This window comes from Leguminivora glycinivorella, chromosome 8 (assembly GCF_023078275.1).
Source record: "Leguminivora glycinivorella isolate SPB_JAAS2020 chromosome 8, LegGlyc_1.1, whole genome shotgun sequence".
NCBI classification, from domain to species: Eukaryota; Metazoa; Arthropoda; class Insecta; order Lepidoptera; family Tortricidae; genus Leguminivora; species Leguminivora glycinivorella.
Window position 1 is genome coordinate 24,364,492 of NC_062978.1, and position 72,089 is coordinate 24,436,580.

Consider the following 72,089-nt stretch of genomic DNA (forward strand, 5'->3'; position numbering starts at 1 on the left):
GCGCACCCTTTCCTACCGTGGATTCGTAGGTCGACTGCAGGATATAGCTTCAATTGTGGAGTGTGCAATGGGCTATAAGAGAATAAGAGCGGCATTTTAACTTGAGTAGTGTCATCTGTTCTGCTTACTGCTTCTGGGACAGCAGATGTGACTTTATACACGGTGGTCGTGAGCATTGCGAGAGATTTTAACAGCATATTCCTGATCCCATTTTAAGACTAAAATGTTATATAAACTTTTCTGGATTTCCCCTAAAAATGTTTTCCTTATTGTTACTCAGTAAAAAAGGCTGTTTTAATGACGTTGATACCATTATGGAGAATAGTCTCACTATCCTCATTGATAGATGTCAAAACGTGTGAAGAAAAACTTTTCGTAAATGAGGTTTTTAGAAAAAAAAATGTCAAAACTCTTTTTAAGTGCCATTCAAAAGTAGTAAAAAAAATTAGAAAAAAAAATATTTTTGCCAAAATTTCCCCATTTTTATATAGGTATATTTTTTGTTTGCCGCAGAAATGCGTGGTTAAAATACGTGTATATGCTATATTATAAAATCCTTTTCCAGTATTCACGCAATTCTCTAACGATTAGCGAAAGCACGTAGGTAATTTAAATATTTTTATCAGTACGTGAATCAGCAGTCTTGGCGAAAATTCGTTCTATTTAACTTGTAAGCTCATGTTTATAATTTGAGATAAGCGGGAATGTGATATTATTACAATATAGGTGTGTAGTTGAATTCGTAAGTGGTATAATAATGGCTATTTATGTGACTGGTGCATAATGAGATGCATTAAAACACGAGTGTGTACTCGCTGTTCGGCTTGTTTCATAATAAGATAACACGAGTGTTTATTAATTTTAAATTGTCTACAGTTGTATAAATAACTTTATCTACATCCATATAATAAGGTAAAATAATAGAATATTAAATAAAAATGTCAATTTCTCATCTTTTAATTATAATCCTAAGAAATTCTATGGCTGATTTAATTTATTGCCCGTATAAGATTCACACACTGTATGTAGTCTTAATCCGAACGGCGTCTTAAGAGCTACTCGGCCCTCGATTGAAGAAAAAGGTATTTTTTCTTATACTATTTGTTTGTAAAACCTAAAAATAAAAGTCTACATTTCATAATACAAAGCTTTGCAAGCAAGTAATACGAAATTGATTGCTTATCCTTCGCCATTTTCTAGATCAATTCAGCGAGATTAATACATTTTAGGGCTGATATTAAAATATCTTGTCTACATTATAATACAAGAGCTAGTGCCGGAAAAGCCCTCTCAAAATAGACTAGACAGTACGTTACGATACAAGTGCGGAAATTAGTGTGCAAATTTATCGCCACTCATCTAGGATTTCTTCTTCGTACGTGTATCGTACGACGTTTTTCATATGGCCCTTTGAAGTTTCGACCTAACAAGAAATGTAGTACTTTGCGAACTAGTGCATGGAAAAACACCAAATATAGTATATATTGTAACTGTTTTTTTTTTCAGTACAGATGGTGTTTTTTTACGCACTAGTGCGAGAAGTGGTTCATTATATGCATGGTCGAAAATTCGGAGGCTCATCTGTACTAAAAAACGTCGTACGATACACGTGCGAAAAGGAAATTTGTAACTCGTGTCGATTTAATGTACTATTTTATAGAAGGTTAACATTCTTATGGCTGGCATTGTATTATCGCTCGCAGCAGTTTCTGTTTGATACAAATGAGCTTAGTATGTAATCCGCTTTGTAATTTTTGTATAATTTTTGATCTTGTTTATAAATTCTTCTACCTTTAAACGAGCAAACCGCTCTAATGATTTCGCTGAATTTTGTTATATGGTTTTCGGGGGTGAAAATTCGATCTAGCTTAGCCTTAGGCCCCGGAAAATGCGATTTTTTTTAGTTTAAATGCGTTTTTCTTTCACGTTATTAAACGCAAAATATAGTCACTAATTTCGTCGTCCGCGCATCGACGGCTCGTAGCTCAGTCGTAAGAGGGTCGGTCTAATATTCACAGGCACACCTCGGACACTGGCGTTCAAATATATGGAAGAGGCGCGTTCCTAGCACACAGTCTAAGCTCGTGTAGGTGAACGCGTACTATGCTTGTATGAGTAAAATATGACAGGTCGACTGTTCGCGTTTTTGACAGGCGATAACTATTAGGTAACCGAGAGGGGGTGGGCGGCACTTTCAGCGGGGAGCGGAAGTGGCCATACTGTACGATAGTACTCTAAATTATACTGTATCGCATCGCAGGTGTCAGGGTTTCGAATCCCGGCCAGAAATAAAGTTTTTTTTTGTATTTATTTTTGTTATATCAAGACGTGATATAATAAAATAATGAATCCCTAGAATAATATTTATAGGTATTTAAAATGTTTTACCTTCCGGAGCTAGCTCTCTGTATATGATATTAAAAGGCGTTCCCGTCTGGTCAAATATGTTCAGCGTGGGGGTAAGCTGAGACACGAGGCAAAATCGGTCCAATAATGAAGAAGAAACAGACACGTGGAAGTCAGCAAAATTTAATAAATAAATAATAACCTCGTGATAAAATTAAATTATCTGAAATATTAACAATTTTTTGAATACCTATTCTGATAAGCACATTTATCTTTTTTAGGCAATACATTTAACATTTGCAAGGGTATTGTATTTCCTAAAATCAACACTATTATTGGTATATATAAACTTATTATTTTCGTAAATTTTTCACTACTGTCCTCTCTGACGGCTGACGACAAACTGAATGAGGCGCCAACGTGTGAACGCAGTTGGCCATTGGGCATTGGTGCCAAGATCCTATGATGTGTGGACAAAAAACCGACACCAGTCGGTTGGCCGACCAGCGCTAGCCCCAACTGCCAACATACGGCCAAGTAGCCCTCTACACGCTTGGCCAAGGGGTTCCACCAAGGGTTGGTCCAACTGTTGGCCCCATGTGTACAGCGGCCGTTAGACCACGTTCGCATCGGCACGGTCAGGCCCTACTGTAAGTTGAACGCATCCTTACTGAAACATATAGACTTATAAAGCCTCATTCACACGATATATTTATAGACGTGTAAGGCAGGTGCGCACAATGGCAACCGAACAAAGCCTGCAATTATCTCCTACGCTTCTGTGAGCCGGGCCGTCAGAGTGAAAATAAGTAGCTTACATCAAGGCACATTAGGGTACACAACACACCCGCTGGGACAGGCCGGTCTTACTAGCTTTTTAGATCCTAGCACAGAACTTAATTTAGATAGAAGAAACAAAATCATATATTTGTATAGGGGCCGAGCGTGTCAAATTTTGTACTGAAGTTGATTCTTGCCTGTAATTTTAAATATGTCTCAGGCTCTTGATTGTTCATAATTTTTGTGTTGTTGCAATTGAATATCACGTAACGAGGCATTTTTTATGTTTTGGTTGACTTCAACTTACAAAAATTGACGCCCGAAAGCTGCAAGCTGCGAGTAAAGACGGACAACTCAGTGGATTTCACTGAGTTCATTTGACACGCTAAGTATAGATACGTTTGCTTGATCTATGGTATATATGACATCTGTGGATCCTAGGTAATATAGCCGGTCCCGGGTTCGAATCCCGGTAAGGGCATTTATTTGTGTGATGAGCTCAGATATTTGTTCCTGATTCATGGATGTTTTCTATTTATATAAGTATTTATAGAGGTATATTATATATATCGTTGTCTGAGTACCCACAACACAAGCCTTCTTGAGCTTACCGTGGGACTCAGTCAATCTGTGTAATAACCTAACCACAAAATTAAAATTTTGAAAAAACCCCCGACCGCGACCTAGTGGACCGATTTTCATGAAACATGGCTAAGAACACTCCCGACTAACACAGCTTTCAAATGAAAAAAACTAAATCGAAATCGGTTCATCCGTTCGGGAGCTACGATGCCACAGACAGACACACACACAGACAGACAAACAGACAGACAGACAGACAGACACGTCAAACTTATAACACCCCGTCGTTTTTGCGTCGGGGGTTAAAAATGACTTATAACATTTATTTATTTATAGGTGAAAAAAGTTCCTATACGATTAGCTCCTACTGTCTTACCACTTTCCAGTTTGTAATGGTAACAAAGGATGAAAATTAAACTTCAAACTTACTTCAAACTTCAAAATTTTTTATTGCCACAATAACTTACTAAACTAATACATATAAGTACTTAACTAAACTTATGAACTAACTAATAATAAGCTTATAATATTGTGAAGCAATAAGGATACAAGATACAAAGATACAAAGTATTTATTTGCCAGAATACAGTGGGTGCATAGATGGTAACATACAATCAGTGGTACAGTGTACTCTACTCACAACTGAGCATGCAAAAATTACAAAAATAATCCATTATTTCGTGCAATTAAATTTGAACTACATAAACATACAATATATAGACACTACTTACATTAAAACAATAATTAATTACATTATTTTGGCTGGATAAATTATTCTTGACTAGCATACAATTTTGTAAATTATTCCTCATTATCATTTTCGTCAGTATTAAAGAACTCATTTATGGAGTAAAAACATTTATTTAATAGCCAATCTGTCAATAATTTCTTAAAATGTTTAGGTGAACAGGTTTTGAAGCCACTTGGTAACTTATTATAGACTTGTATCCCCATACAGTACGCGTTCTGCCTATATATTTGAGTCGTAGCAAGGGGTAAGGTCTCAGTCTCAGCATGTGCTGGGCAGAGAGCTCAGCGCTGGTTTTCAGACAGAGCCTTTAAATGTGTGTCGGTCCCAAACAAACAAGTTTACAACATTTTTGATGGTGCTTATCTATACATATAAGTGCTATATACATATGCTAGGTATCACAAATATAACGATAGGTAGTAAAGATAAGGTAAAGTAAAAAACAAAAATAAACTAACAATAAGTAAAGTGCCAGTAACCTAACATAAGACGGAAGATGAATAAAGAAAGCAAAGTGCCGGGTATATATGCGTGAGTGTGACTATATGTGTGTGTGTGTGTGTGTGTGTGTGTGTGTATGTGTGTGTGTATTTGCATGTAGGTATAATATGTGTGTTAGAAAAACTGATAGTGCTGTTCGGGCAGCTTAAAATTTGCTCTGTAGGTCTAAAAGGTGTTTTTGGACTAATCGCTTATACTTGGCAAAGGCCATGGGTTCCCGCAAGGGTGGCGGAAGATCGTTCCATACCTTGGAAATTAACTACATGGAAATTCTGGGACACGTTATTCTCCTCTATTAAGATAAAAAACCGGCCAAGAGCGTGTCGGGCCACGCTCAGTGTAGGGTTCCGTAAATTTCCCGTATTTTATTTAAAAAACTGTTCACCGTATCAAGTTCAAAATCATTTTCCTAGAAAGTCTTTATAAAATTCTACTTTTATGATTTTCATATTTTTTAACTTATGGGTCAAAAGTTAGAGGGGGTCAGATTTTTTTTTAAATTTGGAGCAATTATTTCCAAAAATATTAACAATTCAAAAAATTATTTATGTAAACCCCTATTCATTTTAAATACCTATCCAACAATATATCACACGTTAGGTTTGAAATGAAAAAAAAAAATCACTCCCCACTTTACGTGTAGGGGGGGGGTAAGCTGCTAACGGTCACTGAGATTATCCGCGGACGGACGGACGGATGGACAGACATGGCGAAACTATAAGGGTTCCTAGTAAACTACGGAACCCAAAATTAAAATTTTGAAAAAAAACCCCCGACCGCGACATAGTGGTCCGATTTTCATGAAACGTGACTAAGAACACTCTCGACTAACTCCGCTTTCAAACAAAAAAACTAAATCTAAATCGGTTCACCCGTTCGGGACCTACGATGCCACAGACAGACACACACGGACAGATAGACAAACAGACAGACAGATAGACAGACACACACACAGATAGACATTTCAAACTTATAACACCCCGTCGTTTTTGCGTCGGGGGTTAAAAAAGTTCACGTGATTCGAAAATGCATTAAAAATATCAAAAAAAAAAAAAAGAAACGCTCTTCCTTACCTTAACTATGTCTTTATTGTATATTGAATTCGGACCTTTTCAACCATAATGACATATTAATATAAATATCTCACAAAAGCCCATTGTCCATTTACTAGCGGATATGAAATACTATTCGATCGAATTTCGGAAATGGGTTTCGAAAAACAATTAAGGTAATGCTGAGTATAATCTAATGTGTTTACCTTTTCACCACACTAATTGGTAAAAGCTCTCTTGATATTTCAAAAACAAATAGACGACCGGTCTGGCACAGTCGGTAGTGACCATGTCTGCTAAGCCGCGGTCCTGGGTTCGAATCCCGGTAAGGGCATTTATTTGTGTGATGAGCACAGCTATTTGTTCCTGTCATGGATGTTTTCTATGTGTATAAGAATGTATTAATATATTTAAGTATGTATATCGTCGCTTAGCACCCATAGTACAAGTTTTGCTTAAATAGTTTGGGGCTAAGTCGATCTGTGTAAGGTGTCCCCATTCCCCAATAATAATAATTATTATTTATAAATAAGAAAGTTGCATTTAATCCACAGGAGTGGAATTGAAGTTAAAAATTTGTATTTTCACTGAAGTTGAAATCTGTAGTAGCAATACACTTTATTACCGTACAATTAAAATTTTATAAAAAAAAACCCAACCGCGACATAGTAGACCGATTTTCATGAAACATGGCTAAGAACACTCCCGACTAACTCAGCTTTCAGACAAAAAAAACTAAATCTAAATCGGTTCCTCCGTTCGGGAGCTACGATGCCACAGACAGACACACACACAGACAGACAGAAAGACAGACAAACAGACAAACAGACGGACAGACACGTCAAACTTATAACACCCCGTCGTTTTTGCGTCGGGGGTTAAAAATAAGTACACACATAAATAACAGGAAAACAATAAAAATCATTCATACAGAGGTTCCGTTTTTCCTTTGTTCCGTTTTTTAGGGTTCCGTAGTCAACTAGGAACCCTTATAGTTTCGCCATGTCTGTCTGTCCGTCCGTCCATCCGTCCGCGGATAATCTCAGTAACCGTAAGCACTAGAAAGCTGAAATTTGGTACCAATATGTATATCAATCACGCCAACAAAGTGCAAAAATAAAAAATGGAAAAAAATGTTTTATTAGGGTACCCCCCCTACATGTAAAGTGGGGGCTGATATTTTTTTTCATTCCAACCCCAACGTGTGATATATTGTTGGATGGGTATTTTAAAATGAATAAGGGTTTACTAAGATCTTTTTTTGATAATATTAATACTTTCGGAAATAATCGCTCCTAAAGGAAAAAAAAGTGCGTCCCCCCCCTCTAACTTTTGAACCATATGGATAAAAAATATGAAAAAAATCACAAAGTAAGAACTTTATAAAGACTTTCTAGGAAAATTGTTTTGAACTTGATAGGTTTAGTAGTTTTTGAGAAAAATACGGAAAACTACGGAACCCTACACTGAGCGTGGCCCGACACGCTCTTGGCCGGTTTTTTTTCCTTTGTTCCGTTTTTTTCTTTTCAGGTACAGAACCCTAATAAGAAACTAAGACTAAACTTAAAAGCTAGCTAATATCTTAAATAGGCCCTTGAGGCATTGTACCAAGGATAATCGCGAAATTTCCTCGCTGTATCGCAATTCCTCAAATTATCTCCTCAAATCAACCAAAGTTTATCGAAATGTTACAAAAATATATACACCCTGTTTTTATTGAATTCCGTTAACTTTAAGGGAAGGTTATTTACATCAAATACAATTAATTTCTCTAAGGCCCACTTGCACGAACCACTTAACTCAGGGTTAGTGGGCTGTCATCTGTCAAATTCCATACAAAATGGTGGGTAAACCCTCGGGTTAACCCTCCATTTTCGTTGGTGCAAGTGGCCCTAAGAAACTAGTGTCTTAACTCTTACGGTTATCGAGTTATTAAAAAAATAATGAAAAGTACTGAACACGTGTGTGACAGCCTTTACCAATGTTATTTGTTTTGACATGTGTCGTCCATCGACACTAACTTGAATGTTAATCTTAAGGGTCTCTCACACTAATAAATTCATTTATTATTTATGAAAATGATGATTTTTTTTTTGCGAATTTAACTAAATGTGATTACAGGGTGGTTCCTGATAATGAACCTAGCTACGTGAAACACGGTGTATATAAATATTTTATCAAATTACAAGGAAAATTTCGACAAGGAGAAAATCTTCCCGAATGTAGCAATATTTAAAGATTTTCTTCCTTAAGATGAAAGTCAAACTTGTCAAAGTGAGCAGACTCGGAATAAAGAAGGTATAAATTATTTCTTTCCTTTGTGAAGTTGGAGGTTTTCCTCGTATTTTGGTGAAATTATGTTCTGGTATTTACTTTTTTAACTCGCGCGCCGAGGGTTCCATACAATTTTTTAATTGGGACAGACAAAAAAATCTACAATCAATGCCACTAGTTTTTTTTTTACTTAAGAATGAGCTAGCTAATGACTAGCCGAAGGCAAAGACGTGGCCTACGATGGAGTGAGCTCGCCCATAATATGCCTGTTCACTCTTGATTTGAAGGTTGGCGGGTTATATGAGCTCGGAAATATAGCCGCCGGCAAGGAATTCCACTCCTTGGCAGTGCGCATAAGAAAAGAAGAAGCAAAGCGCCTCGTGCGAATTCGCGGAATATCTACCAAGAAAGGATGGAAACCGGCCGTGCGTCTAAGTACGTTTTCACATTAGCCGATCCGATATCGGATGTCGGAACGATATCCCATATATTACATGCGCCACCTTGGATTTTTTCCATTTAAATCCTTCCGGCATCCGATATCGGATCGGATAATGTAAAAACGGCCTCAGAGTCCGATGGTAGAATGGGCTAGGGTTATTTAAAAGTGGAAAATCTCTGTCGTGTGAGACTTGATTTCACGGTCTCTAGAACGATAATCCAGCGGTCTGTTAATTGAGCCACTAAGACTTCACCCAAGCCAGCGAAATTCAAATATCCCATTTCTCATTTTTCTGCTGACAAACTTGTTTTTGTACACCAATCTCACCTCCAGCCCTTCTGGTGTATCGGGCCTCCATACGCGGCAGTGATCGCTTACCAACAGGCGGCCTGCTTACTCGTTTGCCTCCTATCACAAAAACAAAATCTTGCGATAAACTTCAATAATCAGTAATTCATAATTAAAAACTTTATTGTACAAGAAAAGAATACAACACACATAAAATAAAACGTTTGACTACAAAGGCGAACTTACACCTTAAGGGATCTCTTCCAGTTAACCTTCAATACTTAAGGCAGTTGCGGCAAAGATGGATAGCATTGTAATTTTCTCCTTCCCCATAATGGACCCACATTGATATAAACCACCTGTCCCTTATTGATAGTCGTCGTTTGGGAAATGTCAGCTATCTGTTGAAGCCTGTTGATATTTCATTTCCCTGTGTAGGTGTGAGCAAGATAGCACTATGCGCGTGTATACCTCAGATCAAATGACCAACCCGCCGGCGGACATGTCGCAGTGAGCACACAGTTGTCGTTGTGGGCCTAAATAGGGAAAACTCGCCTCATTCAGTGACACGCCTATTTTTATTTTAATGAAATAAATATCAATAAATAAATAAAAATTGGTGACACCTTACACAGATCAACTTAGCCCCAAACTAAGCAAAGCTTGTAATATGGATGCTAAGCGACGATATACATACTTGAATAGATAAATACATAGAAAACATCTATGACTCAGGAACATGCTCATCACACAAAATAGATGCCCTTTCCGGGATTCGAACCCAGGACCGCGGCTCAGCAGGCATGGTCACTACCGACTGAGCCAGACCGGTCGTCAAATTCGGAGAAACAACCAAAAATCGTCTTTCGGACCAAAATACCCTGTATTCAGTGCGAAAAATAGTATTTGTATTGTACAGTTGTTCAAGATTACAATGTAACCTAAATAGAGTAGACTACCCACTTAACTTGTCCAAAAGTGGTCCAACTTACCCAAGTCTACCCTAATCTTTGAGTAAATAGTTGTTACCATACACAGACCAACCCCTATAGACATCCATTACAAGACGACTCGCGGTCGCCAGCCTTCCTAGTATTTGCACTGATATAAGCGCGGGCGCTCGCCGTGCCCGATCAGTATCGACCAAGTAACAGACCCAAAAGCAGCGCGTGTTTTTCGCACTAAAAAATTGGAAAAGGGTATTTTGATGCCTTAAAGATGTCCACCTGTAGTGTGAAATGGTGTGGAAAGGTAACAAGAAGCTCAAATTTAAAAACAGACGGCATTACATTCCACAAATAAGTCATATTAAATAATTTATTCAGAGCCGGCATAGGTCAACTTACATTGGCCACTTACGCGTCAGTAGAGGGACAGTCATACTTCTGTCCCTTTTCATCTGGCGCGACTGCCCGCCGTCCTTGAAACGGCCAATCACAGCGCGCTTAACACATTCCCCGCCCGCTCCTCGCACCCCAAACACTGGTGACTCGTATCGCGAACAAAATATACAAGATTGCTACTCTATAGGAGGTTCTCTGTGTTACCATACATCTTCACTAAGCGGACACTTTAACACTTTAAACACTTTTAAAGCGACTCACAACTTTTCTCATTTGCCGTGACACTTTTAAAGTGTGAAATAAATAAAGAATGAAAGTTTAGAAAGGAAGTTATCACATAGGGGCCGGTTCAAAAGCTAGATATCTCAACTTGATTTAAACAGAGAAAAAGGACGCAAGATCTGCCATCTGACCTTCTAACGCCAAAAGTAAATAGGCCTTATTGAGATTAGTCGGTGAAGGAAAACATCGCGAGGAAACCGGACTAATTCTAATAAGGTCTAGTTTACCCTTCGGGTTGGAAGGTCAGATGGCAGTCGCTTCCGTAAAAACTAGTGCCTATGCCAAATCTTGGGATTAGTTGTCAAAGCGGACCCCAGGCTCCCATGAGCCGTGGCAAATGCCGGGATAACGCAAGGAGGATGATTGAGATTAGTCAGGTTTCTTTACGATGTTTTCCTTCGCCGAAAAGCGACTGACAAATATCAAATAACATTTCGCACATAAGTTCTGAAAAATACATTGGACGAGCCAAGGTTCGAACCAACCAACCTCTGGATTGATAGGTGCACGCTCTTACAGCCACTAGCTCTTATGATATATTCAAGCATTATGCTTCTCTAAATTCAGTTTTCTGGACCATAAATTGCGCTGGGAGCAAGTGGCCTTTCACATTAGTGACCATTGTCACCTGGCAGTGACAATTCACCATTCATTGCCTCTTCAACAAAGAAATATTGACGTTGACGCTTAGTAACAGCTACTAATCAACCCGCAAATAGGCACAGAAAAATTATGTGTCCGGGTCTTGATACTTGACAAATAAAATAATTGTCAGTGTCAATGTCAGTATGGTGAAACAGCCCATATGTTTTGCTGTTGAAACATCAAGTCAAGTTAACATTTCAAATTTCGAAAAGACCACAAGTTGAGTAATAAATAACAGAGAGTAAAGCCCCATCATTATTCCAAAAGGGCATAAGCGCCTTGGTTTTCTAACGCAGTCACAACTTTTTGTAATGGAGAACATTTGAGATGGATTTAGGTACATCTTTTTGCATGATGTGTTCCTGGTACCTTGACTTTTCAAGCACGGTTTTCCTTCTGAGAGATTTATTTGAGAGTCGTGGGTTTTTCAAGGACAGGTAGACGTTGTATGTAGACTTCAGGTGAAAATGTAGGCGTGAAGGTGAAGTAACTATATAGGTAGATCTACTTATTGTTTTTTTATTGAAATACACACAACGAAGACTGTGAGGCATTTTGCGTTGTACTTATTATGGTGTTGGACATTTGCAGTTTGTTTTTTGTCAATTTTGTGTAAATTAATTAATTAATTGTTTTTTAAAATAGTAATTGTAATTTTTTTTAATATTATAACAGTGTGTGAACCTGCCTTAAAAATCTACATTATTTATGGTCATGGTCATTAATATTTCTCGTATGTGGGTAGCTTTTGCACATTGTAATTTTTCCTCAGTCACCCGTTGACCAAGAATGATGTAAAGTGTTCGAAACGTCGGGATAAAATGTAAATTCATTATACGCGATATAATCCGTTTCCATAGTTTTATTTCTATATGTGGCAAGTCGGTAAAAATCATCCTGCCGAGAGCTTCGATCGAATACGCTGCCCGAATTGCCCATACCGATTTAGCTTAATACTTTTTTCGCGCCATAATCAATAAGGCCGTTTTTGGAATTTTTGGAAAAGGGCTCTAGCCTCTGGCGTCTTTAAAAATAAGAATATCAAAAAAATCAAAATGAGGCGACGCAAATAAAAATAAGAATAAACTGTGTTTGAAAAATCATTGCTCTATCTTCAAAAACTAGGGAGGAAATAGTCGAGAACTGACCTCTCCTGTATCGTCCTTACTTCAAACTCGGCCATGTGCTGCTTAACTTCATTCTTTAAGCCATCTAATTCAGAGGGTTATACAGGTGACATGTACTGTGCCCCTCATTTACATATTGATTGGATAACAGGGTACCTAGCCAACGACAGAATCGCTTACCCTTCGTCAGCGTATCTTTTTTTATTATACACGGGATAAGGTGTAGGAAAGTCGCCTCCGATGGTATATTAGCCATGGTCACCGCAGACCGGTAGACTACGTCGGAAACAGATCTCAACCTCACTGTCCAAGGTCTTGCGTCACGCGGCCGCGGTAGGCTTAAGAAGCGCTGGCTGGCTATCGTAACATGCAAGAGAACAATCTCACACCTAAGCATGCTGAAGACCGGGCAAAGTGGAGGAGACTGAGCTGGAAAGACGGCCCTGGCATTTATGCGTCAACACACAAATTCAATTGCAACTGATTTTATTCCGTCGCGTAATTTAACTTCAACAGCGCTCGAAACACACTTGGACGCGTCTCTCTTTTCCGGGAAGCGAGGCGCGACTGAGGTTACAGGGTGGCCCAAGGTGAGTCCTAAGGTCACCTTGTACCTTACTGGATTCCGTCTAGTACGGTTAGATTTTGAAATATTTAAGTGGTCCAATCAAGGCGCTGGTCCAATTATCGCAACCTTCCCCTACTCTTGCTTTAAAGAGACCGAGGTCTTATTTTTCGTGCACATTACATTTCATCACAGAAGCATCACAAAAGATAATAGATAGCTTTCCAGGAGCCAGACTTAGGGTTGCAAAAAAAAACCGTTTTTTTTCTGGCTTGAAAAAACAACATGAAAAAAACAGTTTTTTTTCTGAGGTATGTTTTTTTTCTAAAGTACGAAATCTCTAAATTTGCAAAGCAGTTAATACTTTTATGTGGTTTTTTAGAATGAATGTTAACTATTAAACGAATTTAATCAAATAACTTTAATTTCTGGTCTTATAAAAGTAACATTTACGATATCTGTAGTTGGTAGTTATCACTATTTACTGTTGGCAACGCCACCGCCTCTCCACGCTGCACGCCGCGTCGGGGATTCCCCAATAAACGTTTGTATACTGAATGTTAATCGAATTAAAATGTACGTTATTGTTATTGAAACACGTTATAACTAACGAAAAACCGTTATTGTCGAATTATATGGTTATCTGAAAAAAAAAACATACATTATATAGAAAAAAAAACCAATGGTGTTCGGTTTTTTTTCATGTTTTTTTTTCTATTTGCAACCCTAGCCAGACTGCGTTTCGATCGCCACATAGCGTCGATTGTCAATTTGGCTAGGCCGCCTGTCCTTGTGTTTGCAAGTCTTTGGTCCTCTGTACAAGCACCTGGGCCGATATTGCTAAGCTTAGCTTAAGATTAGGTAGGTTAGGTATTAACATACATGGTGTAATTTTTACAACCGGCAATACTTAAGGAGGTGAATGTGGTGGTAAGTTGCTCAAAAATATCTTCCATAGCTTCTTTTGTCGCCGAATGAAGGACTACAAGACACATTAAAAAAAAAACTTGTGTACGTCCATATTATACTTGGCTATACCTTAGTTTTTCGAACAGTAAAACAACGATTTTTTTCAGTGTTCAAATACAGAAACTAGACACAGAACAGCAAACAGGACACTTGCCAAAGCAACAGAAATGCCTCGCCAAAAACTGCCTCGTACAAAACAAACGAGGCTGAAAGTTTGCCCTTCGCAGCCTAGTAGAGTAAGGGTACAAAAGTAGTATAACATAAAAAAGGCTACATGTTTACATCTCCTGAATAATGTATAGAGTTCAATATAAAATGTAAACATAATCAATAAATAACAATGAAAGATTTGGTAGATCTACTTAAGTCCGTTAAATATGTACTTCTGAAATACAATTAAATTCTTTTTTTACTTTTAATTATCCAAATTTTATAATCACTGATTGAGAACTGTTTATGCTTATGTGAAGCAGAATTTTGACGTGTCTGTCTGTTTGTTTATCTGTCTGAATGAATGAATGAATGAATGAATGAAAGTTTATTCACAAGAACATATGGTGCGTTACAGTAGACGTTATAAAGTGTTTACATTGGAGATCCTTAATATGCTCTGCCACAGGGCATGTGAAAATTTCCATGTTCACTACATGTCAAAGCTATGTATGTGAATATTAATTGCGTACATGCAATGTCTTCCTTACAAACTAAGTAAGAATATTAGACTAAAAACACCGAATGCTTAGTGCTATATAATAAACGTTGAAAGGCATGCATGTTATCGTTACATCTGTGTGTGTGTCTGTCTGTGGCATCGTAGGTCCCGAACGGATGAACCGATTTAGATTTAGTTTTTTTTTTCTGAAAGATGAGTTAGTCGGGAGTTTTCTTAGCCATGTTTCATAAAAATCGGTCTACTACGTCGTGGTCGAGGGTTTTTTCAAAATTTTAATTTTGTGGTTAGGTGATAATAATAATAACCGAAAGTGAATGAAGAACGATGCAAATTAACAGAAAAAACTTTTAGTCTAAATAAAAAAAAAAACTGGATTACTCTTCTATATTACTCCTATACTCTGGCACTCTCGAGTTGTCGAATAAACAGCAACTTGTTCCACCACTAGATTCTCGGAGTTGCCGAGAGTTTGGAGATACGGCCGGAGTGGACGACAGACGAGCTCAAAGTCATGTTCTAAATTAAAACCAGACGTGTACGAGTACTTTTTATTTATAATTGGGCTTACTCTTGGCCACAGACTAGCCAAAGCCAAAGACGTGGCCTACGATGGAGTGAGCTCGCCCAGATGCCTGTTCAAGTGTTCACTCTTGATTTGAAGGTTGCCGGGTTATATGAGCTCGGAAATATAGCCGCCGGTAAGAGATTTCACTCCTTAGCAGTGCGCATACGAAAATAAGAATCAAAGCGCTTCGTTCGAGAGATAGGTAATAATATAAAAGTAAGGTATAAAATTAGACTTATATTGACCGGGATATAGACCGTGATTATTAAATAACCGTGAATCATTCAAAACTCTTAAGGTATAAAATATCTATCATCCCTATATTTTTATTATATAAATCGGTATTTTTTCTTCCAAGTGTGATAAAAAATAATTCTGTCTAACACGGAGCCTAATAAGGATATTGCAGAGTCTTTCCCATCACGGAACAATGGTATTCCGGACCTTTGGGAGGCGTGCGCGGGGCCGAAGCCAACACGTAGAGGCCCTTTCGACACTTTAATGAAATGTAAGGGGTACACCGAGCGGATGTTGCCCTTGCCCGTATCATGGGACACACGCAGCGGCAACACCCGCCAGGGTGTAAGGACTATTTGAGAGTTAATGGAATCTAAAATGAACTGGTCTATTTTGATGAAAGTGATGGACTAAATACTGGGCTATGGATAAAAAACCGGACGCCTGCCTAATAAAACGGTATCCAATTTTATTTCCGGCAGACGGTGACTCGTCCCCACAAGATGGGCCCCCACAAAAAGCGACATCCAAGATGGCTCAAGTTATTGCAGAGTTATTATTATGAGTTTTTAAATATCTCAGACACGAAGTCGCGATCTAACTATAAACGTAATTACTCTCTTTTGCAACATTTAACTAATCCCTAGAATCTCTAGCTATTATTAATCTGAACCTTCGCCTTTAGTTTTTGACATTATAGAATACGTTACTAAATAAACACCACTAAGAATGGTACCAGCACCAGTACAGTTGCGTCATTGACTCCATTTTGCATCCATCCATTTGGCAATGTAAGCGTGCCAAGTGTGCAATCTATGAATGAATGAATGATTTTTTTTTATTTTATTTTTTTTATTTTTTTTTTCTATGCGACCAATCGTGCGCGCGATGCGTAGGTACTCATCAATCAATCACATTGCAGCATTCCACCAAGACAAATGAAACGAGAATGTTCAGTTGGTTCAGTGTTTATATATATGAGTTGCCTTGTACCTTTAAAATATTTGTACATATATGAACCTTTTGATATCTAATTACCTTTATTTACTTCATAGCTGACAGGAGTGACAGTGGTTCCTTCCATTTGCTTTTTATAGGTCCGGATGTTCTTTTCTACAGGTCGCAATTCTCAATCGATCTTCGTGAAATGCTACTGCTATAATTTAAAAACTAACAAAATGACTAGGCAATTTTGTTAGTTTTTAAATCATTATCAAAATATTTAGGTATATTCCTGTGAGTATTAAGTTCAAACTCATCTTATATTATATAGCTACGTATCTACAATTAGCTACACAGCCATACATCATACTTACAATACGTCAACCTCAAACTAAATCTCTATTAGTTGCCGCTATCTGTGAAGTTCCGAGAACTTCGTCGTTACTGCTCCGCCGGGGAGCACAAGCGTGTAAGGCGGAAATAATACGTTACGAAACAAATGCGGAAAAGTAGAAATTAGACACGGGTGGCGATGAATTAAAACACTACCGAAGGGAGTGCTTTAAATTGACACGAGTTACGAATTCCCTTTTCGCACATGTGTCGTACAACGAAGATTTCTGTAGGTAACCCTTACTTAAAGTTTCGACTTGACAAGAAATGAGCCACTTTACCCACCAGTGCGGGCAAAAAGCACCATCTGTACTGAAAAAGATACCATCGTATGATACACGTGTGACAAGGAATTTCTTAACTCGTGTAGATTTAAAGCATTCCCTTCGGTCGTGTTTTAGTTTATCGCAACTCGTTTCAAACACCTCTTTTCTGCATTTGTGCCGTAATGTACCCACTATTTCCTCAACATGCAATTTGCAAATACAATTTTCGTTTACAACCGGGGGCTATCGCGTATGAGTTTGCCACTAGAGGCGCTGTTGTCGCGTGAGGTCTAAAAAAACTACTACTGCTACTGGTTTTGGCGGGCTTCGTGACATAAATTATAATTTCTTTAATTTACCTATTGAAAAGCGATCTCCTTCGTGAAATTATCGCAAATATGGATTATTGGGCGATGAATGTGAACGGTTTGAATGCGAATTAAGAAAAAGAGGCGTAAAATATGATGCTAAGTTATTTATAATTAATAATCTAGATATTATTTATAATTAATTAATGAGGTTCAAAACTTTGTTTCGGCGCCGATCTTATAAGTCGCCTTTAACTTTGACAGCTAGGTATATCTCTGGACCTTACTCAACAGTGGCGCCAACTGGTGAGCTAAAAAACGATAGTCCCCATTACTCGCGTATCAAAAACGTTACAACTCAAGTTACGCTGTTCTACCATTTGCCGGCATCGCTAGCACGCCTCAATGCCCTTTGCCAAACTTCGCGTTGTATCTGTGTTCAGAAGCAGATGCTAACCGTGCTAGCACGGTCCAAACAAATGTGTTGCAAGTAACTACAATGCTATAGACATGATCCTTACTAAGTTACATGGGGTTCTTCAAGAAGCAGGTATTTAGGGTTCTCAAAGGTCGGCAACGCAGAGGTTGCAGACTCTATCATAAGTTATGGCCTGTCAAGTTATGGTAGGACATTTAAATCATACCTTGACAATATATATAAAATACAAATAAGATTGTTAAAAACCATTGTACCTTTAAAAATAAAATTCCAGTATAGAAATAAATATGAAAATCTATTCAAATATTGCAGAGTCTTACCTGTCTATGACAAGGTCAACCTAGCTATTGTAAATCAATATATTTGGAAACTTCCTGAATTAACAAAAAGAAGCAGACCAGAAAACCTGAGAAATTTAGCTAATATTCCAACTTTTGTATTACCAACCAGCACAAATGAGTATGGCAAAAGAGTATGGACAAGTGTATTGCCACTTGACATAAATGTAGTTAAAATGTAAGTATATTATTATAATACTAACTTTGAAACTGTAATGTAATGCATGATCTCAATTAGACCTAACTCAATTAGAATCTAAATAATAATAGATTAAGAGTTTTGTTTGTATAAATTCTATAAAAAATGACTGAAATAAACAGTTTAAATTTTAATTTTTTTTTTTTTTTAACGCATAAGTGGCTCCCCTAATGTTGCTTATGTCCATGGGCGGCGATGACTGCTTACCATCAGGCGGCTGAGGCGGCTCGTCTGCTCGTTTGCTGCCTATTTCTTAAAAGAAAGAAAGAAAAAGTTAGAGATAAAATAAAAGGTAAAATCAAAAAAAGATCGCAAGTGCGGACATATATGTTAGTAGGTGATTATTGGGAGTTTCAAATCAAAGATTTGAAAACTCCCAATATCACTTCATATTTAGGACTCGTACTCAGGTTTATTGGTGATTTAAAACTCCCAATAGGTTTTCAGATGATTTAAAACTCCTAATCGGCTTTCTCATGATTTGAAACTCTCAATAGGTTTTCTGATGATTTAAAACTCCTAATCGGCTTTTCTCATGATTTGAAACTCTCAATAGGTTTTCAGATAATTTAAAACTCCTAATCGGCTTTCTCATGATTTGAAACTCTCAATAGGTTTTCTGATGGTTTAAAAAGCACACAAGGTTTACGATTGCATATTTAGAATTAGAACTTGTGAACTGTAAAAGCGCAATCAGATTTTTAACTTAACATTTCGGATTCGTTCATTTGATTGAAACAGATGAAGTATGGTGTTCGTTGTTAAATGGTCCATTTCGAAAATGTAAGCCGTAAAGTTAAGTTAGGTATGATATTAAATAGCAAAAGCTTAACGCAACACACTCTCCGAGGTGGCCAATCTCAGATGTGGTCTCTCTCAAGCGTTTGCTCGATTGACAGTGGCGTTTACACACAACGTGTCTGATCAGCTCGTCAGCGTCGCAGAACACGAATGGACCCCCAAAGTGTGAACTCTGGTGTAGTCGCGTTTTACATGCATCGATTGAGTTTGACCCCCTCCGGGTATGGGATTCCATATCTATCGACCGCGTAAATACAGAGATCCCCAAGTCTCGAATTCAACACTACATGCCTCGGTTGGCCAAGCCAAGGAATGGTTTACGTGTTGAGGTTGTCGGTCGTCACAACCCGACATACTACACATCACCATTTTTATTTATATGAAACATTGTAAAAACTTTATAAGTGTGATGTAGACCCAGTTATGCTATTGGCTGTTTCGGATTACGTACTCCCACGTCATATCTACTACGAATTTTGTAATATATGGTTTAAAATAACGTATATAAAATATGATCTTCTTTGACACCCATAACAAAGAGTTCAGTATAAATTAAAGGCTAGCGTATGTCATATACTGCACTTTGCAAAGCAGAACTTTTCATAAAGATATAAGGTTCAAATTTTGATTATATTAAAATCATGACATACATTACCAGTACTCATCCTGCAATCACGAAAAGAAGACCTAAAGTAAAACTCACAAAACAAAATAAGCAATTCCTCCAAAGCTTACGCCTATTAAAATGAGTATATTAAACTTAACAGAACCTTTTGTCTTTGATAATTCTATCGAGAGCTTTGAATATCATTCATATAAACCATACGTCACAAGTTTCAATTTCAACGATGAAATACGTATACCTATAAACCAACAAGATCTTTACGTACTACCATCAGCAAGTTCTTTATACATAGAAGGTACTATAACCGCATTCAATAGAGAAACAAAAGCCGAGGTAAAAAGTGTTCTTCTTACAAACAACCCCATACTTCATCTATTTCAAGATATTCGATATGAATTAAATGGAATCGAAATTGACAAAATTAAAAACGCAGGAGTTACAACAACTATGAAATCTCTTGTATCTATGAATGGGATGGAAGCATCCATGTCTAAGTTATGGGGATTTGATGTCAATGGTATAAAAAACACGGAAGGTACATTTTCTGTGTCTGTACCTTTAAACAAGATTCTCGGGTTTGCTGAGGATTACAGCAAAATCATAATTAATTGCAAGCATGAACTTATTCTTTTAAGATCCAATACTAATTTGAATAGTGTTAAATTAAATGCGAATGAATATATAGACAATATTACTATATCTAAAATAGTATGGCGCATGCCTCATGTTAAAGTGTCTGATCGTGAAAGATTAAATTTACTCAAATGTTTAGAAAGAGATCGTGCTGTTCAGATAGCATTTAGGACTTGGGATTTGTATGAATATCCGCTCTTGCCTGAGACGTCAAAACATTCTTGGTCTATCAAAACTTCATCGCAAATTGAAAAGCCGCGTTATATTATAATTGGATTGAAAACGGGACGAAAAAATGAAGCTAATAAAGACATATCACACTTTGATCACTGTAATTTGAGAGATGTTAAAGTTTTCTTGAATTCAGTTTACTTTCCGTACGAAAGTTTTGATGTTAGTTTTTCGGATGAAAAGTTTGCTATATTATACGAACAGTATGCGAAATTTCAACAGTCTTATTATAATCGTCTACAAGCGCCGTTGCTTAGCCTAAAGATTTTAAAGATAAAGCTCCTTTATTTGTTATCAACTGTTCTCGTCAAAACGAAACCTTAAAAACCGGTTCAGTAGATGTGAGAGTTGAATTGGATTGTGAATCTGATATACCAAAGAACACTGCAGCTTACTGTCTGATTTTAAATGATAGTGTATTTGAATATAAGCCTTTAAGTAATATTACGAAAAAAGTATCGTAATGCAGCATATATTTGTAGACCTTCAAGGGTTTAAAACAAAAGAAAACGAATTTATTATCAAAGAATTTGCATACAGCACGCTAGAATACACTCAAGTTTTCTTAATAAAACCCCCTTTTCGATTTTCTAAATTGACGGAAAGTGAAGAGAGGCAGACAAAATGGATTGAAAAACATTTAGGTATTTTGTGGCACGAAGGTTATGTTGATTATAGAGAATTTAGAAGACTTATTTATAATCATATTAAAGATAAGATAATATTCGTTAAAGGTATGGAAAAAATTAAATGGATTAAAGAATTATATTCAAACTGTACTGTTATAGATTTAAGTGAAAAGGGTGCACCGAATTTACAAGAACTGTATAAAAAATATTGTATTAATGATTGTATTTTTAATTGTGTGTACCATAAAAAAACTTGTGCATTAAAATATGTAATATGTATGAAAAAATGGTATTTAGAAAATCACGTTCCTCTTTGAATAAATGAATGTGCTAAATAAGACGCATTTTATTAACCTGTAAATTATACTCCTGAAAACAATGTTTAAATCAACTCATGATACGATATTGTACTCATAATACAGGTATACGATCATAACATAAGTATCCTGAGTTGATTTAAACATTGTACATAAATATGGTGGGTTTAAAAAAGAAAAACTAATGTTTTTTTTTAAAGTTTATTTAATAATAATATACATACTGGCATAGCTAACTTAAAAAGTAAAGTAGGTGTTTACAAATTAGTTCAAAGTTTCCTTTAAAATATCACTATATAACTATATTTAGAAAAATGAAGCATGTCCCCACGCAAGTGTGTGAATATTGTCTTTTAATATTACTCGTTTATCATCATTCGAAGATAGTGCTACTTTATTAAGAGATTGTGTGAAAATTTCGTGTTTGATAGACTTAAATACTGCATTATTTTTTCGTAACAATTCTTTATTGAATAAAACATGTTCATAATCACTAAATTGAAGATCTCTGACCGCATGCTTTTTTGTGCCCTTTGCTTTCTTGAACTGTTTTTCTTGTGTTTTGAAGCAGTATAATTTCGACCTAAGTCCCACAAACTGATCAATTATTTTACCTCCTACCTCATCTTTAAATAACCCTAACACCTTTTTATTTTTTTGGCATATGCCGTATATATTATCCGCTGGGTAATTACTTGTATCTAAGTACCGACCAAAATGTAACTTTAAATCTCTGTACAAATCATCTGTTTTTATTAAATACAAAAATGAATCGGTATCAGTATAGCACAAACTAAGATTTTCTCCATAAAACGGCTTCATATGAGAATAGTGGAAGTTGTACATGTGAGATTTAGATATTTCTAAAACAGTAAATCCTATGTAAATTGGTTTATCGAGCGTAATCTGTTCAGGATTCATTTGAATGGCGACTAAATCTTCAGTAAACACACTTGCACTATGAAAATTAGGACGTGCTATTAATACTTCGGCACTAGCTTTTTCTTAGTTTTGTTCTTGTCGTCAACCCACTGATTAACTAACATTACATTTGTCCTATTTTCTACAGATTCTAACGTTTTACCGAAAAGACTGTTATTGAGAAGTTTATAAAAGTTCATCTGAAATTCTGATTTTGCATTTTTTCTCAACTCCGTGTTCAATTCAATATACTGCTGTATAAATCGACTTTGCTTAAATTGAATAACTCTATGTATTTTTTTTAATTTTAAACCATGACTCAAACAAGTTTTTAAATGCATATAATGAATAACATATTCATATTTGTCGTACAAGTTCGGAATCAGCTTGGGATTTTTCGAACCGGGGGTACAAATCTTTGTGGGCAAAATGGAATATCATTATGTAAGTTATGTAGGTATTCTGGATATTCTAAATCTACTTCTAATATGAAACCGTACGGGCTATTATCTGGCACATCTAGAAAATTTATTTTGTCAATTTCATCTTTACTCAATAACTTGAAATCGCCATACGGTAAATTACTGCACATTGCGAAACCGTAAAGATTGTTACAGTCCATATAAAACAAGAAAGAATCCGGGACAGATGTGTCATAATCGGTCATGTATTTATTATTAGCACGTGCATATCTCGTAGAGCAAAGGCAAACACCTCCTCGAATTCCTTTTTGTATCATTCGAATTATTTCAAGATCATTTATGAGTTCTAATTTAACGTTAGTAATAAGCAACATTGCGTCAAAGCTTAAAGATGGAGTTGTCATGTAAAATGCGGGGTCTAACTTGTAGTTTAACATAGAGGTATGTCTAAAGTTTTCAAATATATCAGCCAATAACAACACATCTGACTTGAGGTAGAGGTCGGTATAGTCACCCAATGTCTTTATATTAAATATGTTCCAGACATGCTTAGCTCGGTTATATTCAGAGTTAGAAATAGGACTATCAGATATTGAGCTGTAAAAATAACGTTGTGGTGGTAGTTTGTTTTCTTTGTAAATATCCCAGCAGGTAATATATTCATACGGATAAATGCCCTTACTTCTAAGTAGCCCGAATTGAATATGATCAGGAAAGAAACTTCGTAAATGAACAAAGTCTTCATTATTCAAATCAGTCGCTAGTTTTTCTAAACTGGTTCCTAAAAACTTGAATGAATCGACAAAACGTACAGGCACAAACTCGTCTTTATTTATGTGGAAAAACTTAGTGAAAGAAATATAATTTTCTTTGTTTTTTGCTATGACCTTTAACCTACCAGTCATTTCTCCTAATTCACGAATAAACAAATGACAATCATAGCCCGATAAATTATGAAAAAATACCGGTATAAACTTTGGTAAACGAAATTGAATATTGCAAAACGAATGAGCAGCGCCTCTAAAGCTACCTGTGAGGTGACAATGATCTCTAACTGCATCGTCTAACAGCAATTTATTACAAAGAAAACAATACTTCGCATTTTTAAACTGGTTTTCTTCGTCCTTTGTAAGCTTTAATGGAGCAGGGCTATTATATATTTCCTTTATCTTAGTTACATCACTTTTCAGATAGGTGAGAAATTTACTAACGCAATCTAGCCCCCTATAACTAACATATTTGTTGAGTGAGCTATCATAAGAACACACAATATAATACGCAAAGGCAGCCGGAACGTGTTTATGTAACGTGGTAGTACACTTTGAATTAAGCTCATCATCTGTTTTAGGTTGTAATATACATTCAAAATCGGCATATATTACAAACGGATTTAATTGCATTCGTTCAAAATGTTTGAACTGGATGTGAGTGCCGGGATCGGGTAATACTGTTGCAACACCACCACAAACATGCTTATTAAATTTATCCTCGTTGTTAAAAAATAATAAACACTCATCACAAAAATAAATTTTTCCATTATGTTTCGTTAACTGTGTCTTTAAAAGTCTACCTAAATTTTTTATCAAGCAATAATGTGATTGGTTACCCTTTTCCAGCATTAACAAATTAACATGATGTTTGCGTTTTGTCTTAGTTTTGTATAATGGTCCAACAACTTCATTTTTTCTTAATCCATAAACATTAATGCTTATATTTGGGTTATTATTTTCAAATATTTTGATATCAGAGAGGCCAACAGGGAAGGTCATGTTTTTTATATTGAGAAAGTTATCGAAATGAGGATAAGACGCTATACGATCCTGATTGTTTTGTACGGGAAATAATGCGGCAATTATGCTCCATAAAAAACAGAAATTGTCATTGTTTTTAATATTTACACAAGCTCTTCGATGTTTTATTAACTTTGGTAATTCTATAAATCTAGACGCTCTAAGAGGATTATATTTGTTTATGTTTATCTCGAGATATAAGTTTCGTAGAAAGCTCCAGCCACTGTCCCGTTCTTGAAATTCATCAATTTTCGTGCTCAATGTCTTCAAAATGGTTGAAAATATTTCTTTAAATTCGTAACTTTGATGTAAAATGATATTTTGCGTAGCGAATGATTTAATTTCACATGCTTCATTTTTCGGCAAACCAAATTCAGCAAACAGTTCAAAGTTAACCTTTATAGATCCAAAAGCAAGCCTTCTCGCTTCGAGAATATGTTTAATATGTCTACGAAGAGCGCACAGAAACTTTACCGGTGAGTCATGGAGGCTACTCTCTGGTCCACGCACTCTGTATGATGCTATTCTACTACGGAAAGCGCTGCTTATTTTTTCAATATCAGGAGTTAATTGAACAGAGTTATTATTTTTATGCAAGTTAGTGCGCAAGTGAGCAGAAAAGGCTTTACTTGGAATACTTATGTCACACACTGAACAAAATATGGAGCTATTATGAGGCATTTTGCCTATTGACATAGGAATAGACTAAATTAGACGTAAAAAAGATTAAAGATTATTGGCTTTTTTTATCTGGGAAAAAGGTTCCTTCATCTGTAAAGTCGTCCTTACAACGCTTTAGAATCTTATTTATTCTATCTACTATATCCGAAACGGAATCCACACGATATTTAAAATTAACCAGCGCTTTCTCCCAACGGGCTTCAGATGGAACGTTTTGAATATCTACTACGTTATACAGTTTAAGATCAATAAAAAGATCACCGGTTAACGAAGCTGTGCGACGCACGTAGCCGCCTGGGACGCGACGTATCAGCACGGACGACAGAGAGTTGGCAGCGGATGCTCGACGCTGGGCTTCAACATGTCCTTCGTCACCCCAGTTTGAAAACCAGCCTGGCTTACAATCAGGTGTCTCTTTCTTCGACTTGGTTGTCGTACTGGAATATTAAAAACTTATTTATATTATCGAATACAACAAAATATAATTAGTTAATTAGGTAAGTACTTAACATTTAAGAATTTAAATACTATGGTTTAAAATGTTTAGATTCAAAGGCTAATTACAATTAGTTAAGTAAATATATGTATTACATATAAAATAACTGAATTGAATTAATTACCTTTTAGTTTTGTCTTCTTCATCAAGGTCAGTGTCACTGTCCTGCAACGTATCAGTTATTAACACGGACGATGCGTGCTTTTTCACAGTTTTCTTTGGTTTGATCTTCTTGCTGTAATATTAAAAACTTTATATTACTTCCAGTTCTCATAAATAAAGAGAAATAAATAAAAAGTTCGCATTTGTAGACAAGTTTTCAAACACAGTTTTAATTAATTACCTTTTACTAGCACATTCTTCGACGACGTTTCTGTCCAGCGACCAGCCCGCGTCACGTTTCGGGATCTGAGAAGCGTTTTTCCTTTTGGTTGTTTTCTTCTGAGTCCTACAATACATAGTGATTATCCATTAGATCATTAATAATAACAAAAATTAATAATAAGTCAATAAAATCTTAAATTTAATTAAAATACATACTTTAATGATCCAGGTTCATCCTCAGAGTCGAGGTCTTTCTTAGACTGGATTACATGGTACTCAAAGTCAGACCTGAAAATAAAAAATAAGATTCTGTTATGTTCAGTCGAACGAGATTTCACAGTTGTACTTGTACCTCTCTCCAGCGAGGGTTATAAATTTTAAGTTAAAGTTAATACCAATACGCACTTAACTCGCATAAAACTGCTACTTAGAAGGATACTTATCGGTAAATTTAATCGAGAACAAACATCACTCAACACCATATTCAGAATAGTTTATAGCTAAATAAAATATTACAAACTTACGAGCATTGTTTCAAGGTGAATTTCTCCGTGTACGTAAAACTCGCACTGTAACACTTGCACTTGTTAGAAAATAGTACAGGAAATGAATAAGCCAGGGGTTTTATTAATAAAACGAAACTGACGTAAAGTCATGAGTTAACAACCTAAAAGCAAATTATAACTAACATAAACTACAACATTTGCAAAAATACAGTAAGAAACCAATATAATACAAAGGTTGATCATCACTGTAATATAATATTCAACTCAGCTAATTATTGAAAAACAAAAGTGTAATATTTCTTTTGTCGGAAACAAGATCCGCATAAAGGTTCCGGCACTAATCAAACGAATGTCGCCGCGTTAAGACCGCGTTCAATGTGCAAGCTATAATAGCTAATAGCTATACTATATTTTGTTACTACGAAGTTATAAATAGAGCATTTAATAAATTAAAATTACAACAGTTCGAGATTTCAAGCCGGGTGCATTATCAGTTTCAAAATCAGAATGGTATGTATTTTACTTTTATTATATTCTGGTATCTTTGAGTACTTTTATTTGGTGTTGAAATATATTTAACTTGATATTTTTTTACAGGGCTCGCAACCTATTAACCACGCTGCTGAAATGACTGAAACCACACCATTTTATTCGCAAGTTTGTGAAAAACCGAATGATCCGCTCAATTATTCTCAAGACATGGATGCGTACCTGAAATACCAGGATTTGCTCCTGAATCCATCTTTAGAAATTCCATTATCAGGTACACCAGCAAAAAGTCAGAAGAAAATCGCTAAGAAAGGAAAGAGGAAAATAAAAGAAATGGGTTTAAATTCCCATGTCATCAGAAAGGTTACAAAAGGAAAGCGTCTGATTAAAATCAGTATATCCGATTTGGAGCAATCAAATATCGAATCTAATGGGGTTACAGTACAATATGTTGTTCAAGATGACTATGATGAGTTATTAAATGCAACTGAAGGTCTGGTAGAAAAAATTGTAAAAAAGTTGAGTGAAGTGAGTAATTATTAGAAAATTTTATGTTATAAAATGTACTTTACTTTTTAGTTAGTCGTCGTGCTTGTAATATTTCTCATTACTTAAATAAAATGGTTTCATGATAAATTAATTGTTTTATTTTTAACATACTAAAACATAGAGAATAAATACGATATTATTTTTAGAGTTTTACCACTCACAATATAGTTGAAATATGTATACTGAGATCTATTTTATATCAAAACCATTTATAATTCATGTAAATCGTGATCATTTTATAAGATAAACATAGCGAGTGAGCAACCAGGTAAACTGACTCAAATTACAACTAAATGAGTGATTGCAATTTCGCATACTGTTCAATGTATGTCATGATTTTAATATAATCAAAATTTGAACCTTATATCTTTATGAAAAGTTCTGCTTTGCAAAGTGCAGTATATGACATACGCTAGCCTTTAATTTATACTGAACTCTTTGTTATGGGTGTCAAAGAAGATCATATTTTATATACGTTATTTTAAACCATATATTACAAAATTCGTAGTAGATATGACGTGGGAGTACGTAATCCGAAACAGCCAATAGCATAACTGGGTCTACATCACACTTATAAAGTTTTTACAATGTTTCATATAAATAAAAATGGTGATGTGTAGTATGTCGGGTTGTGACGACCGACAACCTCAACACGTAAACCATTCCTTGGCTTGGCCAACCGAGGCATGTAGTGTTGAATTCGAGACTTGGGGATCTCTGTATTTACGCGGTCGATAGATATGGAATCCCATACCCGGAGGGGGTCAAACTCAATCGATGCATGTAAAACGCGACTACACCAGAGTTCACACTTTGGGGGTCCATTCGTGTTCTGCGACGCTGACGAGCTGATCAGACACGTTGTGTGTAAACGCCACTGTCAATCGAGCAAACGCTTGAGAGAGACCACATCTGAGATTGGCCACCTCGGAGAGTGTGTTGCGTTAAGCTTTTGCTATTTAATATCATACCTAACTTAACTTTACGGCTTACATTTTCGAAATGGACCATTTAACAACGAACACCATACTTCATCTGTTTCAATCAAATGAACGAATCCGAAATGTTAAGTTAAAAATCTGATTGCGCTTTTACAGTTCACAAGTTCTAATTCTAAATATGCAATCGTAAACCTTGTGTGCTTTTTAAACCATCAGAAAACCTATTGAGAGTTTCAAATCATGAGAAAGCCGATTAGGAGTTTTAAATTATCTGAAAACCTATTGAGAGTTTCAAATCATGAGAAAGCCGATTAGGAGTTTTAAATCATCAGAAAACCTATTGAGAGTTTCAAATCATGAGAAAGCCGATTAGGAGTTTTAAATCATCTGAAAACCTATTGAGAGTTTCAAATCATGAGAAAGCCGATTAGGAGTTTTAAATCATCAGAAAACCTGAAAACCTATTGGGAGTTTTAAATCACCAATAAACCTGAGTACGAGTCCTAAATATGAAGTGATATTGGGAGTTTTCAAATCTTTGATTTGAAACTCCCAATAATCACCTACTAAGAAGTTTTGACCTGACATATAATGAACCAGTTCTCGCACTAGTGCGTTAAAAAAGCACCATCTGTACTGAAAATTAATATTTTGGTGAAAAGCCAATATGTGTCACGTGGTAGCATAATTATTTCTAGCTAGGTACTAAGGATTATTTATATAGGATTTACATACTTCATACTAAGAATAGTACTTCGATTTTTTTAGCGCCACCTATTAAGTACTATCTTCATATCCATATATTATATCTTTTTTTTTTTTTTCAAAATGTGTATTGACATAATATCATGATTTTAAAAGAAAGAAATATGACTGTCATTTGTTCTTTTAAAGAATAAAAACACGCAAAAATATTTGGAGGAAATATGATTTTGGCCATCCAGGCTGCGAACAGCACCATCTAGTTTTAAGAGTTTTGAATGATTCACGGTTATTTTCATTAGACTTATATTGACCGGGATATAGACCGTGATTACCTTTTTGATTTTTGTCGAGCTCCCGATATTTCGACGCAGTTGCATGCATCATGATCACGGAAAACTGACGAAGGCGGGTGGATGTTAAAGTTGCATAGACAGCGCGCGATCTACCCTCCTTCGCGCGCGTCGGCTGCGTTCACTTTCAGCGTTACCACTGGTCGCATTCACACTCGATGACTCGGTCTATATCCCGGTCAATATAAGTCTAATCTAGTTTTAAGCCTAAAATGCATTACATTTGAGGGATATGCTTTTTAACACGCTTTTATTAGGTCGTCGTGTATGTAACTATGTATGTAATGGAATCTAAGGAAGCTAATTTAACCATCTTCCAGGAGTCGTAGCGTAATGAAAATTGGCAGCTATATGTAGTTCCGATGACAATACAATAATATGGTACTGTTGAGCTGATCTGATGATGGAGCCGGAAGATATGAACTGGAACTACATGATGGAACATCGTATCATAGCTGTTTTTGGGCTTCTTAGGAAAGTCTTGTAATGAACTTTAACTACAATTAGGTTTCAAGGTCTGATGATGGAGCCGGAAGATATGAGCTGGAACTACATGATGGAACATCGTATCATAGCTGTTTTTGGGCTTCTTAGAAAAGTCTTGTAATGAACTTTGACTACGATTAGGTTGCAAGGTCTGATGATGGAGCCGGAAGATATGAACTGGAACTACATGATGGAACACCGTATCATAGCTGTTTTTGGGCTTCTTAGAAAAGTCTTGTAATGAACTTTGACTGCGATTAGGTTTCAAGGTCTGATGATGCAGCCGGAAGATATGAACTGGAACTACATGATGGAACATCGTATCATAGCTGTTTTTGGGCTTCTTAGAAAAGTCTTGTAATGAACTATGACTACGATTAGGTTTCAAGGCCTGATGATGGTGCCGGAAGATAAGAACAGAAAAAAAGGGGGCACTAATATTAATATTTGACATTTTAAAACATATCAAGTTAAGAATATAGTCCAAATTGTCAAAACAGACAGAGGTTCAAAAGTTTTAAGCCCGTGTTAAGAGATGGCAGTCTATGCATTGTGAGTACACATTGTGCTTTGACAGTAACGATATAATCTTGATCCTCTTTGTTATTATAAAAAGTCTATCACGTCGATAAATGACGCATTAGACATCAAAAATTAGAACTGTTATAGTTAGTACTAAAAACATTTTAGACACGTATTTCTTATAATTTAAATTTAGTATAAGTCAAGTCGACACTTCGTTTGCCAGTTTGCGGTAGTAACAGCGACATCTAGCGAGTAATTCAATAAACTTTTTCAACAAAATCTTTACCGTAGAACTAAGTTACTTCCTAACATATTAAATGGTTCTTGCTTCCTAACTACAAACCATGAAGGATACAAACAAGCAAACACAATACTTGACAGTAAGCGATTGCCGTCTCCCATGGATGTAGCAATAGTAACGCCAGAGGGACTTGTAAGTACGTTGCTGGCCTTTAACTCTCATCTTGAAAACATATTTTATTAACTGTTGTTTCATAACAGAAACCCTGTTATAATTAATCTATGCCTTCACCAGTTGGTGTAGTGGAAAGTAGTATACTGACCGGTGGCACAGTCAGCGCTCGCGGGTACGCAGCGACCGTCGCCGCACATTCGCTCGTCGGGGGGCGCTCAAGGGGGGAAGCATGAAAGAAAGATCAACGTAGTATTTAAAATAAGTTGGGTTAGCGTTTTCTTGTGACCTTTAAGAGCAAACAAAGGGGGGCTCGGGGGGCGAAGCCCCCGCATGAAAGAAAGATCAACATAGTATTTAAGATAAGTTGGGTTAGCGTTTTCTTGTGACCTTTAAGAGCAAACAAAGGGGGGCTCGGGGGGCGAAGCCCCCCGCATAAAAGAAAGATAAACGTTGTATTTAAAATAAGTTAGGTAATGGTTTTCCTGTGACCCTTAAGAGCAAATAAAGGGGGGCTCGGCAAAAAAGAAATACTTAAATTTTGTTTGAATTGTTGTAGTTCTAATCGAGTCAAACAAAATCCCACTAGCTGAGAGCTTCAAAACAATGTATGGCGAAAGTATGTCTCTCTAATGTCTTCAAAAAGTCCGCGATGGGCCGATGGCACATGTCTATATTGTCTATCTTTTACGGATAACTTACTAGGTATAAACATTTTTATGATAATACCGTAATAAGAAGGTAGCCGCTACTTATTATTAAGTAGCAATTAGCAATAAGTACACGTTAAGCCACAAATGGCATGTAAAATCCGCCTGCTTGAAATAAATTTATGTATAAATGTTAAAAGTATTTCATTATTAATGACTAAAAAGTATAAAATAAATTAATAGTTTAAAAAACACTATAAAACACGCTTTTATCAATGCACGTAAAAGCCAAAAATAAATTATGGATCGTTCAAGTTGTCTCTATTTGTGAGCTGAAGTTTAAAAACTATGTGCTTTTAATTATAATATTTGATTGTAAAAGCGTGGGGCGCTGGAACAGGAAAGACTTTCTTGTAAACAAATACTAATCCGAACTTCCTGGCGAATGAAGTTGCATAAGAACATAACGTTTACATATGCCGCCTAAGGGTTACCAAAGAGAACCAAAGATATCTCGTCCACGAACAAGAACTCTGCATCCTGTCACTGTAGACACTTTCCCCTTTTATACTTTGATTACCGGAAAAAAGCGGCGTTCTAAGTGTCGGTGACTGTCGACTCTCCTCGCTACTAGCATATTGTGTCTGAGTTCGACAAACTGGTACCTACTTTGAACACTGACTTTTAATTGATTTGACTGTTTAATGTAGAACCTACTAGTCATGCTGCAACTCCAGTTAGCGCGTCAATCTGTGTAACCTCCTTCCCGTAACATAGCATAATTTGATTTATCAGCAAGTTATACAAAAAGTCTTTCCTGTTCCAGCGCCCCACGCTTTTACAATCAAATATTATAATTAAAAGCACATAGTTTTTAAACTTCAGCTCACAAATAGAGACAACTTGAACGATCCATAATTTATTTTTGGCTTTTACGTGCATTGATAAAAGCGTGTTTTATAGTGTTTTTTAAACTATTAATTTATTTGTATGGGCTTTGTCAGTCCAGGGGACCGATTTTTGAATTTCGAACGCAGGAATTCGCCATTCGAAAGTCATTTTAAAACGACGAAATGCAATTTTCGAAAAAGGACGGCTAGTAATTTTAAATCTAGTGGTAGTGACCACTCGTTTTCGATTCTGTCAGTAGAAATTAAATCGTTAGTAGCGGAGATGTTAATGAACGAAATTTACGAATACGAATGGTCGACATTCAAAAATCGGCTCTCAGTTACTAGTACTTAGAGTATATAGTTTAGTACATTACAACGTTTCAAGCATTTTAATGTTATGTGTGTATGTCACGCAGTCACGTCACGCTATAATAAATCTGGTCAACAATATACTTTATTCTATGGTAATAAGAATGACTGGTCAGTGTAAAAGTGTTTTTACATTCAGTAAACAAATGACCGACACGGATTGTCTAATAAACGTCAGGTTAGGGTTTGGTAATTGATATGTTAATTAAATTAGGCTATTTTGCTCCGCTGAGTGGAGTATTAGTTGATTTATTTACGCTAGAGTGAATTTTGTGCAATGATTTTTTAGTTCAGTACAAATGTGGAACCAATTTTGTGATATTTAAAGTCACGCACAGGTCGAACGCGATTAATTAACATTATTTTTACCTTTTTTCCCAACGTTTCGGATGTTGTGAGTGCTGTGTGTCGTGCGGTGGGAAATAAACAATAACTAAAAGCGGGTAGATTATATTTATTTGTCTACCCCGAACATTTATATAAATTAATATCGGGTAGTTTTGTGTTGTTTACATCTCCGGTGACTGCTGGGACGTCAGTCTTCCGCGACCACGGCCAGTGCAACCTGGCCGAAACGTTGGGAAAAAAGGTAAAAATAATGTTAATTAATCGCGTTCGACCTGTGTGTGACTTTAAATATGTGTACAAAGCGCGAGAACTTAAAGTGTTATATTGCAAACCGTTACGGGCAATTTTGTGATATTTGAGGCAAACAATTAATATAGAATAATAGTATCTATGCACATTACTATAAAAGTGCGGAAATAGTACATTATGATGTTTTTCAGTACAGATGACCCTCCGAAATTTCGACCTCACAAGAAATGAACGACTTCTCGCACTAAAACATTTTGTTTTTTCACTGAATTTGTTTAGCGAAATGATAAAACTACTTAGTTGACTTTATAAACTCGTTTCGTCAACTTTCTGTCGTGGTTCAGGGATTTTATTAAATCCCTAAACAAATCTAGTGAAATGACGAAACTTGGCGTGTCTATTGGCCGACTTTGTGATTTCACTAAACAGAGTCAGGGATTTAGTCAAATGACTGATTTTTAAAGTGCGTAAATCGCGCGTGCGTGATTTGATCATATCCCTTAGAGATTTGATCAAATCTCTGTTTTGGCCAAATCGTCACTACTTTTAAAAAAACTTGTATCTTCTTCTGTAAATCAAGAGAAAAATGTATTAAGTATGGAATGCATATATACTTACTACGTCTTTGAGGAGCAGTGTGAGATACGAGATTTTTTAAAAGTAGTCACGAATAATTTTTCATGATATCTGTCGCTAAATGTCTCTGGTTAGAAGGTGATTTATTATTTGCCAATTGATAATTTTGATACTATGAACGGGCCTTTCTGTTTTTCAAATCCTTGAACTTACGTCCAACGATTTTCTTGAGCTAAATACCCCAACTAATGACATGTGAGAGCGGTTTAGTATTCCATGTAGCGCAAATGGGACACAGGCGGCGCCGCACGCGAGCGTCGATTAAATTCCACACGACACAATTATGAATTATTAAGAATGCGGGAAATATGAAGCCTTCGATTAAAAGTATTAAAATCTAAACTGAAATAATTATAGACCATATACTAAAGAAAAGTACGTGCGACTTTCATTCCGGAGGTCGCGGGTTCGAACCCCGGCTCGCACCAATGAGTTTTTCGGAACTTATGTGCGAAATATCATTTCATATTTTGCCAGTCGCTTTTCGGGGAAGGAAAACATCGCGAGGACACCGGACTAAACCCAATAAGGTCTAGTTTACCCTTCGGGTTGGAAGGTCAGATGACATTCGCTTTCGTAAAAACTAGTGCCTACGTCAAATCTTGGGATTAGTTGTCAAAGCGGACCATCATAAGCCGTGTCAAATGCCGGGATAACGCAAGGAGGATGATGAAAGAATTCTCGAAAAAAGAACAGCTTACTTACCAAGTAAAAATTAAGTCGTATAGCCACAAACACGCCACCAAGCACAAAATGGTTCAAACATCTAGCCATACGTCCGTAGCTTTGAGCTGCCCGCGGGGCTTTTCCGGGTCGGACAAGGGGCGATTCAGACCATTGTCCCGGACACGGGGCGACTAAGACCATTGTGTCCCGGAAAACACCGGTACTAGCTTTGTGAAACGTCGGTACCGGTACATATGTACAACGTTTGTATGAGATTACAATGACGACATGCATTAAAGTTTAGATGCAAAGGGTAGGTACTAAAAGTTGTAAATAAATAAATAAATATTGGTGTATAAAACGTCTACTCGATAGTTTTCTCAATTTCCCGAGAGATGTCGCTTTTCCTTCTGGAAACTAGCGGACGGTAGTGCATCGTAGTTTTGTTATGATATTCTAATTATTTTAGTATTCCGTGTGATTTTTGTGGATTAAACTTACTTTTGTTTATTAATAAACTGGGCATTTTATTTAAAGTTTTCCTTTTCGAGGCCATTGTCCAAGTTAAAGCAAGGGACACCTTACACAATCAACTTAGCCCCAAACTAAGCAAAGCTTGTACTATGGGTGCTAAGCGACGATATACAAACTTAAATAGATAAATACATACTTATATACATAGAAAACATCCATGACTCAGAAACAAATATCTGTGTTCATCACACAAATAAATGCCCTTACCGGGATTCGAACCCTGGACCGCGGCTTAGCAGGCAGGGTCTCTACCGACTGAGACAGGCCGGTCGGGACCGGTAGTCCGGTCGGTTGTTCTGGAACTTTCAGTTTCAAAGGCTCTGACTACCCTATTTGGGAATATCATCATCATTGGCCACGACATCTTAGCGGATGATTGCGGCAGTGATTTTATTCTGTGATGACGGTTCATTGCCTTTGGTGACTTCGTAGTCCGATGGCAGCACGACAGCTTTTGCCACATATGTCACAGGTGAAGCGTGAGTCAAGAGGAGGAGGAGCTCTGGAGCGAAGCCTTTTCTGCTTAAGGTTGTCGAGCCAGGCTTTGTCGTGTTCCGTCACCCCGTCGGGCAAAGTCACAGCGCCATTTAGGTCTCATGCTGAATTGAAACTGAATTGTAAATTCAATTTTATGTATAGTTGTATAGCCCTGTGTTGTAATCTTTACCTGTAACCTATAACTTACATGTTTGGTTTATCTGTTAGTGTAAGTTGGTTCATAATAAATGAAATGAAATGAAATGAAAATGTATGAAAATAACTTTAAGGTACAGCAGGGCAAATATCGACTGGGGGGGCAAATATAACCCCTTCTTCTGCCTGGCTCCTTCCCATTTACTTGGGGTCGGCCCTTCTAATCATGCGTCACTAGGCCGGTCGGTCCTGGGTCGTCTCTGGTCTTAAGTTTCCAATTCTTCATATTTTTTTCTGACAACTGCCATCCATGTTGTTGGAAGTCTACCTGATCTACAAGGTGCATCAGCTAACTCCAGGACTTCATTGGTCATGTGTTTTGGTGCGGGGGCAATTATAACCGATCATTTTTTTCCATATTTTACAATGTTTTCATTATGAAATATAGTGTCAACCGGTTAATACATGGCACGCGTGTTTAGTGGATACATGTGGAACTCAACTTAATAGTGTAATAATGAAAAAAAAATGGATGAATTGCAATCGTCCATCAGTTTTTGCCCCGCTGTACCTTATTGTTACAAAATCAAGCTGCAATACAGACTTACAAGGGTCACTAGACAACCTTAGTGTTCGAATAAATTTAAAAGTGGAAAATGTCTGCCTTGGGTGAGACTTGAACTCACGGCCTCTGGATCAATATTCCAGCGCTCTGCCAACTGAGCCACCAAGACTTCAACCAAGCCAGCGAAATTTTCCACTACTAAGGTCAATGGGACCCGTAGCTAGTGGCATCGATTGCAGACGTTTCTGCTAATCAGAAGTTAAAACCTTAGTGTTCCTAGAAATAGCTCAGACTTTCCGACAGAGTGCCTGGGTGAGACGAAAGGGTAAGGCCTGCAATTGACCTTCACTTTGTTGCCTGACATTGTCACAGATTATTAATAAGTTAAGTACTAACGTAACAGATCCTTCACTTGCCCGCAAAACGACAAATACCTACGCTTTATTTAACTATTACTAATAAGTTAGTAGGTTAAACTCAGAAGAATAGTAGGTACGTGCCATGCGACCAGAGATGTTAAAAAATAGGTAGTATATTTCCGAGCTCATATACCCGGCAACCTTCTAAATTAAGGGTGAACAGGCATCTTCTGGGCGAGCTCACTCCCTCGTAGGCCACGTCCTTGCCTTTGGCTAGTCTGTGGCCAAGAGTGAGCCCATTTATAATAATAAAAAAAATTACATACATTATCCGTACTGTTTACGCTCTCGAATGAGGAGGCACATGGCACAATGACATTTTATCACGCCAGACGGTGCCTGTGCAAGTGCCTTGGCATGTCACTGTCATTAATATGTGAAAGAGGAAACAAATATCTTCTCGCTCTAACGTATGAAATTCGTTATCTGTGCAATGGAGTAATAAGGTAGCGCCATCTGTCATGACCTATGAGTCTGCGCCTGCTCATTACGCTCTACAACCATCATGGTGGGGTAGAGGTAGCTATATAGTTTGTCTGTATAGTTTAACCTTAATCAAACGTCCGAACGTTTCCAATTACAGATATGACGATAGTAGATGGCTGTGCGTGTGATGGCTGTCCGAAGCAGATCTAGACTCCATCTATCTCTAGACTAGCCCGTTCTATTTCGATGTTATCAATCTAGATAGATTGCGATCCTTTTCTTACAATGATATTGGAAATTCTCTCATTATTTTGGTTGTAATAGGCTTTGCTGTTCAGCCGGCGTAGCCGAATGGCAATCGTCTTTCGTCTATTGTGACCACAGATGTCGTATATACCTTAGATCAAGCAAACGTATATACTTAGCGTGTCAAATGAACTCAGTAAAATCCACTGAGTATCCCAGCTTGCAGCTTTCGGGCGTCATTTTTTATAAGTTAAAGTCAACGAAAATATTACAAATGCATCGTAACATTCGTAACGTGATATTTAATTGCAACAACATAACAATTATGAACAGGCCTGAGATATATTTATAATCACGGGCAAGTAACAAAATCTGATACGCTCGGCCGCCATACAAATACCTGAACTTGTTTCTTCTATCTAAATGTAATTCTATGATTGTGAGCAAAACTGGAGCATATGAAATCAGAATACCGACAGTATTAACATGAGTCCCGATACGGTGTGACTTGTGTAGTTCTGTAACATGCAACGTTTGATTCGTTAGTGAATTTTGAGAGCTTTGTGGTTGGGCAAAGTGGACAAAGTGGGCAAACTGAGATGTTTCGTAATTGGGCTGCAAAGGAATGGAATGCGATCCCACCATCCGTGTTCCCAGATAAATACGACCTCGGTATCTTTAAAGCAAGAGTGAATAGGCTATTACTGAATCAGCGAGCTCCATCTTAGACTCTGTCTTCACTTTCCACCAGGTGTGACTAGGGTCAATCGCTGATCAGTCTACAATAAAAAATAAACTTTGAAAATAACTAGTATTTGCCTGCTTACTATGTTTTGTATGGGGATTTAGTCGAGCTTATGTGTATAGACCGTAAAATTAAGAACTGTATTTTGGAAAATCAATATTAGTTTGCTCAGTCCGTCACGTTCTGGCTAGTATGTCAGTGTGAGAGTGACAGATGTCTTATCCACGAGGATAAGTGATAAAATTAGAAGCATAATAGCCTAGTTTCGTACATTTTGCTAACTCTAGGCGCAAAGAAATCTATAAATACATTTAGACCTTACGATCTATCCACCCTCTCGTATTTAGGATGACTAACACCGTGCGTAGCCGAATGCACAAACTTACTTACCTACTTTGGTTCCCATTGGCAATAAATGAAACCAAGCCAATGAACTTGAACCAGATGCTAAACTGTAGCATTCTTGGACCAACAACCATAATTCATTTGTTTTGACACCTAGAGTCCTATCATCTTTGAAAGACTTAATTACATTCCCATGGCAAAATGACCCGTTTTGCTTATAAATATTTATAACGGGGCACCATAACGACCTACTTAAATTGCCATAAATTAGTGGAAGCACCGGGTTAAATACAATATCACCCGCCATTTGTCTTACCAAGTTTTGAAACAAAGTAGTTAAAGGATCATGTCAGAGTGAAAAGAGTTTAGTAACTTACCTCCTTCTAGTGTGCAGTGTGTATGTAATAGAATACATAGAATAGAATAAAAATTTATTCGTGAATAGGCAAGACAAAATACACAAAATAACAACAAGACAGAAAGGAATGAAGTGCCATGAGATAGCCTCGTCTCAGCGTGCATTTCATAGTCATTTTCACCACACCAAACGGGTAAAGGCTCTCTTGGTACTTCAAAAATAAATGACAAAAGACAAATCATTTTATCCACAAGAGAGGAAAGTAATTTCATAAAAATTCAACTCCATGCTCAAAGCTGGCGGGTAGCATTGACGTTTCAATGATGATTTAGAATCACAAATGTTAAAACAAATTGATGAATTTGATTTAGTTAATATTTTACAGTTAATATTTTCTTCGTGTCAGTTTGGTAAAAAAATTTGTATTCACTCGGTGTAAAAATAACAATTGTATTACAAGGGGGAATTGTTGTTTAACCGCACTTGCCAATATTGATACCCGAGCAAGCGAAATATTCCAATATTTAACCGCAAGCGTAGCGAGTGTGGAATCTTGCGACGGTTAGAAGGAACATAGGTTCAACAAATTTTGCCACCGAGTGAAACACAAACATTTCACAGTTTTCCAATTTTTGATTATTAATCCCTCGCTAATTCAAATCAGCCTACTTCTTTCCATTCGCTCTGACATTAGGCGCAGCACTGCAGCGTCTTGATGTTAGCGCAAATGTGTTTTTAATCTACCCCTCCCCCCTTCCTTTCTCACCCCGTTTCACCCCTATCTCTCTTTATGGCTATAAGATTCCTGTTTTTCGCCAATGATTGTGCGTACTAGCTTTTGCCCGCGGCTTCGCTCGCGATAAATTCGAAAATTTAAATGCTCCATACAAACTTAGACCCCCCATTTTAGGGAAGTGGGGGGTTAGCAAGACACCAAAATAGCCTATGTCACTTTCCATCTCTTCAAATATCTCCACTTAAAAAAATCATGTCAATTCGTTGCTCCGTTTTGCCGTGAAAGAAGGACAAACAAACAGATACACAGTTTCCCATTTATAATATTAGTATGGATGGATTCCTGTTTTTCGCGAAGGATCGTGGATTGATAGGCGAATTTGTGAGATAAACGGTTTTTTGTTAACTCGACCGGGTTATTGAGAACAACAATGGAATACGTAATAATAGTGATGGATTCTGGAGAAAAGAATTGATTCATCTTTAATTTTATTATGTTACGATTTGATTCTGTAATGTTGGTAATATACACCGTGTTTTTTTGTTATCCGTTAAATTCGACACGTAGCTAGGTTCATTACCAGGAACCACCCTGTATATCACTTTTAGTTAAATTCGCAAAACGTTAATTTCATCATTTTCATACATAATAAATGAATTTATTAGTGTGAGAGACCCTTAAGAATAACATTCAAGTTAGTGTCAAATGATTGACGGCACATGTCTACACAAATAACATTAGGAATGGGTAAAGGTTGTCACAGACATGTTTAGTAATTATCTTTATTTTTTTTAATAACTCGATAAATAAATAATAAATAAATAAATAAAAAGTCATTTATTGTCGCAAATAATTTTAAGGTACAATTACTTAAGTATTTATTTATATCATGCAACTAAGAGTAAGCTACGCTATGATACAGTACGATAAGAGTTAAGACGCTAGTTTCTTAGAGATTTGTATTTGATCTAAAAAAACCTTCCCTTAAAGTTAACGGAATTCAATAAAAACAGGTTGTATGTTTGTGGGTGTTCAATTGTGCATTAAGTATATCCAGAAACTTTAGTATGATAATCGTAAGGTAGATAAGCATAGGGTAATCACCATAGCTTGGCAGAAACTTCTGTCGCCTATTATAGGTATAGTTGATGCAATTATGCATGGGTAGGTAATTTTGGATGAGTAGGTAGGTATTTATGTATACCGTCCTGTGGCCCATTTCTCAAAACTGAAAGTTACAAGTTACAAGCGGAAGTCTCTTTCCAACTTGTCATATTAGACAGTGATTACCACTTGTAACTTGTGGCTTTGAGAAACGGGTCCCTGGGGCCCGTTTCTCGCAAGGTACAAGCCTTGTATTACAAGTGCGCGAACTGTCAAATCCTATGGGTTGTCATGGTAACACACTTGTAATACCTTGTACCTTTCGAGAAACGGGCCCCGTTTTTTGAGATTCAGATTTATAGTTTCACTTTCACGTATGCTGTTTGTACCTACAGCATTCTGATGTCAGTTGTATGTACAGTCAGCAGAGAAAAGTAGACCCCCTTGCATACAAATTTGTACGCTAGGGAGTCTACTTTCCTCTGCAGCTGACTGTACGTTCTGATCATACATACATACAACATACATACAATCACGCCTGTATCCCATAAAGGGGTAGGCAGAGCACATGAAACTATTAAAGCTTCAGGGCCACTCTTGGCAAATAAGGGGTTAAAAGAAAACGAAACTGTGGCATTGCAGTGAAAGGTTGCCAGCCTCTCGCCTACACCACAATTTAACCCATATCCCATAGTCGCCTTCTACGACACCCACGGGAAGAAAGGGGGTGGTGAAATTCTTAACCCGTCACCACACAGGCAAGGCACGTTCTGATCAGCTTGAAATATATTTGAAGACTAATAAAATTAGTAACGGTGGTAAAAGATAAGAAAAACCCTTGCAACTGCGATAATTTCCATCGCTAATGAGTCACGCTATTACTTTATTCCCATCCTTACCTCTACAAGTTTACACCTCTCTTAAATTCGAAGGAGCGATATTAATCCTAAATGATGAAGATAGTTCACAGTTCGAAGCAGAACATTGGCAACTACCCGCTTCCTTCGCCTGTCGCGATACCACAAATTGGTTAACGACACAACTTTGTGCAAGTTCGCTCCAATCAGGGCAGCGCTCAAAGTTTTTGGACTGGGTATCAACTAATTTAAGCTTTCAGCTGTGGCTTGTCAAAATTGTGACCTTGAAGTTAAATAAGTTTAGAGTTACGCGCCAGACACTTGATCTGGTCTCGCGTAAGATTAAACTTAATTATTTAAATCCATTATGGAAGAAAAGTGGTCATGACTTTCGGAGTCAGTCATTCTTTGCGCGTGCTGTCAACATGGCAACCAGCGTGATGGCTCCTTTTGCTTCCGTTGAGGCGCATGGCCAATTTTTAGTGTAGGTGCAAGTAAATATTTGAAATTATTACTGTGCTGTTTATTAACATCATAATCATTTTCTAATCTATAACAGTTTTTTTCATGTTCATACTTCATACATAAAAATTAAAAAATCTAATTATTACTTTAATTTCGATATTTATATATGAATAATTTTGAATTTATTGCAAATTTAGTTTAAATAGGTAATTATTTAATTCTACCTCCACATCTTAATAGACCCTACTAAAATCATAGCCCTTCTCCGTATTCGGGTAGATTGGCGACAATCCCTCGCGCCTGTCGCGATACCACAAATTGGATAACGACACAACTTTATACAAGTTTGCTACTATTCTAATGGCAGGCGCGATTGAGGGGCGCACTGAAAGTTTCGTGAATATCAAAACCAGAAATAAAAAATCAATATTACGTTTCTAATTTATTGTATAATATTTTGCTACCGATGATTTATGAGATAACATTATTTCTCTATTTGTGTGTACGGCATATTATACTTACTGTAAGTCTGTAACATCATAATTGTCGAGCCGATACTTGACAGATGTTAATACTTGACAATAAATTATTGTTGGACCAATACCTGATGCAAAAAAAACTGTATCAGGGTGAATCACTTTTTTCTTGCTTGTTATTGCCATGGTTACGGTCCCCTGGGTCACCCTGGTTTTATGCAAAATTATGCTACTTTAATTATGCAAACATGCATGTAGTCCATGTTTGTAGATGGCCCATTAAGAAAGGGATGTATTAACAACAGAAAAATGCTTGTTTGCATAGTTTAAATAGCATAATTTTGCATAAAACCAGGGTGACCCAGGGGACCGTAACCATGGCAATAACAAGCAAGAAAAAGGTGATTCACCCATCAAAGATAATTGTGTTTAAAATAAAACCAAGAACATGCCATACGTAGAAATTTCATTCATTAGGTATAGGTAAGTTATAGTTGTACTTTTCTTAAAAATAGGTACTTATTGCATTTAAAAAAATATCCATTCCAAAAAAAATTGTTTTCAATCTATACAGTCGTCAAAACTTTCGACTACCTTTTGATCTTTCTAATTTTCTGACTTTTAAATTGTATGTACATTCCAAAAACTTTCAGTGCAACATGTTTTAAAAATAATTGTAATTAATAATTTAACTCTACGGTTTATTCATATTTTATTTTATTGATTAGGGAAGTTAATACATTTCTGTAATACTATCGTAACCATAGTAAAGTTACAGTGGCTACTAGTTCGAGTCTTCGCTAAGCGTTGTGAACGCGAAAACTTGTTTACGCCCGCACAACTCAGGATTGATCCCCGATACCCCGATTCACTAATTACTTAGTTTTACGAGCGGCTTGTAATTTATACAGGTTGGGGATGGAATTGGGGACTTTTGTAATTGATTACTACTAGAATCCGGTTTACAAGTGTCGTGTTGTGAAGACTATTTAAATTTATTGGACTTTCATTTTGAAGTTTGACTTCACGTCATGTTCACTGTAGGTAATACATGCACTTAAATGTATTGTTGTTTTTACAATAGTTTTTTTATAGGGGGACGAAGTTGTTTAATCGCACTTGCGAATATTAAACCGCGAGCGTGGCGAGTAATTCAGAAAGTGGAACCTTGAGCTTTGCGAGCTTTCAAGGCACGAAGGTTAAAGAAACTTTGCCAAAAAATGAAACACAACATTTTTTACGACACAATCAAACCTATCCATTTCTTTACATAATTATATGACTCAAACGTCAAATCCAATAGGCACTAGACAGCTCTTGGCATCAAGTTAATATTTGTATGAAATTACTTTGCACTTTTTGTAAAGAAAATCCAACTTTGTCATTCGTTTTTTTAAGTGTCAAGAGGGCCTTTTAGTTGTTGTGGCTGTGGTGAAAAGTAATAAGTAAGTACCGTCAACCGTGGTGACTTTAGGAACGTTTGCGATTACTATGATGGTATTTAAAATTAACATTATTATTTATTTACTGAAACTGTTCATGTAACTAAGTTATATCAATAAAATATTCTTGTAAATCTACCATAGAAAATCGCGAATATACTTAAACTTACAGTATGCCTTTAAAACTAAATTTTCATAGTCGCCCCTGCGTTTCAAAGTCACCCCGGTTGACCGTCGGCTTATTACTCTATGACTAGTCACCAAAGAGGGTGAAGTATTATAGATAATTACTGTCAAAGTAAAATATGTAATCACAGTGCCATAGACTGCCATCTCTCGACACAAGCTTAAAACGTTTGAACCTCAGTTTTGACAATTTGGCCCATACTGTTAGCTTGATATGTGTTAAGATGTCAAATATTAATATTAGCGCCATCTAGCCGAGCTTTCCGCAATGGTGTAACGCCATCTAGGCAACCGTACCTTTTTCTCTATGGCTTTGAGGTACGTTTTTTTCTTAGACTTTATCCGTCTATACGGAGTTACATGTCTTTGCTAGTCGCCTATAGGCACCAACACGAAGTCTAGACACTAAACTGTGCCACGGAAGCGGTAGATTGCAGACTCGGTTATTTCCCGTCCCGAGAGGATATTATAGGCCCGTTATAGGCTACGTGCGACAGTGGCGCCCGCTGGTGGCCTTGTTTTATTTCTCAAGCATCAAACTACTTATGTCTGAGAGATAGACCTTAGGTTTATGTAAAGTCGGAAATAAATTACCAAATGACATATGTATATTATTTTTATTTTCTGATCAATATGAAAATTGTTTATTTTTTTGACGATGACAGAACATGAAGGCTTTATTTAATTAGGGTAATAAAACTTAAATAACTAATAAATGAAAAGCTGACTCCAAAATAATAAAACAACTTAAAATTAAATTAAAAACTAATCTAAACTAAAATACATCTAAATACCCCCGCGGCACTGTGCCAAAGATGCTGGCAGCATTCCCTCGCTGAATAGCAATGCTTAATTGCGAGAGAAAACTGCCAAATTATTTCACAATTATCGAGGCGTGGTTATACATACGTATGTAATTATTTAGCTCATCTATGACATTTCTGAGCTCTTCATTCTGTATTGTCTTCGGTTACTGCGATAGTAATTGTACCACATTTTTTGAATATTGTATCAATCAATATATAATTATAAAACTCTTCGTTTACTGAGTGACTGACTGAGTGACTGACAGACAACGCACAGCCTAAACCACTGGACATAGAGATTTCAAATTTGGCACGTGGGTTCCTTATATAGTGTAGAGGAGCACTAAGAAAGGATTTTTCAAAATTCACCTCTAAAGGGGGTGAAAAGGGGGTTCAAAGTTTGTATGGAGAAACAAGATTAGTTTGACTATTTTATTCGAAACTTCACAGGAGGATTCCTAAAGACATATGACTAAATACGTGTTTCAGGTTTTCTGAAAATCTACTCCCCTAAAAGGGTGAAAAGGGGGTGATATAGTCAAAAAACCAATATGCGTATCGTTTTTATGGTTTATCGGGTCACTGATTACCATAAATACAACGCTTTTAAAATCTAACGAGGCGGAAGTGAAATACCTTCTCCCCTGTTGTAGTGCAATAGGGTTTAAATATCAAAAATATATAAATAAAAAATAAACTGACTTTTTCCTATTTCCTAATTCCTAATTTTTTTTATATTTTAGTCATTGGAGACTTCAACAATCAACAGCCTGCTTAACGGTAAGCAATCACCGTAGTCTGTGGATGTCTGCAATTTCTGTGGTCTTGAAAAACCATATACCTACACCGGAACTTCCTGATTTTAAACTATGGAATGGTGGATCGCCTTCAAGAAAAGGCCGGCAACACACCCCCAGGCCCCAACTCCTCTGGTGTTTCGTGTGTCCATGGACGGCGGTGATCGCTTCCGTCAGGCAACCTGTCTACTAGTTCGCCTGTCCTGTCTCATAAAAAAACCGCACCGCTATCGAGTACTCGCACCAAAAATTGTTTAATAAACAAATTATTATTTTTTAAAACAAAAAAAATCAGGCCATTCGCCTCGGCTAAAAAATGTATATATTTTTTAAATATGTATGTATACTTTTTAACCGACTTCAAATTCAAGGTTCTCAATTCGACTGAATGTTTTTTTTTTACTTTACTACAAAAATAATTGAATTGTTCATAATTTGGATGTTTAGATTATTGCAATACGATAAGAAATCTAAATTCAAAGGTTTATTATTTTTGCTTTTTAATTTCTCCGTGTTTTGTAACGCGCTTATTTTTTAAGGCGGTTTTATTTTTTTTAGGTACCTACTTGCTTATATATCATCTAAGAATTTACATAGACTCCAGCAATGGGAAAAACCCGGTCATAGTTTATCGGTCAAGGGCAAAAAGGGCGAAGCCAGGGGGACACGAAACTGTTAGAATACTTGGAAGTTTCAATGTCAAAGCCAAAGTCGTTTATTACGGTTGTCAGGGCGGTATTTGGGGAGATCTAGGGAGATTTGGGGACATCCGTATTATGACAGATTTCTCATACCTGGGCCAAAGACAAATATAAATCCATCTAGGATATAGAAAGACTAAAAACGTATCTATCAGGCTGGTATACTTTAGCTACTTCCACAGTGTTATGTCATATGGGATCCTGTTATGGGGAAAAGCTGCAGACATTCAGGCTATTTTTGTGCTGCAAAAACGAGCAGTCCGTTCAATCTACGGATTGGGCGGTCGAGCATCTTTAAGAGAAAAATTCAAAGAGGTGAACATTCTTACCGTTGCCTCTCAATACATATACGAAAATATTATGTATGTTCGGAAAAATATCCACGAATTCAAGCTTAACAGTGACATCCATAACTATAACACAAGGAACAAACATAAACTTGCTGTGACCGCCCACCGTCTCCGTAAGGTTGGTACGTCTTTCGTCGGGAACTGTACACGTTTTTATAACAAAGTACCAACCGATATAGTGGATTTGCCATTTGACAAATTTAAGGCACGCATTAAGCGTTTGTTGTTATGTAAGGCGTACTACACTGTGAAGGATTTTATAGATGATAGGGATGCCTTTAAGGTGGTTGCTTGTCAATAGATGAATGAAGTCGTATATATTTTTTCATTTTCTCTGCATTGTGTAATTAAGCATACTAGTGTTCAATTGACGTATGAGAACATATTCTCGTCTGATTATATTGTTTTTATTTAAGTTTAGTTGTGGACACTTGGAGACCTTATACATCTCCAAGATTATGTGTTTAATGTTTATCTTACTTTAATTTTATTGTATAAATCTATATTTCCTTCCTTTGTAACATACGAGCACAGAATATAGTGTCTTACAGCTATGTTTTATTATTTGAATATTTAATTTAGCCTGGCAGCTTGAACATGTCATGCACATATTTAAAGTCACACACAGGTCGAACGCGATTAATTAACATTATTTTTACCTTTAAATATGTGTACAAAGCGCGAGAACTTAAAGTGTTATGTCATGCACACTTAAAAGTCTTTGCTGCGGTGGCGTCGTTGATCGGGTCGCCACCTTCCCGAATAAAGGTTGAGGGAGGCGATGGCTGAGATACGCGTCATACTCGTGAACGGGTGCCGTCTGTGAAGACCGGTCTGTTTAAGCTTACTGGGGCTGTTATAACTTAGTAACTTTAATTCTAATTTTTATTAAATTAGGACACTTTGTTCGGTTGTCGTTTGTTTCCTTTCTTTTAGTGAATATTTTAAATATATGATTTTGACTCATGGAGACCATATACATCTCTAAGGAGAATTAGATTAAGTAGATATACATTTTATTTTTAGTTGTGACATTTAGAGTCATTTGCACCTCTAAAGTAATTTTAGACTTTTTTTTTTTTGTATTTGTACTTTTTATATTAAAATTTAGTGTAGTTCTTGGTTGTAATTCGACATTTAGAGACCTTCTACATCTCTAATTAATTGTATAGAGTTAACTTTAGTTAGAACTTAGAATTAGTATATAATAGTATCAATTGTAATTTCAACTCAATTTTAAATATTTTTTTAAATACCTATGTACATGTGACGTGTAAAAGTGCCCCTGTGGCCTATTTGCTGAATAAATTATTTTGATTTTTGATTTTTGATTTTTTTGATCTCGGAACATATTTTCGTGTATAAAAAATATTTTACTAAGATTTGAACCCAGAATCTTTTTGGGCATTTATTTGTGTGATGAGCACAGATATTTGTTCCTGAGTAGGGCTGCCATCCGTCCGGGTTTCCCTGGATTTCCAGGCGGGGTGTCAAGAAGTGTCCGGAGAATACCCGGATACTTCATGTAAAAAAGCACGTCATTGAATCTAGTATAAATACTTAAATAAATTTATCAGCGAATTTAAGTTGAGTGATTAACTAATATTATCTGTTTACATAATAAAAAACCGGCCAAGTGCGAATCGGACTAGCCCACCGAGGGTTCCGTATCCGTACAAACTTTCAATGATTAAAATAAAAGAGATAAGATCTCATATAACTCTAATGACGACTAGAAGTATAGGCAGTACTAATAAGCATTATTGTGTAAATGTGTATAGCACCATCATTCGCTCAATTCGCTTTAACTAATTTGCGCGACCTGTATATTATGTAGATGGTATGTAGATAGTATGATGGTTTTTCAAGGATAATTTCTTTATGATAACCGATTTCGTCAGTTTTTACTTTATTTGAAAGATAATGTTTTAAGTAAAATCTCGTATAATTTTGAAAAACGATATACGGATCCGCAAGGGTGTTAAAATTGAACGTTCAACTTCTGAAAAGTTTTTTGTCAATTAAAAAAAAGTTTCCAAGAAACAGATACGATTTTATTTTCCCTGTAAGTTTAGCATAAAGCCAATGTTTCGTAAAATTTTGACAATTTTTTGTTGGTAAATTTCGGAGAAAAGGAGGGGATTTTTTTTTATTTTTTCTTCAAATAGTTTTTTTTCTTTAACAAATAAAATATCCGTAGGTACTAATATATTATAAATAATGGGAAAGTGTGTGTGTCTGTTTGTTTGTCCGTCTTTCACGGCAAAACGGAGCGACAAACTGACCTGATTTTTTAAGCGGATATAGTTGAAGGGACGAAGAGTGACAATATGACAATTTTTTGTCTCCTTCTAACGCAAGGAAAACCGCGGGCAAAGGGTAGTAAAATAGTTTTGGTATGTAAAATTTGAGCTCTTTCTAAATACACCCTTTTAGTTTGGCCGTTTTCTATAATTAACATTGATAAATAAAATAATACTTTCAATTTATAGCGGTTAACAATTTTCATAACTATTCTTTTGACGACCGGTCTGGCGCAGTCAGTAGTGACCCTGCCTGCTGCGCCGCGGTCCTGGGTTCGAATCCCGGTAAGGGCATTTATTTGTGTGATGAGCACAGATATTTGTTCCTGAGTCATGGATGTTTTCTATGTATGTAAGTATTTATATATTATATATATCGTTGTCTGAGTACCCACAACACAAGCCTTCTTGAGCTTACCGTGGGCCTCAGTCAATCTATGTAAGAATGTCTTATAATATTTATTTATTATTTATTTATTCCAAATTTCAAATCGATAGCATAAGTAGTTTCAATATATTTAGTAATGTGACAGACGTTCCTTTTGTACCTTTGTGGTAGGTAATCCTAAAGAGGGACAAATTCTAGTTTTATGTAAGAAAAATTGTTTTGTTTCTGTTTTCTTTATTGCAAATAACACATTGTAGGTAAAATTCTGCTGTCCAAATATTCGGCGGCCGGATACCGAATATTCGGCCGACGGTTGGGCCGAATATATATGTCGAGTAGCCCACAATATAGGTACATATAACGTCTCTTTCGTCATAATATGTCTGTGGCTAGTTTTCTAAAACTAAAAGCCTAACATAGATCTGTCAGACTATACCTGCAGTGCGGAGGCTTCGCGTGAAAAATGCACTGCAATGTGAATGCACTCTATTCGCCACCTGAATGCATTTTAGATCTCTAAATATGACCTTGAATTAATAAAAGAATTATATAAGGTGCATTGGGTTAATTTCGAAGCACAGAAATGCTCGGGTAATTCCAAAAGGGGAATCTTGATATGATGGAAATAATGCTAAATTTTACGTGATTTTCGAAATTAGACGACTTTCGAAATTACCCCAATGCACCCTATTTAGCAATGCACGCCGTCTAATTTAAATTGACATGACATAAACGTCATGTCGTATATAATGACGTTTAGGTAATGACTGTTGACTTAGATTGGTAAAACTCTAGTTAGGTAAAGAAGATTAGTAGAGCCAAAATAGACAACAGAAACTACAAAAAACGAATAGCAATTAAAATAATTGTATTATGTATAGAGGACACAGTTCAGATAAGAAAGCACATCAAATATTTTATATTTTATGTTGTGTAGGTAAATTACATATTTAATGATATTGAGTTTCATATTATCTTTTTTCTTCTGTGACAATTTGATGTTTTCTCTGAAGAAGAACGACGTATTATTAAGCAATAATATAATTTATTGAAATTAATTTCCATAGAGTACCTAGTCTGTTCATATTCTTTGATGAATACTTTTGCATGTTAAATTGTATCTTGTTATTTAATGCATGTTAATTATAAGATGTAATGTTTTGAAAAGAAGTTGCCCGCCGAGTTTCTTGCCGGTCCCATAGTCGATACCCCCCTCCCAACTGAGGGGGGACTGAAATCTTCTCGAGGCTGAGGCGTAGGGTTAGAGCCGGCGTAGCTTTATTTGACGTTCATATGCGCATTGTAATATGCCTACTTGAAAAATAAATATTTCATTTTCATTTTCATTTCAACATATTCTACAGATTGAAATGGCTAGTCCAGCATTGGTCCCTATTGTACACTGAGAGAAAATACAACCAGTTTTCATGTTCGTTCAACAAGTTTTTTGGTTAAAATAGCGCCTACGTGCTCTTTGGTTCAAACAACAAGCTACTTGTCATTTGAATCGGCAATATATTTGAATCAACAAGTCGATTTTATAAAAACAACCTGACACATATTGTTTTAAACATACGTTTGGCTGATTCAAACGAATAAACCGCAACAAGTCGAACTTGTTAAATTCACAATGCAAATTTCTCTCAGTGTACCATAACACAATTATGACAACAGAAAAAAACACTGACAAAATTAAAACACCGAATTAGACCGATGAAACATGGCTAAAAACACTCCCGACTTTCTCACTTTCAGATAAAAAAAAACTAAATCTAAATCGGTTCGGGAGCTACGATGCCACAGACAGACACACACACAGACAGACAGACAAACAGACAAACAGACAGATAGACAGACAGACAGACAGACAGACAGACAGACAGACAGACAGACAGACAGACAGACAGACAGACAGACAGACAGACAGACAGACACGTCAAACTTATAACACCCCATCGTTTTTGCGTCGGGGGTTAAAAACGGTTTGGTCCAACGTTGGTCCCTATTGACCCATAACACAATTATGACAACATTACAAAAACAGAGCGTTACATTCGCGTGTAGCTGTAGTTTTAAATATCACAAAACGACTCTACACGCTACGTGCACGCTCGAGGATACACAGATTACGTAATATATACAGATATGTCACTTTGCCATGAAAAACTCTGTCGCCCCACTTGACACTGCTTGTATAGTCTGTTATAGACTTTGAGGCCAATGATGATGATGATGTCACTTTATTTTAATAAAAGTATGGGAGCGATGCTACAACCTCAGTATTACGTATCTAGTGTCGTTATTGTCTACAGGTATCTTTTCAAGGTACTTACCACAAGCCGTGTGTGTAATTTATGAGTAAAAAGATCGTCACTACTTTGAAAAAATCTCGTATCTCACGCTGCTTCTCAAAGTTAAAACGCAGTAAGTCTATATGCATTCCATACATACTTACTACAATTTTCTTTTCATTGACAGACACGAAGATACAAGTTTTTTTTAAAGTAGTGACGAAATCTTACTTTTTGTATAATTCCGTAGCTCAATAGGTAGTACCGGCCTGACCAGTGCTAGGCTGGAAGGCGCCGTAAGCTCTGACAGTGTATTAGCCATGGAGGTATAAGCCATAAGGTGGCAGGTTCGAGACCTGCCAGAAGTAAACATTTTCGATTAATATTTTAATTCACTTTGTTGTGGATGTAAAAGTTTCTGTTTGATAAAAAATAGCTATAAACTATTTTTTCAGTGAAATGTCTACTAAACAAAGTAATCTGCGTAGAGCGTCCACTCGCTAAGTGCAACTCAGCTCTAGTGTAAGAAATGTGTGCGACGCGTTTTGTAATACACGTCATAATAAGCAAGCGGGACGGCGCTATACAAGTATACAGCTATCTCGCTCGCACAGTGTGCTAATAACGTAAAGTTTCATATCGTAAAGTGCCTTTGGAGCGGTTCCAGCGCCCTGTCACTGTAATTAAGGGTTGTGTGAAGTTGTGCGTGCGATACGGCCCGGTTCTATCTATATATACGTCTAAATATAACATATATGTAGATACCAAATCGAGTATGTCAATGTCAAAACTGATTCAAAAAAATATAATTTTTAGCACGAATATATCCGATCCATATAGTGTTTGGAGATAATTTCTAAGACATTCTTAAATTCGAATGTAGCAATTAGAAACTGAATGTTAGGGTCAACTGAACATTTTGAGGAGCCAAGTAGGTAAAAAAACGTATGGTTATGGTTACAAAAAACGTAATCACTGTAACTAAACCAGAATTTTATATTGTGTTTTTATTTAGATGAGGGTTAAAATTTCCCCACCCTCTTTCCTCCCGTGGGTATCGTAGAAGTCGACTATGGAATATAGATTAAATTGTCACGTAGGCGATAGGCTGGTAACCTGTCACTGCAATGTCACACTTTTGTTTTCTTTCAACCCCTTATTTATCAAGAGTGGCACTGAAACTTGAGTAGTTTCATGTGATCTACCTACCACTAATAAAAAACGCCCCAAGCTACTTCGGGTTTGTTTCGAAATTAAAAGGTTTTTGGTCCAGAAGGCCTATTATTCCGTGACTGAATTAATGACTGAATAATATAATTAAAAAAAATTGATCATTGTTTGATATTTATGTAATTAATTGACATTTTTATTTTCTTATCTAGTATTTTAAGAGTAATAATGATGACAAATGTATATAGCTGTAATATATTTGACAACGTATGCTTAATACTAATAAAGATGAATATGAATACGGATATGAATATGAACACCCCTTTATGGGATACATGCATGTATGTAGGTACCTTAGTTGTACTTAATTTTACTTAATTTGTGACAAACCATTTACTCTATTACTAGTCTTTGATTTGTAGCTGAAAATAAATTGTCCCATAAACAAGCAACTTTATCGATGTCTCCATTTTCTGTAACGAGTTTCTGCCGGAGCACCAGCCAAATGACCCTTCCCGATGTTTCGAAAATGCGTTACTTCAGCCCGGGTCGTTAGACGGCTTTATTTGGACCGATAAAATTGGTGGTTGAGAAAGGATTTCTACTGGTTTTCACATTGGTAACTAGTTGATAACATGGATCAATGACAATAGTGAGCTTGTAATGAATAACCTAACCACAAAATTTAATAAGAGTTTTGAATGATTCACGGTTATTTTCATTAGACTTATAGATATTGACCGGGATATAGACTGTGATTACCTTTTTGATTTTTGTCGAGCTCCCGATATTTCGACGCAGTTGCATGCATCATGATCACGGAAAACTGACGAAGGCGGGTGGATGTTAAAGTTTCATAGACAGCGCGCGATCTACCCTCCTTCGCGCGCGTCGGCTGCGTTCACTTTCAGCGTTACCACTGGTCGCATTCACACTCGATGGTCTGTCCAAACACACTACACTCACAGTGTCACTACGTTTGTTCAATTCTGACTTCACCGGTTTTTTACACAAACAAATCACTGGATACCATACATTAGATAGTTTGAAGCCATCCTCACGATTGAAATTTTTATATTTGTGAATCTCAATGGCTTCTCTTACCAATCTCGGTATGTAGTGGCGTTCCGTCGAAATTACCTTAGGACTATGCAACTCGATCCAATGATTTGCACCCGACTCAATGAGATGTTGAGCAATAGCAGACTTGCGAGTATCGTTCTTTTTGACTGCAGCAATGTGTTCTTTAATTCTGCATCAAAAAGGTAATCACGGTCTGTATCCCGGTCAATATAAGTCTCACAAAATTTAAATTTGGAAAAAAAATTGACACAGTGGACCAATTTCCATCAAAAATGACTAAGAACTTCCAACTAATTCAGTTTTTAAATAAAAAAATCTAATTCAAAGTCGGTTTTATCCGTTTGGGAGCTACGATGCAATAGATAGATACACACACAGGCAGACAGACAAACAAACATACAGACACACACCGCAAACTTATAACACCCGTGTGGCGTGTAATCTATAAGACAGAGCATGGGTTCACGTAGATAGAAATAAAGATCAATCTCAGTTCTAAACAAAACTAAAATTAGGTACAAAATTTGTACAAACTGCTAAATGAGTTCATTCCATTACATTTCGTCTTAAGATCACTCATTAAATAAACTACGGCAAAGATATCATCCTAATAGCCAATCGTGAGCGAGGTGTCATTAAAACCACTTTGCTTAATTACCTAATTGGGGCGCGAGGTGAAAAGTACTTAAAGCTGTGAGTGGAATGACAGGAAGCGTATAATGACAGTCAAGGTACATATAATAAATTCAGACAATGTGCCAAAAACAGGTCTCCACAACCTTAACGAATAAGCAATAAAGACGTGTATACATAATTTTGGAACTTTGTTCGGATCTATATTTTACCTTGACTGTACAGGTGACGTCAAAGACTGTGTAGAGATTTGAACGTTGCTCTTTTGTAATAAGATTTCGATTGGATTTTGGCTGTTCTTAAAACTGGCGCCCAACGTGGGGCCGAGATTTTATGATATACATCTATTTAAATACATAAATACATACTTATGTTACACAACATTATGAATTTAAAGTCAAAGAAGGCAAAATAAAGTCGTCGTCGTTTGAGCATCCGTCCGTAGAGCAGGTGAAGTCACATTTTACCTGAGCTGAGAAAACATGAATTTTAGTTTATTATTGCTTCTGAGATATGGATATGACTGACAGACTACAAATGTTTATTGACAATGTTCTACAAAGTGGAATAATGTTGCTCTTTTGCCACGAACATCTGCAAAATGTTGACTGCATAAAAATACAATCTAGCTTCATACGTGGCTTTCCTCCTTATTATTATTATTTGTTTCTCCGTTTTTATTCTCCGTTATAGCATAAGTAGTTTCAATATATTTAGTAATGTGACAGACGTTCCTTTTGTACCTTTGTGGTAGGTAATCCTAAAAAGGGACAAATTCTAGTTTTATGTAAGAAAAATTGTTTTGTTTCTATTATCTTTATTGCAAATAACATATTGTAGGTAAAATTCTGCTGTTCAAATATTCGGCGGCCGGATACCGAATATTCGGCCGACGGTTGGGCCGAATATATATCGAATATATATGTCGAGTAGCTCACAATATAGGTACATATAACGTCTGTTTCGTCATATGTCTGTGGCTAGTTTTCTAAAACTAAAAGCCTAACATAGATCTGTCAGACTATACCTGCAGTGCGGAGGCTTCGCGTGAAAAATGCACTGCAATGTGAATGCACTCTATTCGCCACCTGAATGCATTTTAGATCTCTAAATATGACCTTGAATTAATAAAAGAATAATATAGGGTGCATTGGGGTAATTTCGAAGCACAGAAATGCTCGGGTAATTCCAAAAGGGGAATCTTGATATGATGGAAATAATGCTGATTTTACGTGATTTTCGAAATAAGACGACTTTCGAAATTACCCCAATGCACCCTATTTAGCAATGCACGCCGTCTAATTTAAATTGACATGACATAAACGTCATGACGTATATAATGACGATTAGGTAATGACTGTTGACTTAGATTGGTAAAACTCTAGTTAGGTAAAGAAGATTAGTAGAGCCAAAATAGACAACAGAAACTACAAAAAACGAATAGCAATTAAAATAATTGTGTTATGTATAGAGGACACAGTTCAGAGTGGCTAGCCGAATGGCACAATCGCTCACGAAACGCTCACGAAACGAAGCGCTAGTAGATATCTATCTCTATCGCGCTTGCGTATTGGCGCGACAGAGCCAGCGGCGTATCGCTTTCGTTTGGCGTCGGAGAAATGCCATTCGGCTACGGGGCCAGATAAGAAAGCACATCAAATATTTTATATTTTATGTTGTGTAGGTAAATTACATATTTAATGATATTGAGTTTCATATTATCTTTTTTCTTCTGTGACAATATGATATGTTTTCTCTGAAGAAGAACGACGTATTATTAAGCAATAATATAATTTATTGAAATTAATTTCCATAGAGTACCTAGTCTGTTCATATTCTTTGATGAATACTTTTGCATGTTAAATTGTATCTTGTTATTTAATGCATGTTAATTATAAGATGTAATGTTTTGAAAAGAAGTTGCCCGCCGAGTTTCTTGCCGGTCCCATAGTCGATACCCCCCTCCCAACTGAGGGGGGACTGAAATCTTCTCGAGGCTGAGGCGTAGGGTTAGAGCCGGCGTAGCTTTATTTGACGTTCATATGCGCACTGTAATATGCCTACTTGAAAAATAAATATTTCATTTTCATTTTCATTTCAACATATTCTACAGATTGAAATGGCTAGTCCAGCGTTGGTCCCTATTGTACACTGAGAGAAAATACAACCAGTTTTCATGTTCATTCAACAAGTTTTTGGTTAAAATAGCGCCTTAGTGCTCTTTGGTTCAAACAACAAGCTACTTGTCATTTGAATCGGCAATATATTTGAATCAACAAGTCGATTTTATAAAAACAACATGACACATATTGTTTTAAACATACGTTTGGCTGATTCAAACGGATAAACCGCAACAAGTCGACTTTGTTAAATTCACAATGCAAATTTCTCTCAGTGTACCATAACACAATTGTGACAACAGAAAAAAACACTGACAAAATTAAAACACCGAATTAGACCGATGAAACATGGCTAAAAACACTCCCGACTTTCTCAGCTTTCAGATAAAAAAAAACTAAATCTAAATCGGTTCGGGAGCTACGATGCCACAGACAGACACACACACAGACAGACAGACAAACAGACAAACAGACAGATAGACAGACAGACAGACAGACAGACAGACGGACAGACGGACAGACAGACAGACAGACAGACAGACAGTCAGACAAACAGACAGACACGTCAAACTTATAACACCCCATCGTTTTTGCGTCGGGGGTTAAAAACGGTTTGGTCCAACGTTGGTCCCTATTGACCCATAACACAATTATGACAACATTACAAAAACAGAGCGTTTCATTCGCGTGCAGCTGTAGTTTTAAATATCACAAAACGACTCTACACGCTACGTGCACGCTCGAGGATACACAGATTACGTAAAGTATACAGATACGTCACTTTATTTTAATAAAAGTATGGGAGCAGTTTCGTTTTCTTTCAACCCCTTATTATGAGTAGTTTCATGTGCTCTGCCTACCCCTTCATGGGACACAGGCGTGATTGTATGTATTTATGTAAGTATGGGAGCGATGCTATAATCTCAGTATTGCGTATCTAGTGCCGTTATGGTACACAGGTATCTTTTTAAGATACTCCAAGCCGTATGTGTAATTTATGAGTTTTATTTATTATAAATGGGCTTACTCTTGACCACAGACTAGCCAAAGGCAAAGACGTGGTCAAATAACTGAAAAAATATTACTTTTTGTAAAACTCCGTAGCTCAGTAGGTAGTACCGTCCTGACCGGTGCTAGGCTGGAAGGCGCCGTAAGCTCTTAAGGCCCACTTGCATCAATCACTTAACTCTTGGTTAGTGGGCTGTCATCTGTCAAATTCCATATAAAATGGTGGGTTAACCCTCGGGTTAACCCTCCATTTTCGCTGGTGCAAGTGGCCCTAAGACAGTGTATTAGCCACGGAGGCAAAATCCATAAGGTGGCAGGTTCGAGACCTGCCAGAAGTAAACATTTTCGATTAATCTTTTAATTCGCTTTGTTGTGGATGCAAAAGTTTCTGTTTGATAATTTTTTTTAGTGAAATATCTCCTTAACAAAATAATCTGCGTAGAGCGTCCACTCGCTAAGTGCAACTCAGCTCTAGTGTAAGAAATGTGTGCGACGCGTTTTGTAATACACGTCATAATAAGCAAGCGGGACAGCGCTATACAAGTATACAGCTATCTCGCTCGCACAGTGTGCTAATAACGTAAAGTTTCATATCGTAAAGTGCCTTTGGAGCGGTTCCAGCGCCCTGTCACTGTAATTAAGGGTTGTGTGAAGTTGTGCGTGGGATACGGCCCGGTTCTATCTATATATACGTCTAAATATAACATATAGATACTAAATCGAGTATGTCAATGTCAAAACTGATTCAAAAAAATATATTTTTTAGCACGAATATATCCGATCCATATAGTGTTTGGAGATAATTTCTAAGACATTCTTAAATTCGAATGTAGCAATTAGAAACTGAATGTTAGGGTCAACTGAACATTACAATCCAATACAATTTTTGTGAGTACTTGCTAAACAAACACTACAAAAAATGACATTTTTGGCCCGAATGGAACGCTTTTACTGCAAAAGTGGCGCCATCTGTATCAGCAAATTATGTATATCCGAGTAATGGCTACTTTCCTCTATACAGTCATATTAAAATTGTCTGTGTAGGTATTATAGTTACAGAGATATAAGCCGCCGCGCCATAACATTTTTCGTTACACCTGGTTTTCGGTCCGGTCACTCTACTACGGGTTTTTAAAGACGTTCACCTAACGTTTCACGTCAAAACGTAATCACTGTAACTAAACCAGAATTTTATATTGCGTTTTTATTTTGATGAGGGTTAAAATTTCCCCACCCTCTTTCCTCCCGTGGGTATCGTAGAAGTCGACTATGGAATACAGATTAAATTGTCGCGTAGGCGATAGGCTGGCAACCTGTCACTGCAATGTCACACTTTTGTTTTCTTTCAACCCCTTATTTATCAAGAGTGGCACTGAAACTTGAGTAGTTTCATGTGATCTACCTACCACTAATAAAAAATGCCCCAAGCTACTTCGGGTTTGTTTCGAAATTAAAAGGTTTTTGGTCCAGAAGGCCTATTATTCCGTGACTGAATTAATGACTTAATAATATAATTAAAAAAAAGATCATTGTTTGATATTTATGTAATTAATTGACATTTTTATTTTCTTATCTAGTATTTTAAGAGTAATAATGATGACAAATGTATATAGCTGTAATATATTAACGTATGCTTAATACTAATAAAGATGAATATGAATACGGATATGAATATGAACACCCCTTTATGGGATACATGCATGTATGTACCTTAGTTGTACTTAATTTTAATTTGTGACAAACCATTTACTCTATTACTAGTCTTTGATTTGTAGCTGAAAATAAATTGTCCCATAAACAAGCAACTTTATCGATGTCTCCATTTTCTGTAACGAGTTTCTGCCGGAGCACCAGCCAAATGACCCTTCGCGATGTTTCGAAAATGCGTTACTTCAGCCCGGGTCGTTAGACGGCTTTATTTGGACCGATAAAATTGGTGGTTGAGAAAGGATTTCTACTGGTTTTCACATTGGTAACTAGTTGATAACATGGATCAATGACAATAGTGAGCTTGTAATGAATAACCTAACCACAAAATTTAATAAGAGTTTTGAATGATTCACGGTTATTTTCATTAGACTTATATTGACCGGGATATAGACCGTGATTACCTTTTTGATTTTTGTCGAGCTCCCGATATTTCGACGCAGTTGCATGCATCATGATCACGGAAAACTGACGAAGGCGGGTGGATGTTAAAGTTGCATAGACAGCGCGCGATCTACCCTCCTTCGCGCGCGTCGGCTGCGTTCACTTTCAGCGTTACCACTGGTCGCATTCACACTCGATGTTCTGTCCAAACACACTACACTCACAGTGTCACTACGTTTGTTCAATTCTGACTTCACCGGTTTTTTACACAAACAAATCACTGGATTCCATACATTAGATAGTTTGAAGCCATCCTCACGATTGAAATTTTTATATTTGTGAATCTCAATGGCTTCTCTTACCAATCTCGGTATGTAGTGGCGTTCCGTCGAAATTACCTTAGGACTATGCAACTCGATCCAATGATTTGCACCCGACTCAATGAGATGTTGAGCAATAGCAGACTTGCGAGTATCGTTCTTTTTGACTGCAGCAATGTGTTCTTTAATTCTGCATCAAAAAGGTAATCACGGTCTATATCCCGGTCAATATAAGTCTCACAAAATTTAAATTTGGAAAAAAAATTGACACAGTGGACCAATTTCCATCAAAAATGACTAAGAACTTCCAACTAATTCAGTTTTTAAATAAAAAAAATCTAATTCAAAGTCGGTTTTATCCGTTTGGGAGCTACGATGCAATAGATAGATACACACACAGGCAGACAGACAAACAAACATACAGACACACACCGCAAACTTATAACACCCGTGTGGCGTGTAATCTATATAGACGGAGAGCTGGCAGGATTTTGGAGTAGGTCCTTGAGGCAACCTGGAAAGGTGCTCAGATGCTTCTCTGATCATAGCCAACATCAGGTCTGCAAGTCTGGCAGCTGGGGAGCGGGGCTTTATCGAGCTATGAATTTTTAAAGATTTAATTTTTTGAGGCCCAAAAAAGGTGTTTGAGGCAACCTGGAATTATTAAAAAGTGAAAATAGAGTTCCTCAGAAGTCGCATAGTATTTATGCCAGATCATTTGGCCGGGTCCTTCACCGTGCCAGAACGGTACAAAGTGGTAAAAAAATAATTCCAAAAAAGGTTCTTGAGGCAGTCTGTCATTTTTACCAGTGAAAGATGAGGGTCTAAATAGCCATGGAAAAATAATGCCATGACATGAGGTGGGGTCCGTACCCTGCCATTCGATCTTGAAAGTAATTTTTTTAGTTTTTCGTAAATAACTCGTAAACGGTGGCCCACAGCAAAAAAATATGTTAAACAGAAAATATCTACATAAAATTTCCTACAAGAAAGGTTATGTACGTTTTTTCGATAGGATCAATATATAAACGGATAATTTAGTAAGAAAGTTTTTTTTAATCGATTACATGCTCCGTTTTTCGTCAATACCTCGTAAACGGTGGCCCATAGCAAAAAATTATGTTAAACAGAAAATATCTACATAAAATTTCCTATAAGAAAGGTTATATAACTTTTTTCGCTAGGATCAATTTTTTAGTTGGAAAGTATTTTTAAATAGATATTTGAGCCGTTTTTTGTTGATAACTCAAAAACGGTGGCTCACAGTCAAAAATAATGTTAGACAGAATTAATCTACATAATATTTTCTACAAGAACGGTTCTATAAGATTTTTCGCTAGGATCAATATTTTAGTTGGAAAGTATTTTTGAATAGATTTCATGGGCCGTTTTTTGTTAATAACTCTAAATCGGTGGCTCACAGCCAAAACTAATGTTTCACAGAATTAATCTTCATAATATTTCCTACAAGAGAGATTCTATAATATTTTTCGCTAGGATCAATATTTTAGTTGGAAAGTATTTTTCGAACTTCCCGGACCGCCGGCGAGTCGATCAGGGACGCTCCGGGCCTTAGGCCCTACGCGGAGCTCGGCCTTCGGCCTTCGCTCGGCTCCGAAGCTCCACCGTTACGCTTGTTTAAGACACTTTTGTAAGGAAATTGTATGGGAGCACTTTATGCCCGCAGTGAAATTACTTGGATTTGGCCCGGGTGGGAGCCTAAAGGCGAGCTCCGTTCCTGCGGCCCTCCGCGGGGTCGGCCTTCGGCCTCCCACCCTGAAGCTCGCCCTTCGAGCTCGCGAAAATACTTGAAAAATTTATTTTGCCATAACGGCGGCCATCTTGGATTTTCGAAAAATTTTTTTTGACATTTGTATTCTAGGGGCCCATACCTCTCCGCATGCAAAATTTCAGCGCGCTCGGACCAACTTGAAAAAAAAAAGTCGGCCATTTTGAATTTTTTTGATGCAACTTTTTTCTACTCGGGCTCCTGTATGACATTTGATCGAGCACCCCCCGGCTATCTCTTACGGTTTAAAAGTTGCCATACAAAAAAAGTGGAAATTTTTTTCACATTTGTAGCATTTTTCAAAAAAAATTTATATCATTCTAATCTAGACCCTAGAGAGATTCTATGACCAAAATCTGAGCACTCTAGGAGGATAAACTTGAAAAATCGACAAAAAAAAAGTCGGCCATTTTGAAAAAATAAAATGGCGGCTTCAAAAACTACCCAGGTTCCTCTATGACATTTGGTCGAGCACCTCCCCAATATCTCCCCCCGTTTAGCCAGGCCGTCCAACATTTTTTGACCCAAGAGTCGCAGACCAGATTCCATATTTTTACCACACGTCTCCCCGCTCCCTCTATACAAAGACACTTCGACCGTCGAAATCGGTTTAGTCGTTCTCCAGATATAAGGAGAGGTTAGAAATCAGTGGGGTTGCAGCTATATATAAGACCGTATGCCTGTTTGCCACCCACGGGATCAAGATTTGTTAAGTCGCAGTATACAGCATTTCTCGGAACTATCTAGCTACTTACGAAAGCAAGGAGCGCCGGACGATCGAACGCAAGTACGTTGTCTACGAGCGCTCGGCGCAGACTGAGCGGGCCCGTATCAACAGTGTATTTTATTCGAATTTTAGGTGCTTTAAAAAAATGTAATAAATCTTAAAATGTCAAACTATGATTACCTCGTACAGCACGGGGAGCATGGTCGCGCGATAGACGATAAAATAGCAGGCCGTCCATCGCACTATTTGTAAATGCGATATCCGGACGGCCTGATATTTTTTCGTCTATCGCGCGACCATGCTTCCCGTGCTGGATATAAGAAATAGGATTGTGATTTGTGATCATTTATTACCCCAAATAACATATTTAACAGCACAATCACGATTCTAAACGAGTGATCCCACTACGAAATTTGAAAACGTCTACCGAAAAAACTGATTTGTTTTAAGTATAAAAAGACATATTTTAAAATATTATATTATGATTAACTAGCTTAAGATATGTTCTTTTAGAAACATTATCAGTTTTTTAATAATCACTTAAGTATAGTTTCATTATAGTTTTGAATGAAAAATGTTACATTTTGCAAAAAACGCTCTTCTTTAGGAATAAGGCCTCTTAACCTTGGTTGATTCCGTTTCGCGCTACTTAGATAGAGGGATGCAGGTGGACGTGCTGTACTTTGATTTCAAAAAAGCCTTTGATCGCGTAGATAACGACGTACTCTTAAGCAAATTATGCAGCATTGGTTTCTCGCCTAAACTGCTTTGCCTTTTTGCTAGTTATCTACGTGATAGACGGCAATATGTGCAGCACGGATGCTTTGTGTCGAGTGCCTACCCCACCCGTTCCGGGGTCAGTCAGGGCTCTATTCTGGGTCCTCTGCTCTTTGGTGTTATGGTCAATGATCTGGCCTTGGTGCCTAAGCATGCGCAATGCCTACTCTATGCTGACGACCTGAAACTAATTTACAGGGTCCAGGAAGATTCTGACTTACAATCTTTACAAAGTGATATTGATCGGGTTTATGAATTGAGTCTTGTAAACAAACTTCTGAAACTTCAGTTCAATGTTGGCAACTGTGCGGTTATGTTTTAGATTCCCACCTTAACTTTCATGAGCACATGACAATGCTTGCTGCAGACTGTTACCGCAGGCTTGGGTTTGTTGTCCGCAACGCCAAAGAATTTGACAATCCCAGGGACATAAAGCTTCTTTATACTGCCCTGGTGAAAAGTAAGCTTGAGACAGCCTCAGCCGTTTGGAATCCCCATGAAGCGCCCTACATCCTGCTGCTCGAAAAGGTCCAAAAAACATTTTTGCGTTTCTTTTATAAAAAAATGTACGGGTATTACCGATTCTTGTACCCAACAAAATTCCTTTTGGGGACGTTGGGTTTCTTCTCGTTAGAAGTTAGGCGTAATGTCGTGCTGATGTCTGTTGCATGTGGTATTTTGAAGGGGGAGTCAGATTGCCCGGTTTTAGTATCCTAGCTGGTCCGTCTATTTGTTCTCTCTGTGACGAAATATGCTTTTCGTGAATGTAGGCACCCCCTACTGTCGGTGCCGGCCGCTCGAACCGTGTTTTGCCGCAAGTAACCGCTAGTTCGTGCACTGCAAATAGTGAATGAGTTTTTAGACGTGGCACCTAATGTTGATATTCTTGCGAGCAGATGGGCGTTTATACGCGTTTATATCGCATTATACTCTAATTTGCTTCTGACATACGCATTATACAATAGTAGGGCAATTTTCACGTCACTGAATTGTGCGGCTGTTCTCATGATAAAACCTAACGTCTTGTTAGCCTTCTTGCAAATGCTTATGATGTGATCGTGCATGTTGAGCTTAGTATCCAACCCAATACCAAGATCTTGGATGGCGGAAACGTGTTCCAGCGGAACGCCAGAAAGATGGTAGCTCGCTGTGATCGGGTTTTTTGACCTAGTAAATGTGATGGCTTTACATTTTTTAGCGTTAAGCTCCAGCTTGTTCTTAGCGCTCCACCGTGACACTGTATCCACCATCTGCTGGAGAAAGTCGCAGTCCAAGGAACTATCTATTGGCAACATTAACTTGAGATCGTCAGCAAAGAGGAGAAAATGCGCCCCAACAATACTACTGCAAAGGTCGTTTACCATAATAAGAAACTGTGTCGGACCCAAGTTGCTCCCCTGGCTAACTCCCGAACGCGTATAATATTCTCAAGACCGGAAGTTCGACATTTGCACGTATTGGCTACGATCTTTCAAGTAATTAGCAAAAAACGACAAGAGCTTTGGGGTGAAACCGAGTGCTGCAAATTTCTGCAGTAGTACGTCATTGTCGACCAAGTCGAATGCCTTTTTGAAATCGAAGTATATCGCATCTACTTGGTGGTGCGAGTCCATCTTTTCCAACATGTAATCAAAAAAACAGATATGGTTCGTGGCAGTAGACCGGGCTATACGAGCGTCATGTTTTGATTTTGCTGTTTATTTAATATTTAATTTTGTGTTACTTGTTGTAATGTTTATTTAAAATTCACGGTGCTTTAGCTTTGTATACTGTCATACTGTGTAATTTTCTTTGTGTAAATAAATAAATAAATCTATTTAAATATTATTGATCCTAGCGAAAAAACGTACAAAACTTTTATTGTAGCAAATTTTATGTTTGTTATTCCCGTTGAAGATTGATTTAGCTGTGGACCACCGTTTTCGAGTTATTTGCAAAAAACGGCTCGTGTAATCTATTTAAAATACTGTCCTACTAAAATATTGATCCTAACGAAAAATCTTACATAACGTTTCTTGTAGCAAATATTATATAGATTATTTCTGTTTAATATTATTTCTGGTAATGGGGCACCGTTTTTGATGTTAGTAACAAAAAGCGGCCCATGTAATCTATTTCAAAATACTTTCCAACTAAAATATTGATCCTAGCGAAAAAACGTATAGAACCTTTCTTATAGGAAATTTTATGTAGATTTTATTCTCGTGAACATTTTATTCAGCTGTGGGCCACCGTTTACGAGGTATTTACAAAAAACGGCCCATGAAATCTATTTAAAAATATTTTCCAACTAAAATATTGATCCTAGCGAAAAATCTTATAGAAACTTTCTTGTAGGAAATATTATGACGATTAATTCTGTATACCGTATTTTTTGCTGTGAGCCACCGTTTTTGAGTTATCAACAAAAAGCGGCCCATTTTAAAATACTTTCCAACTAAAATATTGATTCTAGCGAAAAAACGTATACGTAGAACCTTTCTTGTAGGAAATCTTATGTAGATTTTTTTCTCGTGAACATTTTATTTAGCTGTAGGTCACCTTTTACGAGGTATTTACAAAAAACGGCCCATGAAATTTATTTAAAAATAATTTCCAACTAAAATATTGATTCTAGCGAAAAATGTTATAGAACCTTTCTTGTAGGAAATATTATGTAGATTAATTTTGTGTAACATTAGTTTTGGCTGTGAGCCACCGATTTCGAGTTATTAACAAAAAACGGCCCATGTAATCTATTTAAAAATACTTTCCAACTAAAATATTGATTCTAGCGAAAAAACGTATAGAACCTTTCTTGTAGGAAATATTATGTAGATTAATTCTGTCTAACATTATTTTTGGCTGTGAGCCACCGTTTTTGAGTTATCAACAAAAAACGGCCCAAATATCTATTTAAAAATACTTTCCAACTAAAAAATTGATCCTAGCGAAAAAAGTTATGTAACCTTTCTTATAGGAAATTTTATGTAGATATTTTCTGTTTAACATAATTTTTTGATGTGGGCCACCGTTTACGAGGTATTGACGAAAAACGGAGCATGTAATCGATTAAAAAAAACTTTCTTACTAAATTATCCATTTATATATTGATCCTATCGAAAAAACGTACATAACCTTTCTTGTAGGAAATTTTATGTAGATATTTTCTGTTTAACATATTTTTTTGCTGTGGGCCACCGTTTACGAGTTATTTACGAAAAACTAAAAAAATTACTTTCAAGATCGAATGGCAGAGTACGGACCCCACCTCATGTCATGGCCTTATTTTTCCATGGCTATTTAGACCCTCATCCTTCATTGGTAAAAATGACAGACTGCCTCAAGAACCTTTTTTGGAATTTTTTTTTTTACCACTTTGTACCGTTCTGGCACGGTGAAGGACCCGGCCAAATGATCTGGCATAAATACTATGCAACTTCTGAGGAACTCTATTTTCACTTTTTAATAATTCCAGGTTGCCTCAAACACCTTTTTTGGGCCTCAAAAAATTAAATCTTTAAAAATTCATAGCTCGATAAAGCCCCGCTCCCCAGCTGCCAGACTTGCAGACCTGATGTTGGCTATGATCAGAGAAGCATCTGAGCACCTTTCCAGGTTGCCTCAAGGACCTACTCCAAAATCCTGCCAGCTCTTGGACCAATAAGACAGAGCATGGGTTCACGTAGATAGAAATAAAGATCAATCTCAGTTCTAAACAAAACTAAAATTAGGTACAAAATTTGTACAAACTGCTAAATGAGTTCATTCCATTACATTTCGTCTTAAGATCACTCATTAAATAAACTACGGCAAAGATATCATCCTAATAGCCAATCGTGAGCGAGGTGTCATTAAAACCACTTTGCTTAATTACCTAATTGGGGCGCGAGGTGAAAAGTACTTAAAGCTGTGAGTGGAATGACAGGAAGCGTATAATGACAGTCAAGGTACATATAATAAATGCAGACAATGTGCCAAAAACAGGTCTCCACAACCTTAACGAATAAGCAATAAAGACGTGTATACATAATTTTGGAACTTTGTTCGGATCTATATTTTACCTTGACTGTACAGGTGACGTCAAAGACTGTGTAGAGATTTGAACGTTGCTCTTTTGTAATAAGATTTCGATTGGATTTTGGCTGTTCTTAAAACTGGCGCCCAACGTGGGGCCGAGATTTTATGATACATCTATTTAAATACATACTTATGTTACACAACATTATGAATTTAAAGTCAAAGAAGGCAAAATAAAGTCGTCGTCGTTTGAGCATCCTTCCGTAGAGCAGGTGAAGTCACATTTTACCTGAGCTGAGAAAACATGAATTTTAGTTTATTATTGCTTCTGAGATATGGATATGACTGACAGACTACAAATGTTTATTGACAATGTTCTACAAAGTGGAATAATGTTGCTCTTTTGCCACGAACATCTGCAAAATGTTGGCTGCATAAAAATACAATCTAGCTTCATACGTGGCTTTCCTCCTTATTATTATTATTTGTTTCTCCGTTTTTAAACTCTCGGGTCTTTCGAGCCCGGTCATTTATAAGGCGTGCGTGGGGATATAGATCCAACACGTAGAGAGCGCTTGGAGATATTTGATGTCATGTAGAACGCCTGCTGGAACCCATTCACGGGTACATATAGATACCCGTGAACCGGTTTCAGCAGGCATTGGAAACTATTGTCAATAAAATGGAAAGAATAGATCAGGTCTATGGGTTGAAGTTTGGATGAGTTATGAAAATTGGCTATTGCAAAGGTCCGGACACCTACCATAACATTGCGTTAACAAGTTATCGAGGCAGGCGGTGACTCGCCACTCGGTAGATGGGCACCTGATTTTATTATTATGACTTTTATTTATCTTCCTTCTTAAGTTAGGTTTTGTACAATATGAGTATAAAAGTAAAATAAAAATAACACTTACAAAACAATATAAAACATATAAACACATTATAAAAAACCTAACCTAGGGTGCCGCCAGCAGCGGGGCAGGACCCAAGCTGCCGGTGGTTAGGGCCGCAGAGAGAGGAACCGTCGGACTATGCGCGCCGTGTCGAAGATCACCGCCTTCTGCATCTGGCCCTTGATCCATCCACCTAGCGAGAGTCTCTTAAGATGGTGGTCGAGACTCTTCGCTATGAGACCATTCGCTGAAACGACTATCGGAACAATGATCGTTGAATCAACATCCCACATGGCGGTTATCTCGTGAGCCAAGTCTAGGTACTTACTGGACTTGTCCTTCTCGGCTTTCACGAGATTCTCATCATGGGGGATTGTGATGTCAACGAGCACGGCCCGGCGTTGCAGTCGATCTATTATCACAATGTCAGGCTTATTGGCTACAATAGTCCTGTCAGTGATAATAGATCGATCCCAATAGAGCGTGGTACGACCATTTTCGAGAACTGGCGCAGGTAAGTACTTGTAATACGGTACTTCGCGGTCCACAAGGCTGTATTGAAGAGCAAGTTGCTGGTGAATGATCCTGGCTACGAGATTATGTCTGTGCAGGTACTCGCCGTTAGCAAGATGAGAACAATTGTTAGGATCATTAGGTTTTAATTCCCTTGCAGTTAGGCGCAATTACAATGTCTTAGTTACAGCGTGTGGATTTTTACGCGGCGATACAGACTGTCCCGAACTCATAGAAAGAATTGTCAAACTTAGTGTTCCATTTGTGCCCAAAAATCTATTAAGACCGCGAAAGCACAACCTTTTAGCAGCCCCAATTACACGAACTGTAGCGCATAGAAATTCACCAGCTGTGCGGGCTCTAAATCAGTTGAACTCGTTTCTGTCATGGGCTCCAGAATGTGATGTGTTTGCAAGCAGATGGATGATTGTGTATCAAATGTGTCTGCGGTATTGTGAGGTGATGGACGAAAGGTGATCGTATTTTATATATATTATGTTTGTTTCTTTTGTTAATCACCTAATAATATCTAAACTGAATTGTACAGTGCTTTGGTTTCGACTGTAATGCTGTAAATTATGTTTACAATAAATAAAAATAAAAATAAAAAAAAAAAAACAACCGGAAATAATATGCCTGAGTGACTCTCCGGGACGGCGGCATGCCCGACAAATGTCGACCGTACCGTCCTTCAGGATATATTTCCGGTAGTTGTTCGTCATCATAACTTCGTCCGCAATTGCACAGGCAAAACCCTCGGTTTCTCCGAAGAGGTCCCCGAATCGTAACCAGTTCACCGATGCGAGCAGATGTACATCGGGTCCCGTGAGGGCCTTGTAGAACCGCCCGTGTAGCTGCTTGCTCTCCCATACCGCCTTGCGGTCCGCAGTACTTAGTACCACAGGTTTGCGCCAGTTCTCTTTCGCCAAGGAGAGCGGCGTGAGGTTTCCGTCTACTGCCACCACATCACGATTATTATTATTATTATTCAATTATAGGCGAGCAGCTATTCAGCTGATGAGCCTATGTCACACATTTGCATTTGCATGCTTAAAGTTTTTTGTGTTCCTTTCAACAGATATTCTGATAAATTTTCCCTTAATGTATGAAGTATAAAGATCCTTTTAACTTTGAACGCCACATAAATCCTTCCGCAAAAAAACTGTAACGGACTTAGATTGCTGGCAAGGCCGTTCCGAAACCAATAAAACCTAACAGCACATGTACAACATATGAAATACGTGACAATGCGAACGCTTTACGACTAGAAATAAATATAGCGGGGCGTTTGTCGCGACTTGTTTCAGAACGTGCGCGGGCAGCCGGCCTAGCCGAATGACAACCGTTGACGCTAAAGTCGCCGTCAATAAAAGTTGCGAACAATGTAAACAAACCTGTAGTCAAAATTTCGAACTGTGTTTAGTTTCCTTTATAACTCGTCAAATACTGGCTAAACACTGTCATTAGTCAATGTGCATCACATGATGATCCTAAAACAACCAAAGAGTGCTAGAATACAGATATTACATTGACTGGTATGTTTACATTGTTCGCAATTTCTATTGACGGCAACTTTAGACGAAAAATACAAACGTTTACTCAGCAAGTAGACCACAAGGGCTCTTTTACTCGTCAATAGCTACAATACATGAAATATACAAATATACATACGTTTACATTATTATATGAGATAACCTAACCACAAAATTAAAATTTTGAAAAATCCCCCGACAGCCACATAGTGGACCGATCTTCATGAAACATGGCTAAGAACACTCCCGACTAACTCAGCTTTCAAACAAAAAGAAACTAAATCCAAATCGGTTTATCCGTCCGGGAGCTACGATGCCACAGACAGACACACACACAGATAGACATACAGATAGCCACGTAAAACTTATAACACCCCGTCGTTTTTGCTTAGGGGGTTAAAAAAATATATAATAAAGATAGCGATATTACCGTAAGCGTTTGTGCATTTGGCTACGTGCCCAGAAGTGCCTATTTCGGAACAGTTTTATGGAGATCCTTGGAGATTTGTCAATGTTTTTACAAAAGGTGGAGTGCTATAGGTTAATCCTATGTGCCAACTCATTTCTTGACATTATTGGAAATAAATAGGTATGGTTTCATACATACAAAGCAACAAAATTTGGAAAGAATATTTTTTCATGTATGTGAATAGATCATCTCATGTCATATTTCGATCAATTGAAATAAAACCTCAACAAATTACGTATTTGAACCTTCCTCAAAATTTATTGAAGGTATTCTGAAAAGCGTATAAAACCGTAATCACAGAATATATAATAGTACAAGTACAGAAGGCCCACTGCTTTGATGTCCTCGAAATGCCGCCTTTTTAAATGCCTACAAAACTCTTACAAAGAAACGAGCCGCACGTGCGCGGCGTCCGGCGATAGGGTTGCCTATGGATTAAATCGAATTAATAATCAGATAAAATGTCATACTATTATATTCAAGACTTGGGTACTTTCTATAGGTAAATATAGCCTCACTGAACTTTTCTGTGGGATTCAATTAATAGTAGATCTGTGTAAGAATGCCCTATGGTAATAATTTTTTTCATAATGTTTATTTAACCAATCATTATTAGCCATCCCACACGCGGACATCATATATTAACATCATATATCATATATTAAAATAAGTGGTTCAACATAAATGGTGGAGGGTAGAATAATTTTTCTGCCAACAAACTGCTGTGCAGTTTGGCAGATAAGTACAAAACTTGTTGTAATTTTTTTTTTTTCTTTGTTTATAACGAAATAAAAAAAAAAAAAAACCTCAAAAAAAAACTCGCGACGTAAAGTACCTA

The 72,089-nt window shown here is 37.0% G+C and overlaps 1 protein-coding gene across 1 annotated transcript; it reads right to left on the reverse strand.

Annotated features, from left to right (window-relative positions):
* Positions 1-24,752: 24,752 nt before the first annotated feature.
* Positions 24,753-28,749, reverse strand: LOC125229140. Its single transcript, XM_048133920.1, has 5 exons — positions 28,715-28,749; positions 26,394-26,465; positions 26,197-26,301; positions 25,978-26,088; positions 24,753-25,794 (listed from the first exon to the last, which is right to left on the reverse strand). The coding sequence occupies exons 1-5, from the start codon at positions 28,747-28,749 to the stop codon at positions 25,410-25,412; spliced, it is 708 nt and encodes a 235-aa protein (XP_047989877.1). The 3' UTR covers positions 24,753-25,409.
* Positions 28,750-72,089: the final 43,340 nt, after the last annotated feature.

What these genes read in the sequence shown, in the direction of transcription:
- LOC125229140 (XM_048133920.1), bottom strand. Translation starts at nt 28,749, where the DNA reads ATGGTGTTCGTTGTTAAATGGTCCATTTCGAAAAT. An exon ending in AAATGGTCCATTTCGAAAAT is followed by an intron (nt 26,466 to 28,714) that starts GTAAGCCGTAAA and finishes TTTTATTTTCAG; the next exon opens with GTCTGACTTTGAGTACCATG. An exon ending in GATGAACCTGGATCATTAAA is followed by an intron (nt 26,302 to 26,393) that starts GTATGTATTTTA and finishes TATGTATTGTAG; the next exon opens with GACTCAGAAGAAAACAACCA.